The sequence below is a fragment of the Hypanus sabinus genome, chromosome 4 (genome assembly GCF_030144855.1).
Source record: "Hypanus sabinus isolate sHypSab1 chromosome 4, sHypSab1.hap1, whole genome shotgun sequence".
Classification (NCBI taxonomy): Eukaryota; Metazoa; Chordata; class Chondrichthyes; order Myliobatiformes; family Dasyatidae; genus Hypanus; species Hypanus sabinus.
In genome coordinates, this window is record NC_082709.1 from 48632474 (window position 1) to 48704562 (window position 72089).

The 72089-nt window shown below is 47.4% G+C and overlaps 5 protein-coding genes across 6 annotated transcripts; all 5 read right to left on the bottom strand.

The window, feature by feature from the left end:
* Window positions 1-1053: 1053 nt before the first annotated feature.
* On the bottom strand, window positions 1054-5741 carry LOC132392100 (gamma-crystallin S-1-like). The gene is made up of 4 exons (XM_059965950.1): window positions 5547-5741; window positions 3342-3401; window positions 2329-2571; window positions 1054-1329 (listed from the first exon to the last, which is right to left on the bottom strand). Exons 1-4 carry the CDS (start codon window positions 5739-5741, stop codon window positions 1054-1056), a joined length of 774 nt encoding a protein of 257 aa, XP_059821933.1.
* A 2431-nt stretch (window positions 5742-8172) lies between these two features.
* LOC132392737 (gamma-crystallin S-1-like) lies at window positions 8173-12046 on the bottom strand. Of its 2 annotated transcripts, none has more exons than XM_059967036.1 (3): window positions 12032-12046; window positions 9542-9788; window positions 8173-8441 (listed from the first exon to the last, which is right to left on the bottom strand). In XM_059967036.1, the coding sequence occupies exons 1-3, from the start codon at window positions 12044-12046 to the stop codon at window positions 8173-8175; spliced, it is 531 nt and encodes a 176-aa protein (XP_059823019.1). The 2 variants fall into 2 exon arrangements, with proteins under 2 accessions (XP_059823019.1, XP_059823017.1); XM_059967034.1 differs by lacking the exon at window positions 12032-12046 and adding an exon at window positions 11932-11949.
* Window positions 12047-16099: 4053 nt separating this feature from the next.
* On the bottom strand, window positions 16100-18393 carry LOC132392101 (gamma-crystallin S-1-like). The gene is made up of 3 exons (XM_059965951.1): window positions 18352-18393; window positions 17345-17587; window positions 16100-16375 (listed from the first exon to the last, which is right to left on the bottom strand). The coding sequence occupies exons 1-3, from the start codon at window positions 18391-18393 to the stop codon at window positions 16100-16102; spliced, it is 561 nt and encodes a 186-aa protein (XP_059821934.1).
* A 6242-nt stretch (window positions 18394-24635) lies between these two features.
* Window positions 24636-26610, bottom strand: LOC132392738 (gamma-crystallin S-1-like). The gene is made up of 3 exons (XM_059967037.1): window positions 26598-26610; window positions 25992-26240; window positions 24636-24904 (listed from the first exon to the last, which is right to left on the bottom strand). Exons 1-3 carry the CDS (start codon window positions 26608-26610, stop codon window positions 24636-24638), a joined length of 531 nt encoding a protein of 176 aa, XP_059823020.1.
* An 8929-nt stretch (window positions 26611-35539) lies between these two features.
* On the bottom strand, window positions 35540-37913 carry LOC132392102 (gamma-crystallin S-1-like). Its single transcript, XM_059965952.1, has 3 exons — window positions 37872-37913; window positions 36877-37119; window positions 35540-35815 (listed from the first exon to the last, which is right to left on the bottom strand). Exons 1-3 carry the CDS (start codon window positions 37911-37913, stop codon window positions 35540-35542), a joined length of 561 nt encoding a protein of 186 aa, XP_059821935.1.
* Between the last annotated feature and the right edge of the window lie 34176 nt (window positions 37914-72089).

Genomic DNA, 72089 nt, shown 5'->3' on the forward strand with positions numbered 1-72089 from the left:
CAACATCAGCCCAGTCATGTGGTTTGTCTCAATGAGCCCATCCTTCATTCTACTCCAAAGAACACAGAAATGTGACTTAAATCTGGAAAGGCTCTTCTGTACTTACATTAGCATCCTTCAACAAGCCATTAGGAAGATTCAAATTTAGCTCAGATTGTGTTTCCTATATTAAACTACTATACACTTTTGGTATGTCTTTCATAGTCTTGTAGTATTAAGTATTAAGAATTTATTTCTTTACCACCAGAACCTGCTCCTATCCTCTTCTGGGCCATTTCCCCATATCCTGATTTCCCAAAACGGAAGACAAATAGAAGATATTTTTGCATCCTTGGCCAGTGGGAAGATGTTTTGAAAGGTTGACTTGTCACAAGTCTATCTGCAAATGGAGATTGAGGATTCAAGCAGGAAGTTCCTCACAATCAACACTCACAATGGTCTTTTATTTTCAACGCACCTTGGAAGATTCTACAGCTTCAAATCATTCCGCATCAATTTCAGCTCAACTTCCATCCTTCACAAAGTGGTCCCAAACAGAATCAGAGGCCTGTTGAAACTATCCAGCAGATTTCTGTCCATGTTTTCTTGTTGTTTACACAGGTAACAACTTTGGTAAAATTCATCATGTTTTGTGAAAGTGCTGCATTCTGTGCTGTTTGACTCCATGTCTCTATTTATATTGTTTATACTTTTCTGAAGTCATTTCACTAAACCATCAGATAGATATTTGTGTTCATTAAATTCGCCAGAAATAAATTCAGAAATGGAGCTCAAAGCCTCACACAGAACAGAATAACGCAAGAGGCAAAGAACTACTTTCAATTCAGTTTATATTTTTCAGCCTCCTATGAAGCATCATAATGTTATCCGTTAACTGGAACCTACTGTAATAAAATAATCTAATGTGGTCCTTAAATTATTATTACTGTTCTACTGTGAATTTCCAGTGGAATCAGGGTAAATGAATCAAATGACCTGATAGTCTCATCAAAGGTATTTTATTACCTCCATAAATATTTCAACAAGATAAATCAGATTTTTCAATAACGACTTTTAGAAGTCCCTCATGCGCCTGAAGGACCCAACAGTTGAGCTGTAGCCGCCCCAGTCACTGTATCTCCTGTATTCCCCGGGTCTCAGGAAGTACTGTTGGCCTCTGTAGTTGGGATGTTCATAGAAGATCCAGTAACCATCCATCACCTGACAGGAGTGGATGTCACGGCAACGGAAATGATCGTAGACAGAGGGACTGTCGTCCATGAATTCCATCATTTGCCCTGCAAAGTCAGGCCTCTCGTAAATCCTCATCCTGTAGTTTCCACCTCGGTACTGGAGTAGGAGAAACACACTTTTAATAATGTTGTTTTGTAGAGCCTTCAATGATTGTATACTACACCTGAACACCAATTCATAAACTGGACATTGACTTCAATGGAAAATGAAGTCAGATGCAAATTGATCATTTCACTATCTGCCCCAATAACTGGGTTTGCTGCTGGTTCTAACATACGTCAAAGGAAAGCAAAGGGGAAAATATGAGAAATTCTGCATATAAACAGTAGAGCACATGACACGTCCTTTGGCCCATAATATTGTGCCCAACCAATTAAATTTGGAAATTTAAATTTAGCTGGCTATTTAAATTTAACCTAAACAGATCCTTCCTACTTAAACACTGTCCATATCCTTCGACTTCCCTCAAATTCATGTGACTAAACATCTCTTATAAGTTACTAATGTATCTGCATGCAACATCATCCCAGGCTGCACATTTCAGGCATTCTGTGTAAAAAATAGTTTGCTCCTCACATCTCCTTTGAACTTCTACTATCTCACCCTAAATGCACGTCCTCTGGTATTAGATAATTTCACCATCTGTCTACTCTAACTATGACTTTCATAAACTTATAAACTCCTCTCAAACTCTGCCACTCCAGAGAAAACTGCAATACACCAGATGGTGAGAAAAGACATGAAGATTTTGGTCAAAGTCTCAGCAATCTCTCACAATAAGCTGGTATATATTAATGCTCATTAAGAGATCCAATATTACCTCTTCCTTCACATTGAAATGCCCTAACATATTAATAAACCTGGGCATATTTAATATCCATTATGCATTTCTACACAAAATCTCCATCTTCAGAGATGAACTGCAAAGGATCAAATTCCCTAAAAAAATTTGAACTTACATACTACTTCCTCCTTCATCTCAAAATGCCCAAGCATTTGAATAAACTCGTCCATTAGGCACTTGATAGGCCAATTCCCCATTTTCAGAGCCAAACAGAAAAAAGTCAAATGCCCTGAAAAAACATTGAAACTTACATATGGGTAACTGCGACAGGACCTGATTGTGTCATTCAATCCCATCCAGCGTTGGTAGTCAGGATAATCTCCCCTGCTCAGGACATACTGGTATCCCATGTAGTTGGGTCTCTCGTACAACACCCACCAGTCACTCTCAACACGGATGGAGTTACAGCGGCTGAAGTAAGGGGAGAGGTCGCCACAGTCGGAGCTGCACTCATAGTGCCGACCCTGGAAGTTCCTGTCCTCGTAGAAGATGATCTGTGGGAAGAAACATATCTGTGTTAATAGTTGCTCAGGTGTTCATGGAGAATTCTCATTTAGTTCATTTACTGAGTAGTCCTTGCCTTTCCCATTTTGAACACAGTGAGTCTGGTAACCAACTGAGTGTTTCACTGCCGAACACAAGTTGGTATTTATATGTAGGGTCGAAAGGCCTCACTAGGCAGTTTCCTGTTATTCTGCTGACACAACATTAAACATCAGCAAAATGCAGCAAAATCCTTTTTTCCATTTATTGTAGAAAAACAACAGAAAGACATTTGTTGCATTGTGGATTCTTTCTGTTGTGCTTTCTTATCATTTAAATTGTTGTTTAAACCAAACAGTTCAGGAACATTCACAGCTACATATCACCCAAGTCCTTTCAATTTTGTCAAAGTAGTATTTTGGTTCTCTTTCCCAAACTGCCTAAGTTAAAGCCATACTTTATTAAACTGACGAACATCTTTTGAAAATCCATCTATATAGCTTCTGCTACACAGTACTGATCAGCCACTTCTATTTTTCCTTCAGCCAATTCAGCTAGATGTCTCAAGCATGATTTGTCATCAGTAATATCTGCTGCCTCTCCCATCATAACCCACTTGATCCTCCAAGTGAGAGTTAATGTTGCCTTTTGCAGTGGTTCCCTGCAGTTTTCTCACCTCCAACATTCATTATGTTTGCTCCACTTCTCTTGTTGAACAGTCCAAGCCTTCCACTCTCCTGTCATTGAAGAACTGTACACATACACTCAGCATTTCAATTACCTCCACATTCTGGATTTCCTCGCCATCCTTGTGATATCCCATTCCTTTCAATTCATTTTTCTGATGTCAAAAAGATCAATCAATCAATAATTGCCTCTGATGAGCTGGTTGTTTATAAATGCAATCACATAGGAGTGTCACCACAAAATCATTCAGCGATTTCCCCAAATGGAAACACCTGATGAGTCACTAGGTCAGAAATCTGCTGAGGGCCAGATCAGAGACATTCATGTCTGGCAACCAAGAAAGTTAACAGAGTTCCAAGTACAATCTCCGGAAAGCCATCTCACGACTGAAGTGGCATTTCTGGGCTAAACTCAGACCAGTGAAGGGTGCTCAACAGCTGTGGCAGTGCTTGAATACTGTCACTTACTACAAAGTGAAATCAAGCAGCAGGGCTTCACTTCCAGATTAGCCCAATGACGTATTCTCACTTTGACCATCAAAATAAGGAAGAGCCATCCCGAAGTCCCCCAATTCGTGATGACCCTGTGTGTTTAGCCTTTGAAGCCAACATGAGAGGCTGAACCCATGGAAATTATCTGGCCCAGATGTGACACCTGGCCAAGTACTAAATACCTGAGCTGATCAACTGGCTGGGTGTTCCATGAGATATTCAACCTCTTGCTTCAGCAGTCTGAGGTATCTATGTGCTTCAAGCAGGCTTCAATTATACTAGTGTTTAAGAAGAACATGGTAACCTGCCTCAATGACCATCATAAAGTAGCACTAACATCCACAGTGATGAAGTGTTTTGAGTTGTTGATTATGAAGCATATCAACACCAGTCTGGGAAGCGACTTGGATCTGCTCCAATTGGTCTTTCAGAACAAAAGATCCATGATTGATTCTGATCCATTGGGTTTTCACTCAATTCTGGAACATCTGGACAGCAAAGATGCATTCATCAGGATGCTCCTTATTGACTACAGCTCAGCATTCAATACTATCATCCCCTCAAAACTAATCAATAAGCTCCTAGACCTTGGCCTCAATATCTCCTTGTGTAATTGCATACTTGGTTTCCTCATTTGCAGATCCCATTCATTTTGAATTGGCAACAAATTCTCTTCCGCAATCTCCGTCATCAGAGGTGCACCACAAGGCTGTGTGTGCAGACCCGCTGCAATACTCGATTGCAAAGATTCAACTTAACATCTGAGACTCTGACAAATTCCTGTAGATTGAATGGAAACACCAATATCCTTGAGTGTGAGATCCGACAAAAAGTAGTGGATACAGGCCAGTCCATCATGGTACAGACCTCTTCACCGATGAGCACATCTACACAGAGCTCTGTCGCAGGACAGTAGCATCATCATCAGAGACCACACCACCCAAGTCATGCTCTCTTCTCACTGCTGCTCTCACAAAGAAGGAACAGGAGCCTCAGAACTGACACCCCCAAGTTTAGGAACAGGTATTAATCCTCAAGCATCGGGCTCTGTAACCACCAAACTGTTCCCACAACCTATGGACTCACTTTCAAGGACTCTTCATCTCACCTTCTCGATATTTAATGATTATTTATTAAACATTACTTTGTTTTCTCAGCTCAAGCTGGTAAAACCTGAGGTACAGGAATCACCAAGCACTATCATTTCTCAATTGCTGCGAACTTCCGGATTATTCTAGTGGTGTTTAGTATTAACATCATAGATATTGCCGTCTCGCTGAAATCGTTTAATACAACTCCGTGGTGACCTTGCGATGATACCAATTGTAGATAATATCAGTGGGAAAATGTACAAACTGTTGATGATCCATAAGCATTCAATTTCCTCTTTTAATTCAGCAAGTTTCTGTTTTTTTTCACTTATTGATTTCTGTATGTTATGTGTATTTGTAATACCCATATCTGCTAAGTAAGCTCTTCTAGCTTGTTTATCTTGCACTATTATATCTGGACTGTTATTATGGATTGTCCTTCTGGTAATAACAAATTGGTCAAAATATAATTTTTCAACCTCTGACTCCGAAACTGGAATAGATTTGATTTATAGTAAGGTATGGTGTCTTTTATATTTTGGTGAATAATGTTTGCTACTTGATTTTGCTTGTGTAAGTTATCAGATTGAGTTAAATTGCTGCAGGATCCTGTAACATGTTCGATTGTTAGGTTTCTCTTGGCATTTTCTGCTTTTACTGTCTTGAATTTGTTGGTCTTTTATCATGTAGTTTTGTTAATTTTTTTGAGTTAACTACCTGGTCCTGTATTGTCACAAGGAATCCTTCCAGTTCTGCAAAGAGGTCTCCAACACAGAGCCAGGCATTTGGTGCTTCCTTGTTGGCATCTGGTCTGCTCAGACCATGGGATGTCTTCCATGGAGCATCAGGCTCTTCCTTTGCATAACTTTCTCTTCTATAGTGATCATTTCTTAATTTATCTGGGTTGTGCATTCATTTGAGTTTACCTGTGTGTTCTTCTTATCAGAATTACATATGCTCAAATGGAATGCTGAATCCTGTTCTCATTGATGAACTATATCCTAAGAAGTTTTATTCCATCTGTTGTGTAAATTTTTTACATCTGATATTCTTCTTCCTCCTTCAGTCCTAGGCAGTGTTAGTCTAAGTGCGCTCAAATGCACATAGAGTTTTCTAAAATTTCTTAATCTTCTTTGTAAACTATCTAGATTTGATTTACACCAAGATATTATGCCAAACAATACATTAATATGGCTGCAGCGAAAGTGTTCATTGTCTTTGATATATTTTACTATTGACCTCTAAAGGATTTTCTTAAGTCTGAAGAAAATTTTATCAAATGTTTCATTTTATTTCACTATGATCTGTTCTCTTTGCTTGTTGATAGTCCAAATACTTACATATTTCATATTTATCCATTGGTGGTATTGTATCCTGCAGCTCTTCTCTGTATTCTATTAGCTCTATTGAATGTTTATGTTTAATGTGCTGCATTAATCTAGTCCAAAGCTCATGTTTCTATCTTTTGAAAATAGTTCTACTATTTGAATTAATTGTTTTAAATTTACTGATGAAGGAGTGTATAATTTCAAATTGTCCATGTATAGAAGCTGTATCAAGGTGCAATTCGTTTGGTTGTTTCTGATTCTATACCATATTTTCACCCAATTCAGTAAATTAGAGCTGGACAAAAGTATAGTTGACTTACAGAGTGACCCTGGAAAATGCCTCACTTTATTTTGATAACAGTGGTTGTATTTTTTTCAGCTACTAATAGATAAGGTGATTGTAGTACCCAAATACTTCATAAGATGCTGAAGGATTTTCACAAACATTGGTTGTAGTTTACATATATTAAGAATTTCTATTAACCATGAGAGTAGGACAGAATCAAAAGCTTTTTGGTAGTCCAGCTAACAACATAAAAGATTTCTGAATTTCCTCCAGGCTTGATTTACAATTACGGAATCTATTACCAATTGTTCTTTACGTCCATTCGTACCCTGACAGCATCCTTTCTGCTCTTCTGTAAGGCTATAGTGGTTATCTAAGTTAGTGGCAATCAGTTGAGATGCTTATGAATTTGTAAACAGTTTGCAAACAAACAATAGGACAATATTTTGATGGGTGATTTATGATTTCCCCTTTATGTAAGAGGTAAGTTTTAACTTCAGATTTAAGTAAACCATTGATGTGTGTTAATAGGTATGGATGAAGGTAAGCAAATTTTTATACCAATAATTATGAATATTATCACTGGCAGTATTTTTCCAGTTGTAGGTATTTTTATAACTGCATTTAACATATCCATTTTAACTTCAGGTGTTTGCGTATCTTCAATCATCTGAGTTTGGCTTGGAGGCAACTTCCAGGTGGCGGAGTTTCCAGTTTCCATGCTGTTGCTGCCCTTGTCCTTTTCACTGGTGGTTTTTGAGAGTTTGGAAGGTTCTTTCCAAGGAGTATTAGGGTCATGGAGTTATACACCACAGTGACAGGCCCTTCAGCCCAACTCAGCCATGTTGACCAATTTGTTCACCTTTGCTAATCCTATTTGCCTGCATTGATGCAGATTTGCAATCCATGTACCTGTCTAAATGTCACTTAAACATTGAAATTGTCACAGTATTAACAAATTCCTCTGATAGATTGTTCCATATATCCACAATGCTCTGTGTGAAAAATGAGCTCTTCAGGTCTTCTTTTCCCTCTCTCGTCCTAAACTACGCCCTCTAATATTATACTCCTCTACAACGTGCAACCCTCCGCCTTATCCAGGCATCTCAAGATTTTACAGATCTGTGTCATACATCAGTTTCATTCACTCTGGGGAAATCTTTATGTTTACCGTGGTTACTTACTTCACGTAAAACTCCCATGGTTTTTGTGTATTTCACGATTATCTGGAGAAGACAAACATCAGAGTTGGACTGCATACTTTAAAAACAAGATGAATCTTTGAAGCTTAGAAAACTGCTGTCTTCTGTGCTGTCTAACTCCATGTCTCAATTTATGTTGTTTATACTTTTGTGACGACATTTAACAAAACCATCAGAATCATGGAAATCATAAAGATAGATAGCTGTACCCACTAAATTCACAGGAAGCAAATTTAGAAATGGAGTTAATGCCACACAATGGACATAATAAAACAAGAGGAGAAGAAAAACTTCTCTTTCCATTTATGTTTTTTAGCCTCCAATGAATCATCACAATGTTATCTGTTAACTGGAACCGACTCAGGCAAAATGATTTAATGTGGACCTCAGATTATAATTACTGTTTTACAGTGATTTCCAGTGGAATCAGGGTAAATGAATTAAATGAGCTGATCGTGTCATCAAAGGTATTTTATTGCCTCCATAAGTATTTCAACAAGATAAAATCAGATTTTCAAGAGTGACTTTCAGAAGTCCCTCATGCGCCTGAAGGACCCAACCATTGAGTTGTAGCCGCCCCAGTCACTGTATTTCCTGTATTCCCCGGGTCTCAGGAAGTACTGTCGGCCTCTGTAGTTGGGTTGTTCATAGAAGATCCAGTAACCATCCATCACATGACAGGAGTGGATGTCACGGTAACGGAAACGATCGTAGACAGAGGGACAGTCCTCCATGAATTCCATCATCTGCCCCTCAAAGTCAGGCCTTTCATAAATCTTCATTTTGTAGGTCCCCCCTCGGTACTGGAATAGATTTAAAAAAGCAGTTTTACTCATGATGTTTGACAGATCATTCACTCATTGTACACGACATCTGAACATCAATTCATAAACTGAACACTGACTTCAACGGGAGTTAAAGTCAGATGCAAATTGATCATTTCACTTACTACCTGTCTTAAAGATGCCTCCAACTGGCATTGCTGCTGGTTCTAACATAAGGTAAAGGAAAACTCAGGGAAAAATATGAGAAATTCTGCATTTAGAACATGAAGAGAGAACAGTAGACCATAGGAACAAGCCATTTGGCCTACAAAGTTGTGCAAAACCAACTAAATTAGTAAATCTAAATTTAGATGGCTATTTAAGTTAAACAGCCAACTCAGTTAATCCCTTCTGCTTAAACAATGTCCATACCCTTTCACTTCCCTCACATTCATGTGTGTAACTAAACATCTCTCAAAACCCTCTAATGCGTTGGTCTCTGACGCCAGCCCGGGCAGTGCTTTCCAGGTACCCATCACTCTGTGTGAGAACTTGCTACTCACATCTCCTTTGAACTTACACCACTCACCTTATATGCATGCTCTCTGGTATGAGATATTTTAACTCTGGGAAAAAGATCCTGTTTGTTTACTCTATCTATACCCCTCATAATCTTACAAAACTCTGTCAGGCCTCCCCTTAGCCTCCACCACTCCATAGAAAGTAACTCAAGCTTGCCCAACCTCTTGTTATAGTACATGCCATCTAAACTGGGCAGCGTCCTGAAAAGCCTCCTCTGCACCCTCTCCAAACTCTTGATATCATTCCTGTAACAGTGTGACCAAAACTGCATGCAATAATCCAGATGGTTAGAAAAGACGTAAAGATTTTGGTCAATATTCCAGTTATCCAATGTCTTGCCTCTCTCAATAACCTGAGGTACATTTCATGAGGCCCTGAAGACATATCCACCTGAATGGTCTTTAAGAGACTCAACACTGTCTCCTCATTTACATTGAAATACCAGACCCTATTAATGTACTTGGACATATTTGATACCCATTAGGTACTTGTTGGGCAAATGCTCCATTTTCAGGACCAAACAGCAAAATATCTGAACAAAAATTGAAACTTACATATGGGTAACTGTGACAGGACTTGACACAGTCATTGAATCCCATCCAGCGCTGGTAGTCAGGATACTCTCCCCTTCTCAGGACGTACTGGTATCCCATGTAGTTGGGTTTCTCGTACACCACCCACCAGTCACTCTCAACACGGATGGAGTTACAGCGGCTGAAGTAAGAGGAGAGGTCGGCACAGTCGGAGCTGCACTCATAGTGCCGACCCTGGAAGTTCCTGTCCTCGTAGAAGATGATCTGTGGGAAGAAGCATATCTGTGTTAATAGTTGCTCAGGTGTTCATGGAGAATTCTCATTTAGTTCATTTACTGAGTAGTCCTTGCCTTTCCCATTTTCAACACAGTGAGTCTGGTAGCCAGCTGAGTGTTTCACTGCTGAACACAAGCTGGTATTTATATGCAGGTAGAAAGGCCTCACTAGACAGTTTCCTGTTGTTCTGATGACACAACATTAAACATCAGCAAAATGTGACAAAATCCTTTATTCATTTGTTGTAGAAAAACAACAGAAAGACATTAGTTGCATCGTGGATTCTTTCAGTTGTGCTTTCTTATCATTTTAATTGTTTCAATCATATAGTTCGGGAACAATCACAGCTACATTTCGCCGAGGTCCTTTCACCTAGGTCAAAGTAGAATGTTGAATCACTTTCACAAACTGCCTAAATTGAGGAGATATCTTATTAAACTGACAAACATGTTTGAAAACTCCATTTGTATAGTTTCTGCTACACAACACTGATCAGCCACCTCTGTTCTTTCATCAGTGAATTCAGCCAGATGAGTTAAACGTGTTTCACCTTCAATAATCTCTGCTGCCTGTCCCTTCATAACCCCCTTTATCCTTGTTTCACAGTGGTTCCTTGTAGTTTTCCCACCTCTGACGTTCATTATGTTTGCTCCACTTCTCTTGTTGAACACGTTGAACAGTCCAAGCCTTCCACTCTCCTGTCACTGAAGAACTGTACACATACACTCAGCATTTCAACTACCTCCTCATTCTGGATTTCCTCACCATCCTTGTGATATCCCATTTTTGTTCACTTTTCTGATGTGAAAAAGGTCAATAAACCTATAATTGCCTCAGATAAGCAGATAATTTATAAAAAACAGTCTCAGACGAGTGTGCCTCTACAAAATCATTCAGAGATTTCCGCAAATAGAAGCGCTGGATAATCCACAGGATTGACAATCTGCTGAGGGCCAAATCAGAGACATTCATGTCTGGCAACCAAGAAAGTTACAGGTGTTCCAAGTACAATTTCTGGAAAGATGTCTCACAAGCAAAATGGCAATTCTGGGCTAAACTCAAACCAATGAAAGATGCTTAACAGCTGTGCTGTGCTTGAATACAAATTGAAATCAGCAACAGGGCTTCACTTCCTGATGAGTTCAAAGTCTTCTATGCTCATTTCATCCATCAATGTATGGAAGAACAATCATGAACTCCCTCAAGTCCTGACAACCCTGTGATTTCAGTGTCAGAGGCAAATGTGGGAGCATCCTTCAGGACGGTGAGGCCAAGGAAATTACCTGGCCCAGAAGGGGCTCCTGGCCAAGTACTGAAAACCTGTGCTAATGAACTGGCTAGAGTGTTCCACCAATTATACCAGTGCCTAAGAAGAACTTGATAACTTGCCTCAATGATTATCATCCAGTAGCACTTACATCCACTGTGATGAAGTGTTTTGAGTGCTCATCATGAAACATTTCAATTTCTGCCAGTTAGTTTGGATTGGCAACAAATTCTCCTGCGCAATCACCCTTATGACAGGTGCACCTCGAGCCTGTGTACCTAGCCCCCTGCAATACTTGATGCAAAGATTCAGCTTGACATCTGAGACTCTTACAAATTTCTATAGATCGACTGGTTGCATCATGGCCTGGTATGGAAACACCAATATCCTTGAACATAAAATCCTGCAAAAAGTAGTGGATATGAGCCAGTCCAACACAGGTAAAGCCTTCCCCACCAATGAGCACATCTACACAGAGCTGTCACAGAAAAGCAGCATCCATGATCAGAGACCTTCCACCACCCATGTCATGCTCTCTTCTTACTGATGTTCTCTGGAAGAAGGTACAGGAGCCTCAAGATTCACACCACCATGTTTAGGAACAGTTATTAATCCTGAAGCATCAGGTTCTTGAATCACATGGGATAACATCACTTGTCACATCTCTGAAATGCTCCACAATCTATGGACTCACTCTCAAGGACACTTCATCTCACGTTCTTGAAGTTTATTGCTTATTTATTAAATACTACTTTTTTTTTTTAGCTCAAGCTGGATACAGGAATAGCTATGCACACTCATTTCTTAATAGCTATGAACTTCCGCACTATTCTAGTGGTGCTTAGTATTGTGGCTTTCTGGAACTTTCATAGATATTGTCATCTATCCCTAATTGTTTGATGCAATTCTGTAGTGACTTTGGGATGTACCAATTGTAGATATTACAAATGGGATAACGTATAACCTGTTCAAGGTCCATAGCTGTTCAATTTCCTCTTTTCAGCATATTTCTGGTGTTTTATTGATTTCTGTAGGTTATGTGTGTTTGGAATATCTACATCTGGTAAGCAAGTTCTTCTAGCTTGTTTATCCTGTATTATTATGTCTGGACAGTTACTCTAGATTGTCCTAGTGGTAATCACAAATTGATCAGCATATCGTTTGACAAACTCTGACGCTAAAACTGGATAAAACCAGATTTATAGCAAGGTATGCTGCCTTTTATGAGTTTGTACTCCAACGCAAGATTTCGGTGAATTATATTTGCCTCTTGATTGTGTCTGTGTAATTAATCAGATAGAGTTAAACTGCTGCAGGATCCTATAATTTGTTAGATTGTTTCTGATTTCTCTTGGCATTTTCTGCATTTATTGTCTTGAATTTGTTGGTTTTTTATGTATTTTTGTTAATTTTTTGTGTTAACCTCACCTAGTCCTGCATTTCCACAAGGAATCCTTCTGTTTCTGTGAAGAAGTCTCCAACTCAGAGTCAGGCATTAAACGCTTCCTTGTTGACATCTAGTTTGCTCATATTATGGAGAGGTCTTCCATGGAGCGTCATGCTGTTTCATTGGTTAAATTTCTCTTCTATGATGATAATTCCTTCATTTATCTGGGTTATGCATTTATTTAAGTTAATTTGTGTGTACTTTTAAGAATTACATATGCTCGCATGAAATGCTGGATCCTGTTTACATTGATGAAACTATATCCTTAGAAGTTTTAACTGACTATTGTGTAAACTTTTTACGTCTGTTATTCCTTTCTCTCCTTAGTGTGTTCAAGTGTCGATAATGCTTTCTAAAATTTCTCATTTCAATTCTTATTCAATACATTAATATGGCTGTAGCGAAAGTGTTTATTACCCTTGTTATATTTTACTACTGATCTCTGTTTGAAGGATTTTCTTAAGCCTTGAAACAAATTCTGCTGAATATTTTGTAATGTTCTGTTTTCTTTGCTAGTTGCTATCCCAAATGCTTACATATTTCATGTTTCTCCATCGGTTGCATTGCATCCTGCTGCTCTGTTTTATATTCTATTAGCTCTATTGCACCTTTCTTTATGTTTAACATTCTGCACTTATTAGTCCAAAGTACATGTTTATATCATTCGAAAATAGTTCTACCTTTTGAATTAATTGCTTTAGCTTTACTAATGAAGGGGTATATAATTTCAAACTGTCCATGTATAGGAGTGTCAAGGTGCAATTCATTTGGTTGTTTCTAATTAGAAACCTTATTTTCATCAGATTCAGCAAATTAGAGAGTGGGTTTAACGCTGGGCAAAAACCTAGTGGGCTTACAGAGTCAAGCTGGAAAATGCCTCGCATTATTTTGATAAGAGTGGCAATTGTTTTCTGGTTGTTAAAAGATAGTACACCATTACTTGATCAGATGTTGAAAGAAGTTCACAAGTATTGGGTGTAGTTTATATATTTTAAGAACTTCTATTAAACGTGAGTGTGAGACAGAATCAAATGTTTTTGGTAGTCTCAATAACAACATGGAAGTTTTCTGCATTCCCTCCAAGCTTGACTTGGAAACACAGAATGTATTAACACTTTGCATCCTTTCATGCCCTTACAGCATCCTCTCTGCTCTCTTTGAGTACATAGTGGTTATCTAAGTGAGTGGAAATTAGTTGTGAGATGCATGATGAGACAATTTGTATATACTTTGTCAACAAGTAATAGGACAATATTTTGATGGATCATTTGTGATTTGTCCTTTAGGTAAGAGATCAGAAGTAACTTCTGTCAAAAATTCGGACACCTTTTCAGGATATCAAGAAAATTGTGAACATATGTTAATAGGTACAAATAAAGGCAAGTACATTTTTTATACCAATGTTTATGAGTATTATCACTACTGGTATTTTTCCAGTTGTGGTTGTATTTATAACCACTTTAAGCATATCCAATGTAACTTCAGGTATTTTCATATCTTCAATTGAGTGAGTGTGGCTTGGAGGCAACTTCCAGATGAAAGTGTTTCCATGCCGTTGCTGCCCTTGTCCTTTTTGCTGGTGGTGGTTGAGAGTTCGGAAGGTTCTCTCCAAGCAGCAATAGGGTCATGGAGTTATACAGCACAGTGACAGGCCCTTCAGCCCAACTCAGGCATGTTGACCAATTTGTAAACCAGTGCAGGTACCATTTGCCAGCAATGGTGCATATCTGCAATCCACACACCTGTCTAAATGCCTTTTAAACTTTGAAATTGTACCAACCTTTACAAATTCCTCTGGTAACCTGTTTCATACATGCTCTGTGTAAAGAATGTGCTCCTCAGGCCCCCTCCTTCCCCTCATATCATAAATCAACTCAAATTGCATCCTTCACAATGCAGACGCACACAGAATCAGAGATAGGTTGAAAGTATCCAGCAGGTTTCTGTCCAGGTCACCCTGTTGTTTACACCAATCTCAACTCTGGGAGAATTCATCATGTTTTGTAAACGTAAAAATAAAATTGGTCAAATGTTTTAAATATTCAGGTCAAGGAAGCATCAGTGAACAACAATTCCTCAGGAGACATCTTAAAAATACCCAGTCTTTTCAATTATTTCACTTTCTTGACATCTTCTGTGTGTTCTTTTTATCTTCATTGCATTACAGAAATTGCCTGTGACATGCAGTTTGGAATTCAATCGAATGATCTGGCTCTCAGCTGTGTCCGGAGAGGACCGAGAGCGTGAGCTGCCTCATCAAGAGATCTGGAGAAAGAATCACAAAGAGGACCAAAAGCACAAGCAGCCTCATAGAAAAGACCAAAGATGGGGCACGTGTGTTCACAAGCAACTTTATTTTGAACCATCCAGGAAGATTGAAGCATCAAGGCAAATGCGGAGGTCAGGGTTTGCACCCCACAGGGTCGACAGAGGTCAGTAGCTAGATCAGTGGCACTCGAACCCAGCGTTGCAGTCGTTCTTCACAGAAAGACTGAGCTCGTGTGGCCACTCTCCTCAAATGCTTGAGAGAGGATGTTTTAATATTCTGAGATTTATGCGATTGTTGGACCGTATGTTATATTGGTCTCCTTCAGTTTTCAGTTTTCTTTCCTTTTGCCTACTGGCAAACAGTCAATATTTTACTTCTTCTGAGAGGAAGCAGTTGGCATTTGAGTTGGGTACTGATATTCTTGTTGGAGATTTTCTGTGTGGGCAATCTGTTAGTTTTTTGTGAGTGAGAGAGTTTGAGGGTTTTCATGTTATCGTCACTGATTTTTTGCAAGGGTTGGAGATGGGGTTTTGATGTTATTGTCACTGTTTTTCTGTGAGGGAGGGTGTCAAAGGTTTGATGTCATTGTCACTGTTTTTTTTTTGCAAGGGCTGGGATTGGGGGTTTGCAGTTTTTGATGCTCCAACTGCAATTTTTCATGTGGCCGATCTGTTAGTTCTTTGTGCAAGAGAGAGGCTGCGGGGTTTTGGGTTTGCACTATTGTTTTTTGTCTTTCTCATGTTGTATGGAGAGAGTTGATATCTTTTCCTTCAACATGACCTTCTTTGGTATTTCATGGCTATCTGGAGAAGATGAATATCAGAGTTGTATTGTGCAACCATACTTCAACAAGTACTTCATACTTCAACTTCAACTTCATACTTTCATACTTCAAAGGTTGAACCTTTGAAGCTTTGAAAGGCGCTGCTTCCTGTGTTGGTCCAGTCCGAGTCATTTAACTAAACCATTAGAATCATGAAATTCAGAAAGATAGATGTTTGAACTCATTTAATTCACTGGAAATAAGTTCAGAAATGGAGCACAATGTCACACAACGGACACAAAGGCAAAGAACAACTTTCTATTCAGTTTAGATTTTTCAGCCTCCGATGAATCATCATAATGTTATCTGTTAACTGGAACCAACTCAGGCAAAATAATTATGATTATGACCTCAGATTATGATTTCTGTTATACTGGGACTTTCAGTGGAATCAGGGTAAGTGAAGCAAATGAGCTGATCATGTCATTAAAGATATTTTATTGCCTCCATAAATATTTCAACCAAGGCAAAATCAGATTTTCAACAGCAACTTTTAGAAGTCCCTCATGCGCCTGAAGGACCCGATCATTGAGTTGTAGCCGCCCCAGTCACTGTATCTCCTGTATTCCCCGGGTCTCAGGAAGTACTGTCGGCCTCTGTAGTTGGGTTGTTCATAGAAGATCCAGTAACCATCCATCACCTGACAGGAGTGGATATCACGGTAACGGAAATGATCATAGACAGAGGGACAGTCATCCATGAATTCCATCATCTGCCCTCCAAAGTCAGGCCTCTCATAAATCCTCGTCCTGTAGTTTCCACCTCGGTACTGGAATAGGAAACACAGAATTTTAGCAGTGATCTTTTGTAGATCATTCACTCATTATACACTACATTTGAGCACTATTTTACAGTCTGGACATTGAGTTAAATGGGAAGTAAAGTCAGATGTAATTTGATCATTTCATTAATTATCTGCCTCAATTGCTGCTGGTTCAAAGGAAGTTAAAGAAGAAGACTATAAAAATAAATGCGACAAATTCTGCATTTAGAGCATAAAACATAGAGCAGCAGACTCTTTGGCCCTCACTAAATTAGAAAATTTAAAGTTCGTTGGCTATTTAAATTAAACAGACAACTAAACTAATTCCTTCTGCTTAAACAGCATCCATATCCTTCCATCTCCCTCACATTCATGAGCTTATCCAAACAGCTATTAAAAGTCCCAAATGTATCTTCCTCTATCATCATTCCGAGCAGTGTATTCCAGGCACCCGCTTCTCTCTGTATAAAAAACTTGCCCCTCACATCTCCTTTGAACTCACACCCTCTCACGTTATATGTATGTCCTCTGGTATGAGATATTTCAAATCTGGGAAAAAAAGATGCTGTCTGTCTACTCTAACGATGCCTCTCATAAATATCTATCAGATATCCCTCTGAAACTCCACCAACACAAGTTTTTCTGATCTCTCGTTATAGCGCAATCTCTCTAATCCAGGCAGCATTCTGATAAGCCTCTTCTGCGATAAGCCTTTCCAATGTCTCACCATCATTCATACAACAGTGAGAACAAAACTGTATGCAATACTCCAGATGTGTAGAAAAGATGTAGAGACTTATCCATCTTATTGCTCTTTAAGAGACTCAACACTACTTCCTATTTCACATCGAAATACCTGAGCATGTTAATACGCACAGGCATATTTGAAACCCATTAGGCACTTTCTGGGAAATTCTCCATCTGTAGAGACAAACTGCAAAAGATCAAATGCCCTGAAAAACATTTGGAACTTACATATGGGTAACTGCGACAGGACCTGATTGTGTCATTGAATCCCATCCAGCGCTGGTAGTCAGGATACTCTCCCCTGCTCAGGACATACTGGTATCCCATGTAGTTGGGTCTCTCGTACAACACCCACCAGTCACTCTCAACACGGATGGAGTTACAGCGGCTGAAGTAAGGGGAGAGGTCGGCACAGTCAGAGCTGCACTCATAGTGCCGACCCTGGAAGTTCCTCTCCTCGTAGAAGATGATCTGTGGGAAGAAACATATCTGTGTTAATAGTTGCTCAGGTGTTCATGGAGAATTTTCATTTAGTTCATTTACTGAGTAGCCCTTGCCTTTCCCATTTTGAACACAGTGAGTCTGGTAACCAACTGAGTGTTTCACTGCTGAACACAAGCTGGTATTTATATGCAGGGTCGAAAAGCCTCACTAGGCAGTTTCTTGTTATTCTGCTGACACATTAAACATCAGCAAATGGCAGCAAAATCCCTTTTTTCACTTAACAAAAAGCAACCAAAAAGACACTTGTTGCATTGTGGATTCTTTCAGTTGTGCTTTCTTATCATTACAATTGTTGTTTCAACCAAACAGTTCAGGAACATTCACAGCTACATTTCACCCAGGTCCATTCACAAATGTCAAAGTAGTATTTTGGTTCTCTTTCGCAAACTGCCTACTCAAGGGCATACCTTATTCAAATGAGAAACATCTTTTGGGAATCCATCTATACAAGTTCTTCTACACAACACTGCTCAGCTGCCTCCATTCTTCCATCAGTAACTTCAGCCAGATGAGTCAAACATGATTTGTCTTCAATAATTACTTCTGCCTCTCCCTTCATAACCCATTTGATTCTCCAAGTGAGAGTTAATATTGCCTTTTGCAGTGGTTCCCTGTAGTTTTCCCACCTCCAGCATTCATTATGTTTGCTCCACTTCTCTTGTTGAACAGCCAAGGCCTTCCACTCTCCTGTCATTGAAGAATTGTACACATACACTCAGGATTTCAATTACCTCCTCTTTCTGGATTTCCTCACCATCCTTGTGATATTCCATTCCTTTTAGTTCATTTTTCTGATGTGAAAAAGGTCAATACTGTAAATCAATAACTGCCTCTGATGGGCCAGTGGTCTCAGACAAGTGTGTCTCTACAAAATCATTCAGAGATTTCCCCATATAGAAGCATTGGATGATTTATATCTGCCGTCTGCTGAGAACCAGATCATAGACATTCACGTCTGGCAAGCAAGAAAGTTGCATAGAAACAACATAGGTAGGAAAAGGGAGGAGGTCCTGAAAACAGACTACAGGGAGTTAGGAAGGAAGTTGAGAAGCAGCACCTCCAAGGTAATAATCTCCGGATTATTGCCTGTGCCATGTGACAGTGAGTATAGGAATAGAGCGAGGTGGAAGATAAATGCATGGCTGAGAGTTTGAAACGGAGGGCAAGGTTTCAGATTTCTGGATCATTGGGACCTCTTTTGGGGCAGGTGTGACCTGTACAATAAGGAGGGTTGCACTTGAATCTGAGGGGGACCAATATCCTGGCAGGGATGTTTGCTAAGGCTACTGGGGAGAGTTTAAACCCAGAATTGCTGGGGTTGGGAACCAAACTGAAGAGACAAAGGAAGGGATGGTTGGCTCACAAATAAAGAAAGCTTGTAGGCAGTGTGAGAGGGAAGATAGGCAGGTGATAGAGAAGGGGTGTTCTCAGACTGATGGTTTGAGATGTTAATGCAAGGAGTATTATAAACAAAGTGGATGAGCTTAGAGCATGGAACAGTACTTGGAGCTATAATGTTGTGGCCATTACAGAGACTTGGATGGCTCAGGGACAGGAATGGTTAATTCAAGTGCCGGGTTTTAGATGTTTCAGAAAGGACAAGAAGGAAGGCAGAAGAGGTGGGCATGACACTGTTGATCAGAGATAGTGTCACTGCTGCAGAAAAGGTGGGCGTCATGGAGGGATTGTCTATGGAGTCTCTGTGGGTGGAAGTTAGAAATAGGAATGGGTCAATATTTTTTGAAGATGTGACTAAACACATTGATGAAGGTGCAGCAGTAGATGTAGTGTATATGGATTTCAGCAAGGCATTTGATAAGGTACTCCATGCAAGGCTTATTGAGAAAGTAAGGAGGCATGGGATCCAAGGGGACATTGCTTGGGATCCAGAAATGGCTTGCCCACAGCAGGCAAAGAATGGTTATAGATGGGTCATATTCTGCATGGAAGTTGGTGACCAGTGGTGTGCCTCAGGGATCTGTTTTGGGATCATTTCTCATCATGAGTTTTCACTATGGAAAAGGACCTTGGTGATTGTAGGAATGACTTACAGCAGACTGAAAAGCTTAAGCATAAAGAAATTAAGAAAGAGGATGTGCTGGAGCTTTTGGAAATCTTCAAGTTGGATAGGTCACCAGGACTGGATGAGATGCACCCCAGGCTACTGTGGAAGCTGAGGGAGGAGATTGTTGAGCCTCTGACAATGCTCTTTGCATCATCAATGGGGACAGGAGAGGTTCCGGAGGATTGGTGGGTTGCAGATGTTGTTCTCTTATTCGAGAAAGGGAGTAGAGATAGCCCAGGAAATTATAGACCAGTGAGTCTTAATTCAGTGGTTGGTAAGCTGATGGAGAAATTCCTGAAAGGCAGGAGTTATGAACATTTGGAGAGGCATAATATGATTTGGAATAGTCAGCATGCTTTTGTCAAAGGCAGGTTGTGCCTTACGAGCCTGATTGAATTTTTTGAAGATGTGACTAAACACATTGATGAAGGTACAGCAGTAGATGTAGTGTATATGGATTTCAGCAAGGCATTTGATAAGGCACCCCATGCAAGGCTTATTGAGAAGGTAGGGAGGCATGGGATTCAAGGGGACATTACTTTGTGGATCCAGAACTGGCTTGCCTACAGAGGGCAAAGGGTGGTTGTAGATGGGTCATATTCTGCATGGAGGTTGGCGACCAGTGGTGTGCCTCAGGGATCTGATCTGGGACCCCTTCTCATTGTGAGTTTTATAAATGACCTGGATGAGGAAGTGGAGGGATGGGTTAGTAAATTTGCTGATGACCCAAAGGTTGGGGGTGTTGTGGATTGTGCGGAGGGCTGTCAGAGGTCACAGCAGGTCATTGATAGGATGCAAAACTGGGCTGAGAAGTGGCAAATGGAGTTCAACCCAGACAAGAGTGAGGTGGCTCATTTTGGTAGGTCAAATATGATGGCAGAATATGGTATTAATGGTGAGACTCTTGGTAGGATCAGAGGGAACTTGGGGTCCGTGTGCATAGGACACTCAAAGCTGCTGTGCAGTTTGGCTGTGTAGTTAAGAAGGCATACAGTGTATTGGCCTTCATCAACCATGGGATTGAGTTCAAGAGCTGAGAGGTAATGTCATAGATGTATAAGATCCGAGTCAGACCCCACTTGCAGTATTGTGCTCATTTCTGGTCACCTCACTACAGGAAGGATGTGGAAACTATAGAAAGGATGCAGAGAAAATTTACAAGGATGTTACCTAGATTGGGGAGAATAGGTTGAGTGAACTCAGCCTTTTCTCCTTGGAGAGATGAAGGATTGGAGGTGATCTGATAGAGATGTATAAGATGATGAGAGGCATTAGAGAGGCATGAGAAAAACAGAGGACTATGTGTAACCCTAAGAAATTTCTAAAGTAAGTACATGTTCGGTACAGTATTGTGGGCTGAAAGGCCTATATTGTGCTGTAGGTTTTCTATGTTATTATGTTCTATGCAAGAACTATCACAAACTGCCACAACTCCCAATAACCCTGTGTTTTCAGTCACTGAGGCCAACTTGACAGCATCCATCAGGAGGGTTAACCCATAGAGATCTTCTGGCCCAGATGGGGAACCTGGCCAGGTACTAAAAACCTGTGCTGATCAACTGGCTGGGTGTTCACTGAAATATTTAACCACTCTCTTCAGCAGTCTGCAATGCCCATCTACTTCAAGCAGGATTCAATTATGCAGTTGTCTAAGAAGGACATGGTAACCTGCCTCAATGACCATCATCCAGTAGCACCTACATCGAGAATGATGAAGTGTTTTGAGTGATTGATTATGAAACATTCTTGTTACTGCCTGAGATGTGATTTGGATCTGTTGTAATTTGTCTTTCGAATTAACAGTTCCACAGCACATTCCAGTCCATTGGCTTTCTACTTACTGTTGGAACATCTGGACAGCAAAGATACATATATCAGAATGCTCTGCATTGACTACAGCTCATCATTCAATACTATCCTTCCCTCAAAATAATTCAATAAATTTCAAGACCTTGGCCTCAAAACCTCCTTGAGTCATTGGATACTCAGGTTGCCCTCAGTCAGTTGGTTTGGTGTTCTATGTGCTCTATTGCACCTTTCTTTATCTTTAATGTTCTGCACTTATCTAGTCCAAAGTACATTTTCACATTTTTCAAAGATTGTTCTACTATCTGAATTAATTGCTTTAGCTTTAATGATGAAGGAGTGTATGATTTCAAATTGCCCATGTATAGAACGTGTGTCATGGTGCAATTAATTTGGTTGTTTCAGATTTGATGTCCTATTTTCATCCATTTCACTAAATTAGAGAGTGGGTTTAAAGCTAGGCAAAACCATAGTTGGCTTATAGAGTTGCCCTGGAAAATACCTCATTTTATTTTGATAATGGTGGTTCTTTTTCAGTTGTTAATAGATAGGGTGATTATAATACATCAATGCTTCATCAGATGTTTAAAAAATTTCACAAGTATTGGGTGTAGTTTACATATTTTAAGAACTTCTATTAACTATCAGTGTGGGACAGAATCAAATGCTCTTTGTTATCACAACATCTGTGTTTCTCTTGTTTTGATTTAGAATTACAGAATATACCATCAGTTGTTCTTTACATCCTTTTGAATCATTACAGTATCCTCCCTGCTCTTCAGTAAGTAGTTATCTAAGTGAGTGGTAATTACTTGTGGGATGCATATGATTTTGTACATCATTTGTAACCAAGCAATAGAACAATATTTTGATGGCTCGTTTGTGTTTTCTTCTTTAGCTAAGACACATGTTGTAACTTCTGTCAAAATTTCAGGCATTTTTTTCAGGATTATTAAGAAAATTCTTGACATCTTTTAATAGGCATAAATAAAGGCAAGTACATTTTTTATTCCAATAATTATGAATATCATCACTGTTGGTACTTTTCCAGTTGTGATTAATTTTTATAGCTTCTTTTAACATACCCAATGTAACTTTAAGTGTTCCTATGTCTTCAATTGAATGAGTGTGGCTTGGAGGCAACTTCAAGCTGGAGGTGCTTCCATGCTGTTGCTGCCCTTGACATTTTCGCTGGTTAGCATGAGGGTTTGAAATGTTCTCTCCAAGGAGAATTAGGGTCATGAAGGTATATAGCACAGTAACAGGTCCTTCAGCCAAACTCAACCATGTTGTCCAATTTGCTCACCAGTGCAGGTTTCACTTCCATGCATTGGTGCATATTTGCAATCCATGTACCTGTCTAAATATCTGTGAAGCTTTGAAATTGTACCAACCTTTACAAATTCCTCTGGGAGCTTGTTCCATATACCCACTACACTCTGTGTGAAAAGCTAGCTCCTCATGTCCCTCTGTTTCCTTTCATCCTGAGTCACCTCAAATTCCATCCTTCACAATGCTGAACCACACAGAATCATTGATATGTTCAAACCCTCCAGCAGATTTCTGTCCATGTCATCTTGTTGGTTACTCTAGTTTCAAATTTGGTAAAATTCATCATGTTTTGTAAAAGTAAAAATTAAAATTTGTAGAATTTTTTGTAAATCTCCTGGTCAAGATGGTACCAGCAAATAATTCCTCAGGTGACATCTTCCAAATTACCAACTTCTTCAATTATTTCACCTTCTCAACTTCTTCTGCTTGCTCTTTTTGTCTTTTTTTTTGTGTTACAGAAATTGCCTGTGACATGCAGTTTGGAATTTAGTCGAATCATCTGGTGCTCTGCTGCATCTGGAGAGGACTGAAAGCATGAGCTGCCTGGTCAAGAAGACCAGAGCCAGGATCCAAAAGAGGACCAAGAGCACATGAAGCTCCAAGTAATCGACCAAGGATAAGGCATATTTATCAGTGACTCCATTTTGAACCATGAGGAAGTTTGAGGCATCAAGGTGAACGCAGAGGAGGTTACTGAATGCTCTCCATAGAGGCCACAGAGCAAATGTTGGTCATTAGCTGGGTCAGGGAGCATTCGGACCCAGCATTGCTGTCACTATTCACAGAAGGACTGATTCTGTGCAGCTGCTCTCTTCAAATGCTGAAGGCAAGTTTTTCTCAATATTCTGAAATTTATATGATTATTGGATTGTATGTTATATTGGTCTCCTTCAGCTTTCAGTGTTTTCTTTCTTGTTTCTGATTGGCAGACAGTCAATATTTTAATTTTTCTGAGAGGAAGCTGTTGGAATTTGGGGTCTTGTTGGTGTTTTTCTGTGTGGGTGATCTATCTTTCTCTGTATCAGAGTGGTTGAGGGATTTGATGTTATGGTCACGGATTTTTTTGCAAGGGAGAGGGTTGGGGATTTGATTTGATTTTATTGTCACTGCTTTTTTTCTGTGAGGAAAGGTGTTAGTGGTTTGATGCTATTGTCACAGTTTTTATGTGCAAGGTGGGCTTTCTGTTAGTTTCTGTGCAAGGGAGGGGGTGGGGGTTTGTTACTTATTGTTTTTTCCTCAGTGGGGGAAGTTAATGTATTTTCCTTCTACAAGACCCCTGATTTTTCTCAATTTTCTATCTGTCTGGGGAAGACAAATATCAAAGTTGGTATTGTGCATGTATACTTTGAAAACAAAATGAACTTTTGAACATTTGAAAAGCATTGCTTTCTGTGCTCTTTCAATCCATGTCTCTAATTCTGGTGTTTCATTTCTTGTGAAGTCATCTCACAAAACCATCAGAATAATAAAACTCATAAAAATAGATATTTAAACTCATTAAATACACCAGAAATAAATTCAGAAATGGAGCTCAACGCCTCACAATGAACTCAATAACACAAGAGGCAGAGAACAACTTTCCACTAATTTTGTATTTTTAGCCTCCTATGAATTATCATAACGTTATATGTTAACTGGAACCAACTGTGGTAAAACAACTTAATGTGGTCCTCAGATCATGATTACAGTCCCTGATTCTGTCCAGTGGGATCAGAGTAAATGGAATCAGATGAGCTGATAGTGTCATTAAACGTATTTTATTGCCTCCATAAATATTTCAACAAGATAAAATTAGATTTTCAAGAGCAACCTTTAGAAGTCCCTCATGCACCTGAAGGACCCGATCATTGAGTTGTAGCCGCCCCAGTCACTGTATCTCCTGTATTCCCCGGGTCTCAGGAAGTACTGTCGGCCTCTGTAGTTGGGATGTTCATAGAAGATCCAGTAACCGTCCATCACCTGACAGGAGTGGATGTCACGGTAACAGAAGCGATCATAGACAGAGGGACAATCGTCCATGAATTCCATCATCTGTCCTCCAAAGTCAGGCCTCTCGTAAATCCTCATCCTGTAGTTTCCACCTCGGTACTGGAGTAGGAAACACAGAGTTTTAGTCATGATGTTTTACAGAGTATTCACCTGCTATACACGATATCTCAAAACTCATTCACAAACTGGTGACTAACTTCAATGGGAAATAAAGTCAGATGGAATTTGATCATTCCATTAATTATCTGTCTCAGATATCCCTTTGACCAGCTTTGCTGCTGGTTCCAATAGAAGTTAAAGAAAAAGACTGTAAAAATAAATAGGAGGAATTCTGCATTTAGAAGAAAGAACATAAAGCATAGGAAAAGGTCCTTGGGCCCACACTGTTGTGCTCAAACAATTAAATTAGTAAATTCAAATTTAGTTGGCTATTTGAGTTAAATGGTCAAATAAACTAATCCCTTCTGCCTAAACAATGTCCATCTCCTTCTATCTCTCTTACAATCATGTTCCTATTTAGCCATCTATTAAAAGTCCCTGATGTACCTGCCTCTAATAACATCCTACTGCCACCCACCTCTCTCTATGTAAAAAATTCTATCTCACTCTCCTTTGAACACACACCCTCTCAACTAAAATGTATATTCTTTGGTATGAGATATTTAAACCCTGGGGAAAAGATACTGTCTGTCTTCTACATCTATGCCTCCCATAATCTTATAAACCTCTATCAGATCTCACCTCGACCTCCGCTGCTCCAGAGAAAAATAATTCAAGTTGTTCTGCCTCTCAGTACAGCACATGCCCTCTAAACCAGGCAGCATCCTGAAAAGCCTCCTTTGCACCATCTCCAAACATTCAACATCATTCCTATAATGGTGTGAGCAAAATTACATGTAATATTCCAGAGAGCTAGAAAAGACATAAAGATCTTGATCAAGGTTCCAACTATCTCATCTCTTGCCTCTCTCAATAACCAGGGATATTGTCCATCAGGCCTTGGAACATATCCACCTTAATGCTCCTTAAGAAACTCACCACTACCTCCTCCTTCACCTCAAAATACCCTTGCAATTTAAGACATTCAGGCATTTTTGTAACAATTAGGCACTAGCAAGACAAATTCTCCATTTTCAGAGCCAAGCTAAAAAAAAATCAAACTCCTTGAAAATGTGAAACTTACATATGGGTAACTGCGACAGGACCTGATTGTGTCATTCAATCCCATCCAGCGCTGGTAGTCAGGATACTCTCCCCTGCTCAGGACATACTGGTATCCCATGTAGTTGGGTTTCTCGTACAACACCCACCAGTCATTCTCAACACGGATGGAGTTACAGCGGCTGAAATAAGGGGAGAGGTCGGCACAGTCGGTGCTGCACTCATAGTGCCGACCCTGGAAGTTCCTGTCCTCGTAGAAGATGATCTGTGGGAAGAAACATATCTGTGTTAATAGTTGCTCAGGTGTTCATGGAGAATTCTCATTTAATTCATTTACTGAGTTGTCCTTGCCTTTCCCATTTTGAACACAGTGAGTCTGGTAACCAACTGAATGTTTCACTGCTGAACACAAGCTGGTATTTATATGCAGGGTCGAAAGGCTTCACTAGGCAGTTTCCTGTTGTTCTGATGACACAACATTAAACCTCAGCAAAATGCAGCAAAACCCCTTATTCTCATTCATTGGAGAAAAGCAGAAAGACTTTTGTTGTATTATGTTGTGCTTGCTTTTCATTTTAATTGTTGTTTAAAAGAAGTAGTTCAGGAACATCCACAGCTGCATATCACCCATGTCCATTCACCTTGGTCAAAATGGCATTTTGGTTCCCTTTCCCAAAATGCCTAAGTTGAGGACATACCTTACTAAACTGAGAAACATCTTTTGGGAATCCATCTCTACAACTTCTTCCACACAGCACTCCTCTTCAGCCAAAGGAGTCAATCATGATTTGCTTTCAATAATCTCTGTTTTCTCTCCCTTCATAACCCATTTGATCATCCAAGGGAGAGTTAATATTGCCTTTTGCTCTGGCTCCCTTGCAGTTTCCCTACCTTCAGAATTCATTATACTTGCTCCACTTATCTTGTTGAACAAGTTGCAAAGTCAAAGTTTTCCACCCTCCTGTCATTGAAGAACTGCACAGATACGATCAGCATTTCAATTACCTCCACATTCTGAATCTCCTCACCATTGTTGTGATATTTCTTTGCTTTTAATTCCTTTTTCTGATTTGAGAAAAGCCAATCAATCAATAATTGCTTCTGATAGGCTTGTAGTTTATCATTGCAGTCATCGATGAGTATGTCCCCACAAAACAATTGAGAATCTTCCCCAACCAGGAGCCCTGGATGAACCATGAGATCCACAGTCTGCTGAGGAACAGATCAGAAGCATTCAACTCTGGTGACCAAGAAAGTTACAAGAGGTCCAGTTGCAATCTCTGGAAAACCATTTCACGAGTGAACTGGCAATTTGATGTTCAACCTGAATCAATGAAGGATGCTCAACAAAGATGGCAGAGATTGAATACTATCACAAAGTGAAATCGGGGAACAGAGCTTCACTTCCAGATGAGCTCAATGTCTTCAATACTCACTTTTACCATCAAAATATGAAAGAACCATCATGAATTCACTCCGCTCCTAATGATCCTATGATTTCAGTCTTTGAGGTCAACATGAGAGAACCCTCAGGAGGACAAACCCACAGAAACCATGTGTCTCAGCTGGGGCACCTGGTCAGATGAAATGGCTGGATGTTCACTGAGATATTTAACCACTCTCTTCAGCAGTCTGCGATGCCCGTTTACTTCAAGCAGGATTCAATTATGCAGTTGTCTAAGAAGAGCATGGTAACCTGCCTCAATGACCATCATCCAGTAGCACCTACATCGAGAATGGTAAAGTGTTTTGAGTGATTGATTATGAAACATTCTTGTTACTGCCTGAGAAGTGATTTGGATCTGCTGTAATTTGTCTATCAGAATAACAGTTCCACAGCAGATTCCAGTCCATTGGCTTTTTACTCAACCCTGGAACATCTGGCCAGCAAAGATACATACAACAGGATGCTCTTCATTGACAACAGCTCATCATTCAAAACTATCACCCCTCAAAACTAATCAATAAGTTTCAAGACCTTGGCCTCAAAACCTCATTGAGTCATTGGATACTCAGGTTGCCCTCAGTCAGTTGGTTTGGTGTTCTATGTGCTCTATTGCACCTTTCTTTATCTTTAATGTCCTGCACTTATCTAGTCCAAAGTACATTTTTACATCTTTCCAAAATTGTTCTACTATTTTAATTAATTGTTTTAGCTTTACTGATGAAGGAGTGCATAATTTCAAATTGCCCATGTATAGAACGTGTGTCAAGGTGCAATTAACTTGGTTGTTTCAGACTTTATGTCTTATTTTCATACATTTCAGTAAAGTAGAGAGTGGGTTTAAAGCTAGGCAAAACCATCGTAGGCTTACAGATTTGCCCTGGAAAATACCTCACTTATTTTGATAATGGTGGTTCTTTTTTTGTTGTTAGTAGATAGGGTATGTGTGTTGCCCTTAAGGCATTTGTTTAGCTTTATTACATTTTTGCTTTAGTAATTTGTTTGTAATTATTTTCTAGTTAAAGTTGAGGTTGTTGAAAGTAAATTTGTTGTCTGTGATGTATCGTGGCACGCGATGACGTCATACCTGGTTTTGCCGCGTCTTGTGGGAAAATACTGGTTTGTAGAAATGGGAAGGCGGGGGCTTGTGTGTGCAGGATCAGCGCAAGAAAAGTTTTCATTCTACGCACTAAGAAGCATCATAGAAGCAATGCCATAAGTTTATAAGATAATCGATATGTTGAAATAAAAATGTTACCGCTGATTCTGTTAAAAGTAATGACGGTTGATAAAGTTTATGTTCTTTGTTATTGAAAGCGTGCTGGATAGTTTGTGAAGTCTATTTAAAGCCAGTTGATGGCATAGGTAGATTCTGACTGTATGTTGTACTTTAATGTAATATAGTTTGTTGTAGTTTTACTTTTACATGTATTTATGATGTAAATGCGATGCCAAGAAGGAAACAAACACTGTATATATTTTGTATTGTTTTATCAACAGTTTTTACCACACGTTAATGTGGAAGAGTGAACAGTAAACAGTTAATCTTACTGCGATCGTGCCCTCATTGACTATGGTTTAAATTCAGTGTTTAGTTCAGAGTTCTTACACCTGTACGAGAACACTACAGGGTGATTATAGTATATCAATGCTTCAACAGGTGTTGAAGAAATTTCACAAGTATTTGATGTAGTTTACATATTTTAAGAACTTCTATTAACTATCAGTGTGGGACAGAATGAAATGCTCTTTGGTATAGCAAAATCAAAAATGCCCATGTTTCTCTTGCTTTGATTTAGAATCCTTTCAAATCCTTACAGCATCCTTTCTGCTCTTCAGTAAGTATACAGTGATTACCAAAGTGAGTGGTGATTAGTTGTGGGATGCATACAATTTTGTAAATCATTTGTAGCCAAGCAATAGGACAATATTTTGATGTTTTTTTTGTGTTTTCTCCTTTAGGTAAGACATAAGTTGTAACTTCTGTCAAACTTTCAGGCATTTTTTCAAGATTGTTAAGAAACTTGTTGACATGTATTAATAGGAATGAATAAAGGCAAGTAATTTTTTATACTAATAATTATGAATATTATCACTGTCGGTACTTTTCCAGTTGTGGCTAATTTTTATAACTTCTTTTAGCAGATCCAATGTAACTTTAAGTGTTCCCATGTCTTCATTTGAGTGAGTGTGGCTTGGAGGCAACTTCCAAATATGAAAGAACCATCATGAAATCCCTCAACTTTTGTTGACCCTGTGATTTCAGTCTTTGACGTCAACATGAGAGAATCCCTTAGGAGAACAAACCCACAGAAACCATCAGGCCCAGATGGGGCTTCTGGCCAGATGAACTGGCTGGAGTGTTCACTGAGATATTTAACCATTCGCTTCTGCAGTCTGAGGTATCCATCTGCTTCAAGCAGGCTTTAATTGTACTGGTGTCTAAGAAGAACGTGGTAATCTGCCTCAACGACCATCATCCAGAAACACTTACATCTGCAGCAGTGAAGTGCTTTGAGAATTTAATTATGAAACATTTCAATTGCTGCCAGAGAAGTGACTTGGACCCACTCCAATTTGCCTATTGGCACAACAGGTCCACAACAGATTGCAATTTTTGGTACTTCACTCAATCCTGCAACATCTGGACAGCTAAGATGCATACAGCACAGTGCTCTTTATTGAGTGCAGCTCAGCATTCAATCCCATCATCTCCTCAAAATTAATCAATAAGCTTCATGGCCTTGCCCTCAATATCTCCTTGTGCAATTGGATCTTCGATTTCTTCACTTGTAGACCCCAGTCAGCTTGAATTGGCAACAATTTCTCCTCCACAATTTCCAGCATCACCATTGCACCACAAAGCTGTGTGCCTAGCCTCCTGCAATACTCCATTGTGAAGATATGGCTTGACATCTAAAACGTTGACAAGTTCCTCTAGATATGTGGTGGAGAATATCTTGACTTGCTGAAAGTGGCTTGGTATGGAAACACTGATATCCTTGAATGTAAAAATACTATAAAAAGTAATGGATGCAGCCCAGTCCATCACAGGTAAAGCTCTTCCCACCAGTGAGCATATATACATGGAGCTTTGTCATAGGAAAGGAGCATCCATCCTCCAGGACCCCCACCAGCCAAGCCGTGCTCCCTTGTTACTGCTGCTCTCAGGAAGAAGATACAGGTACCTCAGGACTCACACCAGCAGGTTCAGGAACTGTTATTAACTTTCAAGCACCAGTGGGGATAACGTCACTCAACTCCACTTGGTATATCACTGACCAGCTTCCACAACCTATGGACTCTTCATCACATGCTCCCGAAGTATATTGCTTATTTATTAAATATTTTTTCTCAGCTCAAGCTGGTAAAAGCTGAGGCTTGGGCATAGCCAAGCACACTCATTTCTCAATTGCTAGGAACTTTGGGACTATTTGAGTGGTTTTTTGTATTATGGCTTTCTGAAGCTTTCGTAGATATTATCATCTATCCCTGACTGTTTAATGCAATTCTGTAGAGGCTTTGGGAAGATACCAACCGAAGATATTATGAATGGGACATATGCTCATGATCCACAGTCATTCAATTTCCTCTTTCCATTCAGCATATTTCTGGTGTTTTACATTTATTGATTTCTGCATGTTATATGTGTTTGGAATAGCTATACCCGCCTAGTTAGTTGTTCTAGTTTGTTTATCCTGTATTATTACATCCACACTATTATCCTGGATTGTCCTATCAGTAACAACGTATCGGTCAGAATAAAATCTATTGACTTGTGACGCTAAAACTGGATAAGGCTTGATTTATAGTAAGGTAAGTAAGGTATGGTGTCCTTTATGAGTTTGTATTTTAAAGCAAGATTTTGGTGAATTGTGTTTGCCACTTGGTTATGCCTGTGCGAGTAATCCGATTCAGTTAAAATGCTACAGGATCCTGTAATATGTTGGATTGTTTCTGGTTTCTCTTTGCATTTTCTGCATTTATTGTCTTGATTTTTTTGGTCTTTTATTATATATTTTTGATAATTATTTGTGTAATCAGATTGCTCCTTCGATTTCTGGGAAGAGGTTTCCAACACAGAGTCAAGTATTTTATGCTTTCTCGTTGACAACTGGTCTGCTCAGATCATGGGGACGTCTTCCATGGAGGGCCATGCTCTTCCATTGGTTAACTTTTTCTTCTGTAGTGATATTTTCTTCATTTATCTGGGTTCGACATTCATTTAAGTTTAGTTGTGTGTATTTCTTCTCAAAATTGCATATGCTAACATGCATTGCTGAATCTTGTTTTAATTGTTGAAACTATATCCTTAAAAGTTTTATCTGACTTTATTGATAAAGGAGTATATCATTTCAAATCGTTCATGTATAAAATGTGTGTCATGGTGTAGTTCGTATGGTTATTTTTTATTTGGTACCCTATTTTCATCTGATTCAGTAAATTTGACAGCAGATTTAAAGCTAGACAAAACTATAGTGGGCTTACAGAGTCACCCTGGAAAATGCCTCACTTTATTTTGATAATGGTGGTTGTATTTTTTTTTGTGTTGTTAACAGATGGGGTGATGCCAATGCTTCATCAGATGTTATAGGAATTTAACAAGTATTGGGTGTAGTTTATATATATTAAGAACTCCTATCAACCTTATGTCTGGGACAGAATCAAATGCTTTTTGGTAGTCAATATAACAACATGAAAGATTTCTGCTTTTCCTCCAGATTTGATTTAGAATTACAGAACCTATTATCAGTTGTTCTTTGCTTCCTTTCATACCCTTATAGCATCCTTTCTGCCCTTCTTTAAGTATATAGCAGTTATCTACAGTAAGTGAGTGGAAATTAGATGTGGAATACATACAATTTGTGTATAGAATTTGTAAACAAGCAATATTTTGATGGGCCATTTGTGATTTCTCCTTTAGGTAAGAGATAAGTTTTGACTTCTGTCAAAAATGTGAGCCCTTTTTCAGGACTTTTAAGAAAATTGCTGACATGTATTAATAGGTATGGATGAAGGCGAGTTTATTTTTAATCTCAATAATTATGAATATTATCACTGCCAGTATTTTTCAAGTAGTGAAAAATATTTTTAAAACATCTTTTAACATATCCATTTTAACTTCAGGTGTTTGCGTATCTTCAATTGTCTGAGTGTGGCTTGGAGGCAACTTCCAGATGGAGGTGTTTCCATGCTGTTGCTGCCCTTGTCCGTTTTGCTGATGGAATCTGAGAGTTTGGAAGGTTCTTTCCAAAGAATATTAGGGTCATGGAGTTATACTCCACAGTGACAGGCCCCTCAGCCCAACTCAGCCATGTTGAGCAATTTGCTCATCTGTGCAGGTCTTGCTTGCCTGCATTGATGCATATTTGCAATCCATGTACCTGTTTAAATGTCATCTAAACATTGAAATTTTCCCAACTATTACAAATTCCTCTGGTAGTCTGGTCCATATACCCACCTTGCTCTGTGTGAAAAATGTGCTCCTCAGTACCCCTCTTTCCCCTCACATTCCAAATCTATGTCCTTTAATCTTAGACTCCTTGAACCTCCAACTTGTACGTACTTCTCATGACTTTAAAAACCTGCCTAACACTATCCATCAGTTTCCTTCCTTCTGGGGAAATCTTAATTCTTAAGGAGTTTACATCTGAGATTATTATTTCAGGCAGTTCTGGGAGATGACACATACACTACAGTTATTTTGCTACGACCTTACTGGGTTGTTGATTTGCCTATTTCAGTGAGAAGAAATTTTTCAGCACCTCAACTTTAAGTAAATGCCCTATTATCTTATTGCTATGACAACTAGTCCGAGGCCCCTAACCTTGGAAACATCTCGATATCAACCCTATCATGTGGTTTAGGATGTTATTTGTTTCAGTAAGGTCATCCTTCACTCTACTCTAAAGAATATAGAAATGTGTCTTAAATCTGGTAAGATTCTTCTGTCCTTACATTAGCATCCCACAACAAGCGATTAGGAAATCTTCCTAAAGTAAAGGTAGTTGCTGCTCTTTGCCAAAGCAAAAGCCTTGCTCTAGTATCTAATGCATCCACTTTCAGAATTAAATCCCTTCACAGCAATATGCTTTGATTTAATTCTAAGATTACTGAAAACCACCTAAAATATGTGGATTTGATGAGCTTCAATTTCAACTCAAATTGTGCTTCTGTGTTAAACTATGATACACTTTCTGTATCTCTTTCATACTGTTCAGTATTAAGTGGTAAGAAGTTATTGATACACTAACAAAGTCTACTCCTGTCCTCTTCTGAGCCAATTCTGCATCTCCTGATATTTCAAAAGAGTTTCCACTTCTCCTTTTAATATCCCAATGATCTGCCTCTACAACAATCTGGGATAGACAATTCCAGAGGATCATCATCTTCTCCAAGACTTACGTTTCAGTCTTATTACATTCTTTAGGAACAGTGTTGACTGAGGTTTCAATAATTCAAGCTCATTTCCTTCTTTTTGTTAACTTACTTCAGAAGATTCTGCAGCTTCAAATCATTCCATATCAAATTCGATTCAAATTCCATCTTTCACAATGCGGACCCACACAGAATCGTAGGTATGTTCACTCTATCCAGCAGATTTCTGTCCATGTCTTGTTGTTGATTATACTAGTCTCACTTCGGTCATATTTTGTAAAAGTATAAAGAAAAATTTGCGAAATGTTTTGTAAATATTCTGGTCAAGATGGCGCCAATGAACAATTCCTCAGGCAACATCATCAAATAGCCAATGGTGTCAATTATTTCACTTTCTCATCATCTTCTGCTTGTTGTTCTTGTCTTGACTGTGTTACGGAACTGCTGGAGTCCGTGACTGTGGAGGTTGGAATTGGATCAAATGAGCAAGCTCTGTCCTGTGTCCGGAGAGGGCCGAGAGCAGGAACTGCCACATCGAGGTCAGAGACAAGGTCCCAAAGAGGACTGAGAGCACAAGCAGCCTTGTGCAAAAGACCAAAGCATGGTCAAGAAAAACTCTAGTTTGAGGTATTGAGGAAGATTGAGGAGGAGATCAGCGGTCACTCTCAAGAGAGGCCATGAGGCGACGCCAGTCAGTAGCCAGCTTGGCAGTGTTCAGAACCAGCGCTGCAGGTGCTCTTCACAGAAGGTCTGAGTTTGTATGGCCACTCTCCTCAGGGAAGATGTTTTCAATAGTCTGAGATTTATGCGATTGTTGGACTGTACTTTATGTTGGTAGCCTTCAGTTTTCAATGATTTCTTTCTTGCTGCCAATTGGCAGGCAACTGTTATGTTACTTTTTGTGCGAGGAGGAGTTGGGCGTTTGTGGACTGAGTTTTTTGTTGGTGGTTTTCTGAGTGACCAATCTGTTACTGCTCTGTATCTGAGAGAGGGAGTTGGGGGTTTTGATTATATTGTCGCTGATATATTTGAGAGAGAGGGAATGGGATTTGATGTTACTTTCGTTGATTCTTTTGTGTGGAAGGAGCTTGGGGATTAATGCTATTGTTGCTATTTTTTGCAAGGGCTGGGAATGGGGGTAGTTTTCCGTGTGTGGGAGGGTCTTTTTGGGTTTGTGAGTCTTGTTTCTTTTTCTTTTTCATGCTAGGTGGGGATGTCTTTCTTTTCAACTATTCATTTGTTTTTCTGTATTTCATGGCTGTCTGGAGAAGTCAAATATCAAATATAAATATAAATATAAATTGAGCCTTTGAACCTATGAAAATGTCTGATTTCTGTGCTATTTAACTCCATTTATATTGTTCACGCTTTTATGAAGTCCTTTCACAAAACCATCAGAATCACGGAACTCATAAAGATAGATATTTCTACTCATTAAATACACTGGAAATAAATTCAAAAATGGAGCTCAAGGCAATGAACGCAATAACACAAGAGGCAATGAACAACTTTCTATTAAGTTTGTATTTTTCAGCCTCCTATGAATCATCATAATGTTATCTGTTAACTGGAACCAACTGTGGTAAAACAATTTAATGTGGTCCTCAGATTATGATTACTGTCCCAGATTCTGTCCAGTGGAATGAGGGTAAATAAATTAAATGAGCTGATCATGTCATCAAAGATATTTTATTAGCTCCATAAATATTTCAACCAGATAAAATCAGAATTTCAAGAACAATATTTAGAAGTCCCTCATGCGCCTGAAGGACCCGATCATTGAGTTGTAGCCGCCCCAGTCGCTGTATCTCCTGTATTCCCCGGGTCTCAGGAAGTACTGTTGGCCTATGTAATTTGGATGTTCATAGAAGATCCAGTAACCATCCATCACCTGACAGGAGTGGATGTCACGGTAACGGAAACGATCATAGACAGAGGGACAGTTATCTATGAATTCCATCATCTGCCCTCCAAAATCAGGTCTCTCGTAAATCCTCATCCTGTAGTTTCCACCTCGGTACTGGAGTAGGAAACACAGAGTTTCAGAAATGATGTTTAGTAAATTGTTCCCTTATTATTCACTACTTCTCAACACTAATTCATAGACTGGACATTGACTTCAATGGAAGTTAAGGTCAGATGCAATTTGATCATTTCACTTATTGTCTGAATCAGTGATGCCTCCAACCAGCATTGCTGCTGGTTCAAATGGGAGTTAAAAGAAAACACAGCAAATAATGTGAAAAGCTGCATTTTGAACATAGAATATCGGATATCAGAGAGAGAAACAGGCCCTTGGCCCACAATGTTCGGCCCAACCAATTAAATTAGTACATTTAAATTTAGTTGGCTCTTTAAATTAAATGGCAAACTAAACTAATCCCTCCTGTCTGATCAATGTCCATGTCCTTCCACCTCCCTTACTTTCATGTGCCTATCTGAGAGTCTCTCAAAAGCCCCTGATGAACCTGCCACTAGCAGCACACCAGTCAATGCCTTCCAGACACCCAACCCTCTCTGTGTAAAAGACTTGCCTCCCAAATCTCCTTTGAACTCACACCCTCTCACCTTAAATGCAGGTCCTGTGATAGGAGATATTTTACCCGTGCCTTTCATAAACTTATAAACCTCTATCGGATCTCCCTTCAACCTCCAGGGAAAACAACTCAAGTTTGCTAGACCTCCCAATACAACATATGCCCTCTAAACCAGGCAGCATCCTGATAAGCTTCTGCTGCACCTTCTAAGTCTAAAGTCTAAACATTCATGTAATGGGGTGATCAAAATTATATGCAATGCACTGGACGGCAAGAAAAGGCATGAAGATGTTGGACAGTGCGCCAGGAATCTCATCTCTTGTCTCTCACAATAAGCTGGGGTATATTCCATCTGAACTTGGGGCTTATCTACCCTAACGCTCAATGAGACCCAACACGACCTCCTGCTTAACCTCGAAACACCTGAGCATATTTATACACTTAGACATATTTAACACTAATTAGGCACTTGCTAGGCAAATTTTCCATTTTCAGAGCCAATCTGCAAAAGATCAAATCGCCTGAGAAAAATATTGCAACTTACGTATGGGTAACTGCGACAGGACCTGATTGTGTCATTGAATCCCATCCAGCGCTGGTAGTCAGGATACTCTCCCCTGCTCAGGACATACTGGTATCCCATGTAGTTGGGTCTCTCGTACAACACCCACCAGTCACTCTCAACACGGATGGAGTTACAGCGGCTGAAGTAAGGGGAGAGGTCGCCACAGTCGGAGCTGCACTCATAGTGCCGACCCTGGAAGTTCCTGTCCTCGTAGAAGATGATCTGTGGGAAGAAACATATCTGTGTTAATAGTTGCTCAGGTGTTCATGGAGAATTCTCATTTAGTTCATTTACTGAGTAGCCCTTGCCTTTCCCATTTTGAACACAGTGAGTCTGGTAACCAGCTGAGTGTTTCACTGCCGAACACAAGTTGGTATTTATATGCAGGGTCGAAAGGCCTCACTAGGCAGTTTCTTGTTATTCTGCTGACACAACATTAAACATCAGCAAAATGGAACAAAATCCTTTTTTTCATTTATTGTAGAAAAACAACAAAGACATTCTGGATTCTTACAGTTGTGCTTTCTTATCATTTTAATTGTTGTATAAACCAAACAGTTCAGGAACATTCACAGCTACATATCACCCAGGTCCATTCACCTAGGTCAAAGTAGCAGTTTGGTTCTCTTTCTCAAGCTGCCTAAATTTTGAAGGCATATCTTATTAAAATGACAAATAACTTTTGAAAATCCATCTATACAGCTTCTCTAGCACAACACTGGTCAGCTACCCCTTCAGCCAGATGAGTCAAAAATGATTTCTCTTCAATAATATCTGCTGCCTCTCCCTCCATAACCCCCTTGATCCTCCAAGTGAGAGTTAATGTTGCCTTTTGCAGTGGTTCCCTGTAGTTTTCCCACCTCTGACGTTCATTATGTTTGCTCCACTTCTCTTGTTGAACACGTTGAACAGTCCAAGCCTTCCACTCTCCTGTCACTGAAGAACTATACACATACACTCAGCATTTCAATTACCTGCTCATTCTGGATTTCCTCTCCATCCTTGTGATATCCCATACCTTTAAATTCTTTCTTTTTATGTGAGAAAGGCCAATAATAAGCTTCAGATAAGTTGTTGATTTATAAAAATCATTGTCGACAAGCATTCATTCAGTCTTCTTCAACCAGGAGCCCTGGATGAACCATGAGATCGACAATCTGCTGAGGGCCAGATCAGAGGCATTCAAATCTGGTGACCAAGAAAGTTACCAGAGATCCAGGCCCAGTCTCCGGAAAGCCATCTCATGAATGAAGTGGCAATTCCAGACTAAACTTGAATCAATAAAGAATGCTCATCAGCCGTGGCAGAGTTTGAACACGATCACTTCTTATAAAGTGAAATCATGCGACAGAGGTGACAACAAGATTTCATTACCAGATGATCTCAGAGTCTTCTATGCTCACTTTGACCATCAAAACATGGAGGAACCATCATGGGTATCTGGCTGAATAGCTAAGATCAATTGGCTGGAGTATTAACTGAGATCTTTAACCTCTCACTTCTGCAGTCTGAGGTACCAACCTGCTTCAAGCATGCTTCAGTTATACTAGTATCAAAGAAGAACCTGCTTCAATTACTATAGTCCAGTCGCACTTAATCAGATTTGCAGGAAGATGTTGTTTCCTTCTTGTCGTGACTGCCTGCCGCACAGGCAACTGTGCCTTTAGCTCAGCTGCTGGGTTATCAGCAGGAGACCACTGCTCATTGAGGTTTCACTCCCTTAGCCCTGGAACATCTCCTGGTGAAAGAACAGTGGCAGAAATGTCTGCCTTCTACCCCCTGGGCTTAGTTGGTTCCACAACTTCTGTCCTTCCCCCTCGGCCACAGCCAAAAGCTGCCCTTTTCTGCCTCTTCAGCCAACTCGCTGGTGGCTCTCCTGAGTCTCACTCCAGTCACTGCCATGTCACAGAGTAACCTTGTCACTGATGTGCTGACATCTTACCACCACAGGATAAATGATGGTCCTCCAGCCAGCTTCCTTAATTCATCTTCTTCCACCCATGGGCAGCCTCCACTCCTTCCTCCCATGGGGTGGTTAACTCAGTGAGGAGGACGGACTTGGCAGCCCTAGACCACAGTACAACGTCTGGGCAGAGAGAGGTTTTGCTGTCTGCTGAGATCTGCCATCATGTTGCACTCCTTGCCTGTGCAGAGGAGTCCTGAAGGAGCTCCTGAGTGGATGCATTCAGTACTCCTACCAGCCTCAACAAATAGGATGAATTGTCATCCCACTGGGTCGTCCATAATAATGTAGAGTTGATGATTAAGCTCAGCAAGAACCTGAACCCACTGCAGTTGGTGTATCACCTCAATAAGTCTACACCCAGCAGCCTTCTCCTTTCCACCCTCCCCCCACCTTCTTTGTAGGGCCCCTGCCCCCTCCCTCTTCAGTCCTGACGAAGGGTCTCGGCCTGAAACATTGACTGATCGTTTCCACGGATGCTGTCCGGCCTGCTGAGTTCCTCCAGTGTGCTATATGTGCTGTTATCACAACACAGCTATACAGCTCTGAAGCCTGGGTCTTGTACCACAAGCAAATTAGGTTCCACAAGCACCTTCATCAGTGCTGCCTCCCCATCATCATGGCTATGAATTGGTAGGACCGTGTCTCCAATAATGAGGTCCTGGAGAAGGCTCAACTTCCAAGCACTGAAGCCACTTTGCTGCTCTGGCAACTCCGCTGGCCAGGCCATCTGTCTCGCATGGACAACTCCAGGTTACCAGAAGCAGTACTCTGTGCAGATCTCTCTCAGGACAAAAGAGATCACGGTGCCCCACGCGAGTGGCACGAAGACCCAATTAAGAAGTGGCTGTCTCACACAAACATCAAGGTCAGTGAGTGGCAGCAGCTGGCTTGTGGCAGACGCCGCTGGAGAAGACTGAAAAAAGGCACCGCCAAGAATTTTGAGGAATCCAAAAAACTGACTGCTGAAGAGAAGGGGGTCCTACTACCTGAGTGCCCACGTCCCAACTGTTCACACATCCCAACTGTTCCCACATCCCAACTGTTCCCACGTCCCAACTGTTCCCACATCCCAACTGTTCCCACGTCCCAACTGTTCCCACATCCCAACTGTTCCCACATCCCAACTGTTCCCACGTCCCAACTGTTCCCACATCCCAACTGTTCCCACATCCCTACTGTTCCCACATCCCAACTGTTCCCACATCCCAACTGTTCCCACATCCCTACTGTTCCCACATCCCAACTGTTCCCACGTCCCTACTGTTCCCACATCCCAACTGTTCCCACATCCCTACTGTTCCCACATCCCAACTGTTCCCACGTCCCAACTGTTCCCACGTCCCAACTGTTCCCACGTCCCAACTGTTCCCACGTCCCTACTGTTCCCACGTCCCTACTGTTCCCACGTCCCTACTGTTCCCACGTCCCAACTGTTCCCACGTCCCTACTGTTCCCACGTCCCAACTGTTCCCACGTCCCTACTGTTCCCACGTCCCAACTGTTCCCACGTCCCTACTGTTCCCACATCCCAACTGTTCCCACGTCCCAACTGTTCCCACGTCCCAACTGTTCCCACGTCCCAACTGTTCCCACGTCCCTACTGTTCCCACGTCCCTACTGTTCCCACGTCCCTACTGTTCCCACGTCCCAACTGTTCCCACGTCCCTACTGTTCCCACATCCCAACTGTTCCCACGTCCCAACTGTTCCCACGTCCCAACTGTTCCCACGTCCCAACTGTTCCCACGTCCCTACTGTTCCCACGTCCCTACTGTTCCCACGTCCCAACTGTTCCCACGTCCCAACTGTTCCCACGTCCCAACTGTTCCCACGTCCCTACTGTTCCCACGTCCCTACTGTTCCCACGTCCCAACTGTTCCCACGTCCCAACTGTTCCCACGTCCCAACTGTTCCCACGTCCCTACTGTTCCCACATCCCAACTGTTCCCACATCCCAACTGTTCCCACGTCCCTACTGTTCCCACATCCCTACTGTTCCCACGTCCCTACTGTTCCCACGTCACTACTGTTCCCACATCCCAACTGTTCCCACGTCCCTACTGTTCCCACGTCCCTACTGTTCCCACATCCCAACTGTTCCCACGTCCCAACTGTTCCCACATCCCAACTGTTCCCACATCCCAACTGTTCCCACGTCCCAACTGTTCCCACATCCCAACTGTTCCCACGTCCCAACTGTTCCCACATCCCAACTGTTCCCACATCCCAACTGTTCCCACATCCCTACTGTTCCCACGTCCCAACTGTTCCCACATCCCAACTGTTCCCACATCCCAACTGTTCCCACGTCCCTACTGTTCCCACATCCCAACTGTTCCCACGTCCCAACTGTTCCCACGTCCCAACTGTTCCCACATCCCAACTGTTCCCACGTCCCTACTGTTCCCACATCCCAACTGTTCCCACATCCCAACTGTTCCCACGTCCCTACTGTTCCCACGTCCCAACTGTTCCCACGTCCCTACTGTTCCCACGTCCCTACTGTTCCCACGTCCCAACTGTTCCCACGTCCCAACTGTTCCCACGTCCCAACTGTTCCCACGTCCCTACTGTTCCCACGTCCCTACTGTTCCCACGTCCCAACTGTTCCCACGTCCCAACTGTTCCCACGTCCCAACTGTTCCCACGTCCCTACTGTTCCCACATCCCAACTGTTCCCACATCCCAACTGTTCCCACGTCCCTACTGTTCCCACATCCCTACTGTTCCCACGTCCCTACTGTTCCCACGTCACTACTGTTCCCACATCCCAACTGTTCCCACGTCCCTACTGTTCCCACGTCCCTACTGTTCCCACATCCCAACTGTTCCCACGTCCCAACTGTTCCCACATCCCAACTGTTCCCACATCCCAACTGTTCCCACGTCCCAACTGTTCCCACATCCCAACTGTTCCCACGTCCCAACTGTTCCCACATCCCAACTGTTCCCACATCCCAACTGTTCCCACGTCCCTACTGTTCCCACGTCCCAACTGTTCCCACATCCCAACTGTTCCCACATCCCAACTGTTCCCACGTCCCTACTGTTCCCACATCCCAACTGTTCCCACGTCCCAACTGTTCCCACGTCCCAACTGTTCCCACATCCCAACTGTTCCCACGTCCCTACTGTTCCCACATCCCAACTGTTCCCACATCCCAACTGTTCCCACGTCCCTACTGTTCCCACGTCACTACTGTTCCCACGTCCCAACTGTTCCCACGTCCCTACTGTTCCCACGTCCCTACTGTTCCCACGTCCCTACTGTTCCCACGTCCCTACTGTTCCCACGTCCCTACTGTTCCCACGTCCCTACTGTTCCCACGTCCCAACTGTTCCCACGTCCCAACTGTTCCCACGTCCCAACTGTTCCCACGTCCCTACTGTTCCCACATCCCAACTGTTCACACATCCCAACTGTTCCCACATCCCAACTGTTCCCACGTCCCTACTGTTCCCACATCCCTACTATTCCCACATCCCTACTGTTCCCACATCCCTACTGTTCCCACGTCCCTACTGTTCCCACGTCCCTACTGTTCCCACGTCCCAACTGTTCCCACGTCCCAACTGTTCCCACGTCCCTACTGTTCCCACGTCCCTACTGTTCCCACGTCCCTACTGTTCCCACGTCCCAACTGTTCCCACGTCCCTACTGTTCCCACGTCCCTACTGTTCCCACGTCCCTACTGTTCCCACGTCCCAACTGTTCCCACGTCCCAACTGTTCCCACGTCCCAACTGTTCCCACGTCCCTACTGTTCCCACGTCCCTACTGTTCCCACGTCCCAACTGTTCCCACGTCCCAACTGTTCCCACGTCCCTACTGTTCCCACGTCCCTACTGTTCCCACGTCCCTACTGTTCCCACGTCCCTACTGTTCCCACGTCCCAACTGTTCCCACGTCCCTACAGTTCCCACATCCCTACAGTTCCCACGTCCCTACTGTTCCCACGTCCCTACTGTTCCCACGTCCCAACTGTTCCCACATCCCAACTGTTCCCACGTCCCAACTGTTCCCACGTCCCAACTGTTCCCACGTCCCTACTGTTCCCACGTCCCAACTGTTCCCACGTCCCTACCGTTCCCACGTCCCTACCGTTCCCACGTCCCAACTGTTCCCACGTCCCAACTGTTCCCACGTCCCAACTGTTCCCACATCCCAACTGTTCCCACATCCCAACTGTTCCCACATCCCAACTGTTCCCACGTCCCTACTGTTCCCACATCCCTACTGTTCCCACGTCCCAACTGTTCCCACGTCCCAACTGTTCCCACATCCCTACTGTTCCCACATCCCTACTGTTCCCACGTCCCAACTGTTCCCACATCCCTACTGTTCCCACATCCCTACTGTTCCCACATCCCAACTGTTCCCACTTCCCAACTGTACCCACATCCCAACTGTTCCCACGTCCCTACTGTTCCCAAGTCCCAACTGTTCCCACATCCCAACTGTTCCCACATCCCAACTGTTCCCACGTCCCTACTGTTCCCATGTCCCTACTGTTCCCACGTCCCAACTGTTCCCACATCCCTACTGTTCCCACATCCCAACTGTTCCCACGTCCCTACTGTTCCCACATCCCAACTGTTCCCACGTCCCAACGGTTCCCACATCCCAACTGTTCCCACATCCCTACTGTTCCCACGTCCCTACTGTTCCCACGTCCCAACTGTTCCCACGTCCCTACTGTTCCCACGTCCCAACTGTTCCCACATCCCAACTGTTCCCACATCCCAACGGTTCCCACATCCCAACTGTTCCCACATCCCTACTGTTCCCACGTCCCAACTGTTCCCACGTCCCTACTGTTCCCACGTCCCTACTGTTCCCACGTCCCTACTGTTCCCACGTCCCAACTGTTCCCACATCCCTACTGTTCCCACATCCCAACTGTTCCCACGTCCCAACTGTTCCCACGTCCCAACTGTTCCCACGTCCCTACTGTTCCCACGTCCCTACTGTTCCCACGTCCCAACTGTTCCCACGTCCCAACTGTTCCCACGTCCCTACTGTTCCCACGTCCCTACTGTTCCCACGTCCCAACTGTTCCCACGTCCCAACTGTTCCCACGTCCCAACTGTTCCCACGTCCCTACTGTTCCCACATCCCAACTGTTCCCACATCCCAACTGTTCCCACGTCCCTACTGTTCCCACATCCCTACTGTTCCCACGTCCCTACTGTTCCCACGTCCCTACTGTTCCCACATCCCAACTGTTCCCACGTCCCTACTGTTCCCACGTCCCTACTGTTCCCACATCCCAACTGTTCCCACGTCCCAACTGTTCCCACATCCCAACTGTTCCCACATCCCAACTGTTCCCACGTCCCAACTGTTCCCACATCCCAACTGTTCCCACGTCCCAACTGTTCCCACATCCCAACTGTTCCCACGTCCCAACTGTTCCCACATCCCAACTGTTCCCACATCCCAACTGTTCCCACGTCCCTACTGTTCCCACGTCCCAACTGTTCCCACATCCCAACTGTTCCCACATCCCAACTGTTCCCACGTCCCTACTGTTCCCACATCCCAACTGTTCCCACGTCCCAACTGTTCCCACGTCCCAACTGTTCCCACATCCCAACTGTTCCCACGTCCCTACTGTTCCCACATCCCAACTGTTCCCACATCCCAACTGTTCCCACGTCCCTACTGTTCCCACGTCACTACTGTTCCCACGTCCCAACTGTTCCCACGTCCCTACTGTTCCCACATCCCTACTGTTCCCACGTCCCTACTGTTCCCACGTCCCTACTGTTCCCACGTCCCTACTGTTCCCACGTCCCTACTGTTCCCACGTCCCAACTGTTCCCACGTCCCAACTGTTCCCACGTCCCAACTGTTCCCACGTCCCAACTGTTCCCACGTCCCTACTGTTCCCACGTCCCAACTGTTCACACATCCCAACTGTTCCCACATCCCAACTGTTCCCACGTCCCTACTGTTCCCACATCCCTACTATTCCCACATCCCTACTGTTCCCACATCCCTACTGTTCCCACGTCCCTACTGTTCCCACGTCCCTACTGTTCCCACGTCCCAACTGTTCCCACGTCCCAACTGTTCCCACGTCCCTACTGTTCCCACGTCCCTACTGTTCCCACGTCCCTACTGTTCCCACGTCCCAACTGTTCCCACGTCCCTACTGTTCCCACGTCCCTACTGTTCCCACGTCCCAACTGTTCCCACGTCCCAACTGTTCCCACGTCCCAACTGTTCCCACGTCCCTACTGTTCCCACGTCCCTACTGTTCCCACGTCCCAACTGTTCCCACGTCCCAACTGTTCCCACGTCCCTACTGTTCCCACGTCCCTACTGTTCCCACGTCCCTACTGTTCCCACGTCCCAACTGTTCCCACGTCCCTACAGTTCCCACGTCCCTACTGTTCCCACGTCCCTACTGTTCCCACGTCCCAACTGTTCCCACATCCCAACTGTTCCCACGTCCCAACTGTTCCCACGTCCCAACTGTTCCCACGTCCCTACTGTTCCCACGTCCCAACTGTTCCCACGTCCCTACCGTTCCCACGTCCCTACCGTTCCCACATCCCAACTGTTCCCACGTCCCAACTGTTCCCACGTCCCAACTGTTCCCACATCCCAACTGTTCCCACATCCCAACTGTTCCCACGTCCCTACTGTTCCCACATCCCTACTGTTCCCACGTCCCAACTGTTCCCACGTCCCAACTGTTCCCACATCCCTACTGTTCCCACATCCCTACTGTTCCCACGTCCCAACTGTTCCCACATCCCTACTGTTCCCACATCCCTACTGTTCCCACATCCCAACTGTTCCCACTTCCCAACTGTACCCACATCCCAACTGTTCCCACGTCCCTACTGTTCCCAAGTCCCAACTGTTCCCACATCCCAACTGTTCCCACATCCCAACTGTTCCCACGTCCCTACTGTTCCCACGTCCCTACTGTTCCCACGTCCCAACTGTTCCCACATCCCTACTGTTCCCACATCCCAACTGTTCCCACGTCCCAACTGTTCCCACGTCCCTACTGTTCCCACATCCCAACTGTTCCCACGTCCCAACGGTTCCCACATCCCAACTGTTCCCACATCCCTACTGTTCCCACGTCCCTACTGTTCCCACGTCCCAACTGTTCCCACGTCCCTACTGTTCCCACGTCCCAACTGTTCCCACATCCCAACTGTTCCCACATCCCAACGGTTCCCACATCCCAACTGTTCCCACATCCCTACTGTTCCCACGTCCCAACTGTTCCCACGTCCCTACTGTTCCCACGTCCCTACTGTTCCCACGTCCCTACTGTTCCCACGTCCCAACTGTTCCCACATCCCTACTGTTCCCACATCCCAACTGTTCCCACGTCCCAACTGTTCCCACGTCCCAACTGTTCCCACGTCCCTACTGTTCCCACGTCCCTACTGTTCCCACGTCCCAACTGTTCCCACGTCCCAACTGTTCCCACGTCCCTACTGTTCCCACGTCCCTACTGTTCCCACGTCCCAACTGTTCCCACGTCCCAACTGTTCCCACGTCCCAACTGTTCCCACGTCCCTACTGTTCCCACATCCCAACTGTTCCCACATCCCAACTGTTCCCACGTCCCTACTGTTCCCACATCCCTACTGTTCCCACGTCCCTACTGTTCCCACGTCCCTACTGTTCCCACATCCCAACTGTTCCCACGTCCCTACTGTTCCCACGTCCCTACTGTTCCCACATCCCAACTGTTCCCACGTCCCAACTGTTCCCACATCCCAACTGTTCCCACATCCCAACTGTTCCCACGTCCCAACTGTTCCCACATCCCAACTGTTCCCACGTCCCAACTGTTCCCACATCCCAACTGTTCCCACATCCCAACTGTTCCCACGTCCCTACTGTTCCCACGTCCCAACTGTTCCCACATCCCAACTGTTCCCACATCCCAACTGTTCCCACGTCCCTACTGTTCCCACATCCCAACTGTTCCCACGTCCCAACTGTTCCCACGTCCCAACTGTTCCCACATCCCAACTGTTCCCACGTCCCTACTGTTCCCACATCCCAACTGTTCCCACATCCCAACTGTTCCCACGTCCCTACTGTTCCCACGTCCCTACTGTTCCCACGTCCCAACTGTTCCCACGTCCCTACTGTTCCCACATCCCTACTGTTCCCAATTCCCAACTGTTCCCACGTCCCTACTGTTCCCACGTCCCTACTGTTCCCACGTCCCTACTGTTCCCACGTCCCTACTGTTCCCACGTCCCAACTGTTCCCACGTCCCAAATGTTCCCACGTCCCAACTGTTCCCACGTCCCAACTGTTCCCACGTCCCTACTGTTCCCACATCCCAACTGTTCCCACATCCCAACTGTTCCCACGTCCCAACGGTTCCCACGTCCCTACTGTTCCCACATCCCTACTGTTCCCACATCCCTACTGTTCCCACATCCCTACTGTTCCCACGTCCCTACTGTTCCCACATCCCTACTGTTCCCACGTCCCAACTGTTCCCACGTCCCAACTGTTCCCACGTCCCTACTGTTCCCACGTCCCTACTGTTCCCACGTCCCAACTGTTCCCACGTCCCAACTGTTCCCACGTCCCTACTGTTCCCACGTCCCTACTGTTCCCACGTCCCTACTGTTCCCACGTCCCTACTGTTCCCACATCCCAACTGTTCCCACATCCCAACTGTTCCCACATCCCAACTGTTCCCACGTCCCTACTGTTCCCACATCCCAACTGTTCCCACATCCCAACTGTTCCCACATCCCAACTGTTCCCACGTCCCAACTGTTCCCACATCCCAACTGTTCCCACGTCCCAACTGTTCCCACATCCCAACTGTTCCCACATCCCAACTGTTCCCACGTCCCTACTGTTCCCACGTCCCAACTGTTCCCACATCCCTACTGTTCCCACATCCCTACTGTTCCCACGTCCCAACTGTTCCCACATCCCTACTGTTCCCACATCCCTACTGTTCCCACATCCCAACTGTTCCCACTTCCCAACTGTACCCACATCCCAACTGTTCCCACGTCCCTACTGTTCCCAAGTCCCAACTGTTCCCACATCCCAACTGTTCCCACATCCCAACTGTTCCCACGTCCCTACTGTTCCCACGTCCCTACTGTTCCCACGTCCCAACTGTTCCCACATCCCTACTGTTCCCACATCCCAACTGTTCCCACGTCCCTACTGTTCCCACATCCCAACTGTTCCCACGTCCCAACGGTTCCCACATCCCAACTGTTCCCACATCCCTACTGTTCCCACGTCCCTACTGTTCCCACGTCCCAACTGTTCCCACGTCCCTACTGTTCCCACGTCCCAACTGTTCCCACATCCCAACTGTTCCCACATCCCAACGGTTCCCACATCCCAACTGTTCCCACATCCCTACTGTTCCCACGTCCCAACTGTTCCCACGTCCCTACTGTTCCCACGTCCCTACTGTTCCCACGTCCCTACTGTTCCCACGTCCCAACTGTTCCCACATCCCTACTGTTCCCACATCCCAACTGTTCCCACGTCCCAACTGTTCCCACGTCCCAACTGTTCCCACGTCCCTACTGTTCCCACGTCCCTACTGTTCCCACGTCCCAACTGTTCCCACGTCCCAACTGTTCCCACGTCCCTACTGTTCCCACGTCCCTACTGTTCCCACGTCCCAACTGTTCCCACGTCCCAACTGTTCCCACGTCCCAACTGTTCCCACGTCCCTACTGTTCCCACATCCCAACTGTTCCCACATCCCAACTGTTCCCACGTCCCTACTGTTCCCACATCCCTACTGTTCCCACGTCCCTACTGTTCCCACGTCCCTACTGTTCCCACATCCCAACTGTTCCCACGTCCCTACTGTTCCCACGTCCCTACTGTTCCCACATCCCAACTGTTCCCACGTCCCAACTGTTCCCACATCCCAACTGTTCCCACATCCCAACTGTTCCCACGTCCCAACTGTTCCCACATCCCAACTGTTCCCACGTCCCAACTGTTCCCACATCCCAACTGTTCCCACGTCCCAACTGTTCCCACATCCCAACTGTTCCCACATCCCAACTGTTCCCACGTCCCTACTGTTCCCACGTCCCAACTGTTCCCACATCCCAACTGTTCCCACATCCCAACTGTTCCCACGTCCCTACTGTTCCCACATCCCAACTGTTCCCACGTCCCAACTGTTCCCACGTCCCAACTGTTCCCACATCCCAACTGTTCCCACGTCCCTACTGTTCCCACATCCCAACTGTTCCCACATCCCAACTGTTCCCACGTCCCTACTGTTCCCACGTCACTACTGTTCCCACGTCCCAACTGTTCCCACGTCCCTACTGTTCCCACATCCCTACTGTTCCCACGTCCCTACTGTTCCCACGTCCCTACTGTTCCCACGTCCCTACTGTTCCCACGTCCCTACTGTTCCCACGTCCCTACTGTTCCCACGTCCCAACTGTTCCCACGTCCCAACTGTTCCCACGTCCCAACTGTTCCCACGTCCCAACTGTTCCCACGTCCCTACTGTTCCCACGTCCCAACTGTTCACACATCCCAACTGTTCCCACATCCCAACTGTTCCCACGTCCCTACTGTTCCCACATCCCTACTATTCCCACATCCCTACTGTTCCCACATCCCTACTGTTCCCACGTCCCTACTGTTCCCACGTCCCTACTGTTCCCACGTCCCAACTGTTCCCACGTCCCAACTGTTCCCACGTCCCTACTGTTCCCACGTCCCTACTGTTCCCACGTCCCTACTGTTCCCACGTCCCAACTGTTCCCACGTCCCTACTGTTCCCACGTCCCTACTGTTCCCACGTCCCAACTGTTCCCACGTCCCAACTGTTCCCACGTCCCAACTGTTCCCACGTCCCTACTGTTCCCACGTCCCTACTGTTCCCACGTCCCAACTGTTCCCACGTCCCAACTGTTCCCACGTCCCTACTGTTCCCACGTCCCTACTGTTCCCACGTCCCTACTGTTCCCACGTCCCTACTGTTCCCACGTCCCAACTGTTCCCACGTCCCTACAGTTCCCACGTCCCTACTGTTCCCACGTCCCTACTGTTCCCACGTCCCAACTGTTCCCACGTCCCAACTGTTCCCACGTCCCAACTGTTCCCACGTCCCAACTGTTCCCACGTCCCTACTGTTCCCACGTCCCAACTGTTCCCACGTCCCTACCGTTCCCACGTCCCTACCGTTCCCACATCCCAACTGTTCCCACGTCCCAACTGTTCCCACGTCCCAACTGTTCCCACATCCCAACTGTTCCCACATCCCAACTGTTCCCACGTCCCTACTGTTCCCACATCCCTACTGTTCCCACGTCCCAACTGTTCCCACGTCCCAACTGTTCCCACATCCCTACTGTTCCCACATCCCTACTGTTCCCACGTCCCAACTGTTCCCACATCCCTACTGTTCCCACATCCCTACTGTTCCCACATCCCAACTGTTCCCACTTCCCAACTGTACCCACATCCCAACTGTTCCCACGTCCCTACTGTTCCCAAGTCCCAACTGTTCCCACATCCCAACTGTTCCCACATCCCAACTGTTCCCACGTCCCTACTGTTCCCACGTCCCTACTGTTCCCACGTCCCAACTGTTCCCACATCCCTACTGTTCCCACATCCCAACTGTTCCCACGTCCCTACTGTTCCCACATCCCAACTGTTCCCACGTCCCAACGGTTCCCACATCCCAACTGTTCCCACATCCCTACTGTTCCCACGTCCCTACTGTTCCCACGTCCCAACTGTTCCCACGTCCCTACTGTTCCCACGTCCCAACTGTTCCCACATCCCAACTGTTCCCACATCCCAACGGTTCCCACATCCCAACTGTTCCCACATCCCTACTGTTCCCACGTCCCAACTGTTCCCACGTCCCTACTGTTCCCACGTCCCTACTGTTCCCACGTCCCTACTGTTCCCACGTCCCAACTGTTCCCACATCCCTACTGTTCCCACATCCCAACTGTTCCCACGTCCCAACTGTTCCCACGTCCCAACTGTTCCCACGTCCCTACTGTTCCCACGTCCCTACTGTTCCCACGTCCCAACTGTTCCCACGTCCCAACTGTTCCCACGTCCCTACTGTTCCCACGTCCCTACTGTTCCCACGTCCCAACTGTTCCCACGTCCCAACTGTTCCCACGTCCCAACTGTTCCCACGTCCCTACTGTTCCCACATCCCAACTGTTCCCACATCCCAACTGTTCCCACGTCCCTACTGTTCCCACATCCCTACTGTTCCCACGTCCCTACTGTTCCCACGTCCCTACTGTTCCCACATCCCAACTGTTCCCACGTCCCTACTGTTCCCACGTCCCTACTGTTCCCACATCCCAACTGTTCCCACGTCCCAACTGTTCCCACATCCCAACTGTTCCCACATCCCAACTGTTCCCACGTCCCAACTGTTCCCACATCCCAACTGTTCCCACGTCCCAACTGTTCCCACATCCCAACTGTTCCCACATCCCAACTGTTCCCACGTCCCTACTGTTCCCACGTCCCAACTGTTCCCACATCCCAACTGTTCCCACATCCCAACTGTTCCCACGTCCCTACTGTTCCCACATCCCAACTGTTCCCACGTCCCAACTGTTCCCACGTCCCAACTGTTCCCACATCCCAACTGTTCCCACGTCCCTACTGTTCCCACATCCCAACTGTTCCCACATCCCAACTGTTCCCACGTCCCTACTGTTCCCACGTCCCTACTGTTCCCACGTCCCAACTGTTCCCACGTCCCTACTGTTCCCACATCCCTACTGTTCCCAATTCCCAACTGTTCCCACGTCCCTACTGTTCCCACGTCCCTACTGTTCCCACGTCCCTACTGTTCCCACGTCCCTACTGTTCCCACGTCCCTACTGTTCCCACGTCCCAACTGTTCCCACGTCCCAAATGTTCCCACGTCCCAACTGTTCCCACGTCCCAACTGTTCCCACGTCCCTACTGTTCCCACATCCCAACTGTTCCCACATCCCAACTGTTCCCACGTCCCAACGGTTCCCACGTCCCTACTGTTCCCACATCCCTACTGTACCCACATCCCTACTGTTCCCACATCCCTACTGTTCCCACGTCCCTACTGTTCCCACGTCCCTACTGTTCCCACGTCCCAACTGTTCCCACGTCCCAACTGTTCCCACGTCCCTACTGTTCCCACGTCCCTACTGTTCCCACGTCCCAACTGTTCCCACGTCCCTACTGTTCCCACGTCCCTACTGTTCCCACGTCCCTACTGTTCCCACGTCCCTACTGTTCCCACATCCCAACTGTTCCCACATCCCAACTGTTCCCACATCCCAACTGTTCCCACGTCCCTACTGTTCCCACATCCCAACTGTTCCCACATCCCAACTGTTCCCACATCCCAACTGTTCCCACGTCCCAACTGTTCCCACATCCCAACTGTTCCCACGTCCCAACTGTTCCCACATCCCAACTGTTCCCACATCCCAACTGTTCCCACGTCCCTACTGTTCCCACGTCCCAACTGTTCCCACATCCCAACTGTTCCCACATCCCAACTGTTCCCACGTCCCTACTGTTCCCACATCCCAACTGTTCCCACGTCCCAACTGTTCCCACGTCCCAACTGTTCCCACATCCCAACTGTTCCCACGTCCCTACTGTTCCCACATCCCAACTGTTCCCACATCCCAACTGTTCCCACGTCCCTACTGTTCCCACGTCCCTACTGTTCCCACGTCCCAACTGTTCCCACGTCCCTACTGTTCCCACATCCCTACTGTTCCCACGTCCCAACTGTTCCCACGTCCCTACTGTTCCCACGTCCCTACTGTTCCCACGTCCCTACTGTTCCCACGTCCCTACTGTTCCCACGTCCCAACTGTTCCCACGTCCCAAATGTTCCCACGTCCCAACTGTTCCCACGTCCCAACTGTTCCCACGTCCCTACTGTTCCCACATCCCAACTGTTCCCACATCCCAACTGTTCCCACGTCCCAACGGTTCCCACGTCCCTACTGTTCCCACATCCCTACTGTTCCCACATCCCTACTGTTCCCACATCCCTACTGTTCCCACGTCCCTACTGTTCCCACATCCCTACTGTTCCCACGTCCCAACTGTTCCCACGTCCCAACTGTTCCCACGTCCCTACTGTTCCCACGTCCCTACTGTTCCCACGTCCCAACTGTTCCCACGTCCCAACTGTTCCCACGTCCCTACTGTTCCCACGTCCCTACTGTTCCCACGTCCCTACTGTTCCCACGTCCCAACTGTTCCCACATCCCTACTGTTCCCACGTCCCAACTGTTCCCACGTCCCTACTGTTCCCACGTCCCTACTGTTCCCACGTCCCTACTGTTCCCACGTCCCAACTGTTCCCACGTCCCTACTGTTCCCACGTCCCTACTGTTCCCACGTCCCTACTGTTCCCACGTCCCAACTGTTCCCACGTCCCAACTGTTCCCACGTCCCAACTGTTCCCACGTCCCAACTGTTCCCACGTCCCAACTGTTCCCACGTCCCTACTGTTCCCACGTCCCTACTGTTCCCACGTCCCTACCGTTCCCACGTCCCAACCGTTCCCACGTCCCAACTGTTCCCTCGTCCCAACTGTTCCCACGTCCCAACTGTTCCCACATCCCAACTGTTCCCACGTCCCTACTGTTCCCACATCCCTACTGTTCCCACGTCCCAACTGTTCCCACGTCCCAACTGTTCCCACGTCCCAACTGTTCCCACATCCCTACTCTTCCCACATCCCTACTGTTCCCACGTCCCAACTGTTCCCACGTCCCTACTGTTCCCACATCCCTACTGTTCCCACATCCCAACTGTTCCCACATCCCAACTGTTCCCACATCCCAACTGTTCCCACGTCCCTACTGTTCCCACGTCCCAACTGTTCCCACATCCCAACTGTTCCCACATCGCAACTGTTCCCACATCCCAACTGTTCCCACATCCCAACTGTTCCCACATCCCTACTGTTCCCAAGTCCCTACTGTTCCCACATCCCTACTGTTCCCACGTCCCTACTGTTCCCACGTCCCAACTGTTCCCACGTCCCAACTGTTCCCACGTCCCTACTGTTCCCACGTCCCTACTGTTCCCACGTCCCTACTGTTCCCACGTCCCAACTGTTCCCACGTCCCTACTGTTCCCACGTCCCTACTGTTCCCACATCCCAACTGTTCCCACGTCCCTACTGTTCCCACGTCCCAACTGTTCCCACATCCCTACTGTTCCCACGTCCCTACTGTTCCCACGTCCCTACTGTTCCCACGTCCCAACTGTTCCCACGTCCCAACTGTTCCCACATCCCAACTGTTCCCACATCCCAACTGTTCCCACGTCCCTACTGTTCCCACATCCCTACTGTTCCCACATCCCAACTGTTCCCACGTCCCTACTGTTCCCACGTCCCTACTGTTCCCACGTCCCTACTGTTCCCACGTCCCAACTGTTCCCACGTCCCAACTGTTCCCACGTCCCTACTGTTCCCACGTCCCAACTGTTCCCACATCCCAACTGTTCCCACGTCCCAACTGTTCCCACATCCCAACTGTTCCCACGTCCCAACTGTTCCCACATCCCTACTGTTACCACGTCCCTACTGTTCCCACGTCCCAACCGTTCCCACGTCCCTACCGTTCCCACGTCCCTACCGTTCCCACGTCCCAACTGTTCCCACGTCCCAACTGTTCCCTCGTCCCAACTGTTCCCACGTCCCAACTGTTCCCACGTCCCAACTGTTCCCACGTCCCTACTGTTCCCACGTCCCTACTGTTCCCACGTCCCAACTGTTCCCACGTCCCAACTGTTCCCACGTCCCAACTGTTCCCACGTCCCAACTGTTCCCACGTTCCTACTGTTCCCACGTCCCTACTGTTCCCACGTCCCAACTGTTCCCACGTCCCTACTGTTCCCACTTCCCAACTGTTCCCACGTCCCTACTGTTCCCACGTCCCTACTGTTCCCACGTCCCAACTGTTCCCACGTCCCTACTGTTCCCACGTCCCTACTGTTCCCACGTCCCTACTGTTCCCACGTCCCAACTGTTCCCACGTCCCTACTGTTCCCACGTCCCAACTGTTCCCACGTCCCTACTGTTCCCACGTCCCTACTGTTCCCACGTCCCAACTGTTCCCACGTCCCTACTGTTCCCACGTCCCAACTGTTCCCACGTCCCTACTGTTCCCACGTCCCTACTGTTCCCACGTCCCTACTGTTCCCACGTCCCAACTGTTCCCACGTCCCAACTGTTCCCACGTCCCTACTGTTCCCACGTCCCAACTGTTCCCACATCCCAACTGTTCCCACATCCCAACTGTTCCCACGTCCCAACTGTTCCCAGGTCCCTACTGTTCCCACGTCCCTACTGTTCCCACGTCCCAACTGTTCCCACATCCCAACTGTTCCCACATCCCTACTGTTCCCACGTCCCTACTGTTCCCACATCCCAACTGTTCCCACGTCCCAACTGTTCCCACGTCCCTACTGTTCCCACGTCCCTACTGTTCCCACGTCCCTACTGTTCCCACGTCCCTACTGTTCCCACGTCCCAACTGTTCCCACGTCCCAACTGTTCCCACGTCCCAACTGTTCCCACGTCCCTACTGTTCCCACGTCCCTACTGTTCCCACGTCCCAACTGTTCCCACGTCCCTACTGTTCCCACGTCCCAACTGTTCCCACGTCCCTACTGTTCCCACGTCCCTACTGTTCCCACGTCCCTACTGTTCCCACGTCCCTACTGTTCCCACGTCCCAACTGTTCCCACGTCCCTACTGTTCCCACGTCCCTACTGTTCCCACGTCCCAACTGTTCCCACGTCCCAACTGTTCCCACGTCCCAAATGTTCCCACGTCCCAACTGTTCCCACGTCCCTACTGTTCCCACATCCCAACTGTTCCCACGTCCCAACTGTTCCCACGTCCCAACTGTTCCCACGTCCCTACTGTTCCCAAGTCCCTTCTGTTCCCACGTCCCAACTGTTCCCACGTCCCAACTGTTCCCACGTCCCTACTGTTCCCACATCCCAACTATTCTCACGTCCCAACTGTTCCCACGTCCCTACTGTTCCCACGTCCCTACTGTTCCCACGTCCCTACTGTTCCCACGTCCCAACTGTACCCACGTCCCTACTGTTCCCACATCCCAACTGTTCCCACGTCCCTACTGTTCCCACATCCCTACTGTTCCCACGTCCCAACTGTTCCCACGTCCCAACTGTTCCCACGTCCCAACTGTTCCCACATCCCTACTGTTCCCACATCCCAACTGTTCCCACATCCCTACTGTTCCCACGTCCCTACTGTTCCCACATCCCAACTGTTCCCACGTCCCTACTGTTCCCACGTCCCTACTGTTCCCACATCCCAACTGTTCCCACATCCCAACTGTTCCCACGTCCCTACTGTTCCCACATCCCTACTGTTCCCACGTCCCAACGGTTCCCACGTCCCAACTGTTCCCACGTCCCAACTGTTCCCACATCCCTACTGTTCCCACGTCCCAACTGTTCCCACATCCCTACAGTTCCCACATCCCAACTGTTCCCACATCCCAACTGTTCCCACGTCCCAACTGTTCCCACATCCCTACTGTTCCCACGTCCCAACTGTTCCCACATCCCTACTGTTCCCACATCCCAACTGTTCCCACATCCCTACTGTTCCCACGTCCCTACTGTTCCCACGTCCCTAGTGTTCCCACATCCCAACTGTTCCCACATCCCAACTGTTCCCACATCCCTACTGTTCCCACGTCCCTACTGTTCCCACGTCCCTACTGTTCCCACATCCCAACTGTTCCCACGTCCCTACTGTTCCCACGTCCCAACTGTTCCCACGTCCCTACTGTTCCCACATCCCAACTGTTCCCACGTCCCTACTGTTCCCACGTCCCAACTGTTCCCACGTCCCTACTGTTCCCACGTCCCTACTGTTCCCACGTCCCTACTGTTCCCACGTCCCAACTGTTCCCACGTCCCTACTGTTCCCACATCCCTACTGTTCCCACGTCCCTACTGTTCCCACATCCCAACTGTTCCCACGTCCCTACTGTTCCCACATCCCAACTGTTCCCACGTCCCTACTGTTCCCACATCCCAACTGTTCCCACGTCCCTACTGTTCCCACATCCCAACTGTTCCCACATCCCAACTGTTCCCACGTCCCTACTGTTCCCACGTCCCTACTGTTCCCACATCCCTACTGTTCCCACGTCCCTACTGTTCCCAAGTCCCTACTGTTCCCACGTCCCAACTGTTCCCACGTCCCTACTGTTCCCACGTCCCTACTGTTCCCACGTCCCTACTGTTCCCACGTCCCAACTGTTCCCACGTCCCTACTGTTCCCACATCCCAACTGTTCCCACGTCCCTACTGTTCCCACGTCCCTACTGTTCCCACGTCCCTACTGTTCCCACATCCCAACTGTTCCCAGGTCCCAACTGTTCCCACGTCCCAACTGTTCCCACATCCCAACTGTTCCCACATCCCAACTGTTCCCACGTCCCTACTGTTCCCACATCCCAACTGTTCCCACGTCCCAACTGTTCCCACGTCCCTACTGTTCCCACGTCCCTACTGCTCCCACGTCCCTACTGTTCCCACATCTCAACTGTTCCCACATCCCAACTGTTCCCACGTCCCTACTGTTCCCACATCCCAACTGTTCCCACGTCCCTACTGTTCCCACGTCCCTACTGTTCCCACATCCCAACTGTTCCCACATCCCAACTGTTCCCACATCCCTACTGTTCCCACGTCCCTACTGTTCCCACGTCCCAACTGTTCCCACGTCCCTACTGTTCCCACATCCCAACTGTTCCCACGTCCCTACTGTTCTCACGTCCCTACTGTTCCCACGTCCCTACTGTTCCCACATCCCAACTGTTCCCACATCCCTACTGTTCCCACGTCCCAACTGTTCCCACATCCCAACTGTTCCCACGTCCCTACTGTTCCCACGTCCCTACTGTTCCCACGTCCCAACTGTTCCCACATCCCAACTGTTCCCACATCCCAACTGTTCCCACATCCCTACTGTTCCCACGTCCCTACTGTTCCCACATCCCTACTGTTCCCACGTCCCTACTGTTCCCACATCCCAACTGTTCCCACGTCCCAACTGTTCCCACATCCCAACTGTTCCCACATCCCTACTGTTCCCACGTCCCTACTGTTCCCACATCCCTACTGTTCCCACGTCCCTACTGTTCCCACATCCCTACTGTTCCCACATCCCTACTGTTCCCACGTCCCAACTGTTCCCACGTCCCAACTGTTCCCACGTCCCAACTGTTCCCACATCCCTACTGTTCCCACGTCCCTACTGTTCCCACGTCCCAACTGTTCCCACATCCCTACTGTTCCCACATCCCAACTGTTCCCACGTCCCTACTGTTCCCACGTCCCAACTGTTCCCACGTCCCAACTGTTCCCACATCCCTACTGTTCCCACGTCCCTACTGTTCCCACGTCCCAACTGTTCCCACATCCCTACTGTTCCCACATCCCAACTGTTCCCACGTCCCTACTGTTCCCACATCCCAACTGTTCCCACGTCCCAACTGTTCCCACGTCCCAACTGTTCCCACGTCCCTACTGTTCCCACGTCCCTACTGCTCCCACGTCCCTACTGTTCCCACATCCCAACTGTTCCCACATCCCAACTGTTCCCACGTCCCTACTGTTCCCACATCCCAACTGTTCCCACGTCCCTACTGTTCCCACGTCCCTACTGTTCCCACATCCCAACTGTTCCCACATCCCAACTGTTCCCACATCCCTACTGTTCCCACGTCCCTACTGTTCCCACGTCCCAACTGTTCCCACGTCCCTACTGTTCCCACATCCCAACTGTTCCCACGTCCCTACTGTTCTCACGTCCCTACTGTTACCACGTCCCTACTGTTCCCACATCCCAACTGTTCCCACATCCCTACTGTTCCCACATCCCAACTGTTCCCACATCCCAACTGTTCCCACGTCCCTACTGTTCCCACGTCCCTACTGTTCCCACATCCCAACTGTTCCCACGTCCCTACTGTTCCCACGTCCCTACTGTTCCCACATCCCAACTGTTCCCACATCCCAACTGTTCCCACGTCCCTACTGTTCCCACATCCCAACTGTTTCCACATCCCAACTGTTCCCACATCCCAACTGTTCCCACATCCCTACTGTTCCCACGTCCCTACTGTTCCCACATCCCTACTGTTCCCACGTCCCTACTGTTCCCACATCCCAACTGTTCCCACGTCCCAACTGTTCCCACGTCCCTACTGTTCCCACGTCCCTACTGTTCCCACGTCCCAACTGTTCCCACGTCCCTACTGTTCCCACATCCCAACTGTTCCCACGTCCCTACTGTTCCCACATCCCTACTGTTCCCACATCCCAACTGTTCCCACGTCCCAACTGTTCCCACGTCCCAACTGTTCCCACATCCCTACTGTTCCCACGTCCCTACTGTTCCCACGTCCCAACTGTTCCCACATCCCTACTGTTCCCACATCCCTACTGTTCCCACATCCCAACTGTTCCCACGTCCCTACTGTTCCCACATCCCAACTGTTCCCACGTCACAACTGTTCCCACATCCCAACTGTTCCCACATCCCTACTGTTCCCACGTCCCTACTGTTCCCACGTCCCAACTGTTCCCACGTCCCTACTGTTCCCACGTCCCAACTGTTCGCACATCCCAACTGTTCCCACATCCCAACGGTTCCCACATCCCAACTGTTCCCACATCCCTACTGTTCCCACGTCCCAACTGTTCCCACGTCCCTACTGTTCCCACGTCCCTACTGTTCCCACGTCCCTACTGTTCCCACGTCCCAACTGTTCCCACGTCCCTACTGTTCCCACGTCCCAACTGTTCCCACGTCCCAACTGTTCCCACGTCCCTACTGTTCCCACGTCCCTACTGTTCCCACGTCCCAACTGTTCCCACGTCCCAACTGTTCCCACGTCCCAACTGTTCCCACGTCCCTACTGTTCCCACGTCCCTACTGTTCCCACGTCCCTACTGTTCCCACGTCCCAACTGTTCCCACATCCCAACTGTTCCCACGTCCCTACTGTTCCCACGTCCCAACTGTTCCCACGTCCCAACTGTTCCCTCGTCCCTACTGTTCCCAGATCCCTACTGTTCCCACGTCCCTACTGTTCCCACGTCCCTACTGTTCCCACATCCCAACTGTTCCCACGTCCCTACTGTTCCCACGTCCCTACTGTTCCCACATCCCAACTGTTCCCACGTCCCAACTGTTCCCACATCCCAACTGTTCCCACGTCCCAACTGTTCCCACGTCCCAACTGTTCCCACATCCCAACTGTTCCCACGTCCCAACTGTTCCCACATCCCAACTGTTCCCACATCCCAACTGTTCCCACGTCCCTACTGTTCCCACGTCCCAACTGTTCCCACATCCCAACTGTTCCCACATCCCAACTGTTCCCACGTCCCTACTGTTCCCACATCCCAACTGTTCCCACGTCCCAAATGTTCCCACGTCCCAACTGTTCCCACATCCCAACTGTTCCCACGTCCCTACTGTTCCCACATCCCAACTGTTTCCACATCCCAACTGTTCCCACGTCCCTACTGTTCCCACGTCCCTACTGTTCCCACGTCCCAACTGTTCCCACGTCCCTACTGTTCCCACGTCCCTACTGTTCCCACGTCCCAACTGTTCCCACGTCCCTACTGTTCCCACGTCCCTACTGTTCCCACGTCCCTACTGTTCCCACGTCCCTACTGTTCCCACGTCCCAACTGTTCCCACGTCCCAAATGTTCCCACGTCCCAACTGTTCCCACGTCCCAACTGTTCCCACGTCCCTACTGTTCCCACATCCCAACTGTTCCCACATCCCAACTGTTCCCACATCCCAACTGTTCCCACGTCCCTACTGTTCCCACATCCCTACTGTTCCCACATCCCTACTGTTCCCACGTCCCTACTGTTCCCACATCCCTACTGTTCCCACGTCCCAACTGTTCCCACGTCCCAACTGTTCCCACGTCCCTACTGTTCCCACGTCCCTACTGTTCCCACGTCCCAACTGTTCCCACGTCCCAACTGTTCCCACGTCCCTACTGTTCCCACGTCCCTACTGTTCCCACGTCCCTACTGTTCCCACGTCCCTACTGTTCCCACGTCCCAACTGTTCCCACGTCCCAACTGTTCCCACGTCCCTACTGTTCCCACGTCCCAACTGTTCCCACGTCCCAACTGTTCCCACATCCCAACTGTTCCCACATCCCTACTGTTCCCACGTCCCTACTGTTCCCACATCCCTACTGTTCCCACGTCCCTACTGTTCCCACATCCCAACTGTTCCCACGTCCCAACTGTTTCCACGTCCCTACTGTTCCCACGTCCCTACTGTTCCCACGTCCCAACTGTTCCCACGTCCCTACTGTTCCCACATCCCAACTGTTCCCACGTCCCTACTGTTCCCACATCCCTACTGTTCCCACGTCCCAACTGTTCCCACGTCCCAACTGTTCCCACGTCCCTACTGTTCCCACGTCCCTACTGTTCCCACGTCCCTACTGTTCCCATGTCCCAACTGTTCCCACATCCCAACTGTTCCCACGTCCCTACTGTTCCCACGTCCCTACTGTTCCCACGTCCCTACTGTTCCCACATCCCAACTGTTCCCACATCCCAACTGTTCCCACGTCCCAACTGTTCCCACGTCCCAACTGTTCCCACGTCCCAACTGTTCCCACGTCCCTACTGTTCCCACGTCCCTACTGTTCCCACGTCCCAACTGTTCCCACGTCCCTACTGTTCCCACGTCCCAACTGTTCCCACGTCCCTACTGTTCCCACGTCCCTACTGTTCCCACGTCCCAACTGTTCCCACGTCCCTACTGTTCCCACGTCCCTACTGTTCCCACGTCCCTACTGTTCCCACTTCCCAACTGTTCCCACGTCCCTACTGTTCCCACGTCCCAACTGTTCCCACGTCCCTACTGTTCCCACGTCCCTACTGTTCCCACGTCCCAACTGTTCCCACGTCCCTACTGTTCCCACGTCCCAACTGTTCCCACGTCCCTACTGTTCCCACGTCCCTACTGTTCCCACGTCCCTACTGTTCCCACGTCCCAACTGTTCCCACGTCCCAACTGTTCCCACGTCCCAACTGTTCCCACGTCCCTACTGTTCCCACGTCCCAACTGTTCCCACATCCCAACTGTTCCCACGTCCCTACTGTTCCCACGTCCCTACTGTTCCCACGTCCCTACTGTTCCCACATCCCTACTGTTCCGACGTCCCTACTGTTCCCACGTCCCTACTGTTCCCACGTCCCAACTGTTCCCACGTCCCTACCGTTCCCACGTCCCTACCGTTCCCACATCCCAACTGTTCCCACGTCCCAACTGTTCCCTCGTCCCAACTGTTCCCACGTCCCAAATGTTCCCACATCCCAACTGTTCCCACGTCCCTACTGTTCCCACATCCCTACTGTTCCCACGTCCCAACTGTTCCCACGTCCCAACTGTTCCCACATCCCAACTGTTCCCACATCCCTACTCTTCCCACATCCCTACTGTTCCCACGTCCCAACTGTTCCCACATCCCTACAGTTCCCACATCCCTACTGTTCCCACATCCCAACTGTTCCCACATCCCAACTGTTCCCACATCCCAACTGTTCCCACGTCCCTACTGTTCCCACGTCCCAACTGTTCCCACATCCCAACTGTTCCCACATCGCAACTGTTCCCACATCCCAACTGTTCCCACCTCCCAACTGTTCCCACATCCCTACTGTTCCCAAGTCCCTACTGTTCCCACATCCCTACTGTTCCCACGTCCCTACTGTTCCCACGTCCCAACTGTTCCCACGTCCCAACTGTTCCCACGTCCCTACTGTTCCCACGTCCCTACTGTTCCCACGTCCCTACTGTTCCCACGTCCCAACTGTTCCCACGTCCCTACTGTTCCCACGTCCCAACTGTTCCCACGTCCCAACTGTTCCCACGTCCCTACTGTTCCCACGTCCCTACTGTTCCCACATCCCAACTGTTCCCACATCCCAACTGTTCCCACATCCCTACTGTTCCCACGTCCCTACTGTTCCCACATCCCAACTGTTCCCACGTCCCAACTGTTCCCACGTCCCTACTGTTCCCACGTCCCTACTGTTCCCACGTCCCTACTGTTCCCACGTCCCAACTGTTCCCACATCCCAACTGTTCCCACATCCCAACTGTTCCCACGTCGCTACTGTTCCCACGTCCCTACTGTTCCCACGTCCCAACTGTTCCCACGTCCCTACTGTTCCCACGTCCCTACTGTTCCCACGTCCCTACTGTTCCCACGTCCCAACTGTTCCCACGTCCCTACTGTTCCCACGTCCCAACTGTTCCCACGTCCCTACTGTTCCCACGTCCCTACTGTTCCCACGTCCCAACTGTTCCCACGTCCCAACTGTTCCCACATCCCAACTGTTCCCACGTCCCAACTGTTCCCACGTCCCTACTGTTCCCACTTTCCAACTGTTCCCACGTCCCAACTGTTCCCACGTCCCAACTGTTCCCACGTCCCTACTGTTCCCACGTCCCAACTGTTCCCACGTCCCAACTGTTCCCACGTCCCTACTGTTCCCACGTCCCTACTGTTCCCACGTCCCTACTGTTCCCACGTCCCTACTGTTCCCACGTCCCAACTGTTCCCACGTCCCAACTGTTCCCACGTCCCTACTGTTCCCACGTCCCTACTGTTCCCACATCCCAACTGTTCCCACATCCCAACTGTTCCCACATCCCTACTGTTCCCACGTCCCTACTTTTCCCACATCCCAACTGTTCTCACGTCCCAACTGTTCCCACGTCCCTACTGTTCCCACGTCCCTACTGTTCCCACGTCCCTACTGTTCCCACGTCCCAACTGTTCCCACGTCCCTACTGTTCCCACATCCCAACTGTTCCCACGTCCCTACTGTTCCCACATCCCTACTGTTCCCACGTCCCAACTGTTCCCACGTCCCAACTGTTCCCACGTCCCAACTGTTCCCACATCCCTACTGATCCCACATCCCAACTGTTCCCACATCCCTACTGTTCCCACGTCCCTACTGTTCCCACATCCCAACTGTTCCCACGTCCCTACTGTTCCCACGTCCCTACTGTTCCCACATCCCAATTGTTCCCACATCCCAACTGTTCCCACGTCCCTACTGTTCCCACATCCCTACTGTTCCCACGTCCCAACTGTTCCCACGTCCCAACTGTTCCCACGTCCCAACTGTTCCCACATCCCTACTGTTCCCACGTCCCAACTGTTCCCACATCCCTACTGTTCCCACATCCCAACTGTTCCCACATCCCAACTGTTCCCACGTCCCAACTGTTCCCACATCCCTACTGTTCCCAAGTCCCAACTGTTCCCACATCCCTACTGTTCCCACATCCCAACTGTTCCCACATCCCTACTGTTCCCACGTCCCTACTGTTCCCACGTCCCTACTGTTCCCACATCCCAACTGTTCCCACATCCCAACTGTTCCCACATCCCTACTGTTCCCACGTCCCTACTGTTCCCACGTCCCAACTGTTCCCACGTCCCTACTGTTCCCACATCCCAACTGTTCCCACGTCCCTACTGTTCCCACGTCCCAACTGTTCCCACGTCCCTACTGTTCCCACGTCCCTACTGTTCCCACGTCCCTACTGTTCCCACGTCCCAACTGTTCCCACGTCCCTACTGTTCCCACATCCCTACTGTTCCCACGTCCCTACTGTTCCCACATCCCAACTGTTCCCACGTCCCTACTGTTCCCACATCCCAACTGTTCCCACGTCCCTACTGTTCCCACATCCCAACTGTTCCCACGTCCCTACTGTTCCCACATCCCAACTGTTCCCACATCCCAACTGTTCCCACGTCCCTACTGTTCCCACGTCCCTACTGTTCCCACATCCCTACTGTTCCCACGTCCCTACTGTTCCCACGTCCCTACTGTTCCCACGTCCCTACTGTTCCCACGTCCCTACTGTTCCCACGTCCCAACTGTTCCCACGTCCCTACTGTTCCCACGTCCCTACTGTTCCCACGTCCCTACTGTTCCCACGTCCCAACTGTTCCCACATCCCTACTGTTCCCACATCCCAACTGTTCCCACGTCCCTACTGTTCCCACGTCCCTACTGTTCCCACGTCCCTACTGTTCCCACATCCCAACTGTTCCCACGTCCCTACTGTTCCCACATCCCAACTGTTCCCACATCCCAACTGTTCCCAGGTCCATACTGTTCCCACGTCCCAACTGTTCCCACGTCCCAACTGTTCCCACGTCCCTACTGTTCCCACGTCCCTACTGTTCCCACGTCCCAACTGTTCCCACGTCCCTACTGTTCCCACGTCCCTACTGTTCCCACATCCCTACTGTTCCCACGTCCCTACTGTTCCCACATCCCAACTGTTCCCACGTCCCTACTGTTCCCACATCCCAACTGTTCCCACGTCCCAACTGTTCCCACATCCCAACTGTTCCCACGTCCCAACTGTTCCCACATCCCTACTGTTCCCACGTCCCTACTGTTCCCACGTCCCTACTGTTCCCACGTCCCTACTGTTCCCGCGTCCCTACTGTTCCCGCGTCCCTACTGTTCCCACATCCCAACTGTTCCCACGTCCCTACTGTTCCCACGTCCCTACTGTTCCCACGTCCCAACTGTTCCCACGTCCCAACTGTTCCCACGTCCCAACTGTTCCCACATCCCAACTGTTCCCACATCCCAACTGTTCCCACGTCCCTACTGTTCCCACATCCCAACTGTTCCCACGTCCCAACTGTTCCCACGTCCCTACTGTTCCCACGTCCCTACTGCTCCCACGTCCCTACTGTTCCCACATCCCAACTGTTCCCACATCCCAACTGTTCCCACGTCCCTACTGTTCCCACATCCCAACTGTTCCCACGTCCCTACTGTTCCCACGTCCCTACTGTTCCCACATCCCAACTGTTCCCACATCGCAACTGTTCCCACATCCCTACTGTTCCCACGTCCCTACTGTTCCCACGTCCCTACTGTTCCCACGTCCCTACTGTTCCCACATCCCAACTGTTCCCACGTCCCTACTGGTCCCACATCCCTACTGTTCCCACGTCCCTACTGTTCCCACATCCCTACTGTTCCCACGTCCCTACTGTTCCCACATCCCAACTGTTCCCACATCCCAACTGTTCCCACATCCCAACTGTTCCCACGTCCCTACTGTTCCCACATCCCAACTGTTCCCACATCCCAACTGTTCCCACATCCCAACTGTTCCCACGTCCCTACTGTTCCCACATCCCTACTGTTCCCACGTCCCTACTGTTCCCACGTCCCAACTGTTCCCACGTCCCAACTGTTCCCACGTCCCTACTGTTCCCACTTCCCCACTGTTCCCACATCCCTACTGTTCCCACGTCCCTACTGTTCCCACGTCCCTACTGTTCCCACATCCCTACTGTTCCCACGTCCCAACTGTTCCCACATCCCAACTGTTCCCACGTCCCAACTGTTCCCACATCCCTACTGTTCCCACGTCCCTACTGTTCCCACGTCCCTACTGTTCCCACATCACTACTGTTCCCACGTCCCTACTGTTCCCACATCCCAACTGTTCCCACATCCCTACTGTTCCCACGTCCCTACTGTTCCCACATCCCAACTGTTCCCACATCCCAACTGTTCCCACATCCCAACTGTTCCCACATCCCAACTGTTCCCACGTCCCTACTGTTCCCACATCCCAACTGTTCCCACATCCCAACTGTTCCCACATCCCAACTGTTCCCACGTCCCTACTGTTCCCACATCCCAACTGTTCCCACGTCCCTACTGTTCCCACGTCCCTACTGTTCCCACATCCCAACTGTTCCCACATCCCAACTGTTCCCACATCCCTACTGTTCCCACGTCCCTACTGTTCCCACGTCCCAACTGTTCCCACGTCCCTACTGTTCCCACGTCCCTACTGTTCCCACGTCCCTACTGTTCCCACGTCCCAACTGTTCCCACATCCCTACTGTTCCCACATCCCAACTGTTCCCACATCCCTACTGTTCCCACATCCCTACTGTTCCCACGTCCCTACTGTTCCCACATCCCTACTGTTCCCACATCCCAACTGTTCCCACGTCCCAACTGTTCCCACGTCCCTACTGTTCCCACGTCCCTACTGTTCCCACGTCCCTACTGTTCCCACGTCCCAACTGTTCCCACGTCCCTACTGTTCCCACGTCCCTACTGTTCCCACGTCCCAACTGTTCCCACGTCCCTACTGTTCCCACGTCCCTACTGTTCCCACGTCCCAACTGTTCCCACGTCCCTACTGTTCCCACGTCCCTACTGTTCCCACGTCCCAACTGTTCCCACGTCCCTACTGTTCCCACGTCCCAACTGTTCCCACGTCCCTACTGTTCCCACGTCCCTACTGTTCCCACGTCCCAACTGTTCCCACGTCCCAACTGTTCCCACGTCCCAACTGTTCCCACGTCCCAACTGTTCCCACGTCTCTACTGTTCCCACATCCCAACTGTTCCCACGTCCCAACTGTTCCCACGTCCCAACTGTTCCCACGTCCCTACTGTTCCCACGTCCCTACTGTTCCCACGTCCCAACTGTTCCCACGTCCCTACTGTTCCCACATCCCAACTGTTCCCACGTCCCAACTGTTCCCACGTCCCTACTGATCCCACGTCCCTACTGTTCCCACGTCCCTACTGTTCCCACGTCCCAACTGTTCCCACGTCCCTACTGTTCCCACATCCCAACTGTTCCCACGTCCCTACTGTTCCCACATCCCTACTGTTCCCACGTCCCAACTGTTCCCACGTCCCAACTGTTCCCACGTCCCAACTGTTCCCACATCCCTACTGTTCCCACATCCCAACTGTTCCCACATCCCTACTGTTCCCACGTCCCTACTGTTCCCACATCCCAACTGTTCCCACGTCCCTACTGTTCCCACGTCCCTACTGTTCCCACATCCCAACTGTTCCCACATCCCAACTGTTCCCACGTCCCTACTGCTCCCACATCCCTACTGTTCCCACGTCCCAACTGTTCCCACGTCCCAACTGTTCCCACGTCCCAACTGTTCCCACATCCCTACTGTTCCCACATCCCAACTGTTCCCACATCCCTACTGTTCCCACATCCCAACTGTTCCCACATCCCAACTGTTCCCACGTCCCAACTGTTCCCACATCCCTACTATTCCCACGTCCCAACTGTTCCCACATCCCTACTGTTCCCACGTCCCTACTGTTCCCACATCCCAACTGTTCCCACATCCCTACTGTTCCCACATCCCAACTGTTCCCACATCCCAACTGTTCCCACGTCCCTACTGTTCCCACGTCCCTACTGTTCCCACATCCCAACTGTTCCCACATCCCAACTGATCCCACGTCCCTACTGTTCCCACATCCCTACTGTTCCCACATCCCAACTGTTCCCACGTCCCAACTGTTCCCACATCCCAACTGTTCCCACGTCCCAACTTTTCCCACATCCCTACTGTTCCCACGTCCCTACTGTTCCCACATCCCAACTGTTCCCACATCCCAACCGTTCCCACATCCCAACTGTTCCCACGTCCCTACTGTTCCCACGTCCCAACTGTTCCCACATCCCAACTGTTCCCACATCCCAACTGTTCCCACATCCCAACTGTTCCCACATCCCAACTGTTCCCACATCCCTACTGTTCCCACGTCCCTACTGTTCCCACATCCCTACTGTTCCCACGTCCCTACTGTTCCCACGTCCCAACTGTTCCCACGTCCCAACTGTTCCCACGTCCCTACTGTTCCCACGTCCCTACTGTTCCCACATCCCAACTGTTCCCACATCCCAACTGTTCCCACATCCCTACTGTTCCCACGTCCCTACTGTTCCCACATCCCAACTGTTCCCACGTCCCAACTGTTCCCACGTCCCTACTGTTCCCACGTCCCTACTGTTCCCACGTCCCAACTGTTCCCACATCCCAACTGTTCCCACATCCCAACTGTTCCCACGTCGCTACTGTTCCCACGTCCCTACTGTTCCCACGTCCCAACTGTTCCCACGTCCCTACTGTTCCCACGTCCCTACTGTTCCCACGTCCCTACTGTTCCCACGTCCCAACTGTTCCCACGTCCCTACTGTTCCCACGTCCCAACTGTTCCCACGTCCCTACTGTTCCCACGTCCCTACTGTTCCCACGTCCCAACTGTTCCCACGTCCCAACTGTTCCCACGTCCCAACTGTTCCCACATCCCAACTGTTCCCACGTCCCAACTGTTCCCACGTCCCTACTGTTCCCACATCCCAACTGTTCCCACGTCCCAACTGTTCCCACGTCCCAACTGTTCCCACGTCCCTACTGTTCCCACGTCCCAACTGTTCCCACGTCCCAACTGTTCCCACGTCCCAACTGTTCCCACGTCCCTACTGTTCCCACGTCCCAACTGTTCCCACGTCCCAACTGTTCCCACGTCCCTACTGTTCCCACGTCCCTACTGTTCCCACGTCCCTACTGTTCCCACGTCCCAACTGTTCCCACGTCCCAACTGTTCCCACGTCCCTACTGTTCCCACGTCCCTACTGTTCCCACGTCCCAACTGTTCCCACGTCCCTACTGTTCCCACGTCCCAACTGTTCCCACGTCCCTACTGTTCCCACGTCCCTACTGTTCCCACGTCCCAACTGATCCCACGTCCCAACTGTTCCCACGTCCCAACTGTTCCCACGTCCCTACTGTTCCCACATCCCAACTGTTCCCACGTCCCAACTGTTCCCACGTCCCTACTGATCCCACGTCCCTACTGTTCCCACGTCCCTACTGTTCCCACGTCCCAACTGTTCCCACGTCCCTACTGTTCCCACATCCCAACTGTTCCCACGTCCCTACTGTTCCCACATCCCTACTGTTCCCACGTCCCAACTGTTCCCACGTCCCAACTGTTCCCACGTCCCAACTGTTCCCACATCCCTACTGTTCCCACATCCCAACTGTTCCCACATCCCTACTGTTCCCACGTCCCTACTGTTCCCACATCCCAACCGTTCCCACGTCCCTACTGTTCCCACGTCCCTACTGTTCCCACATCCCAACTGTTCCCACATCCCAACTGTTCCCACGTCCCTACTGTTCCCACATCCCTACTGTTCCCACGTCCCAACTGTTCCCACGTCCCAACTGTTCCCACGTCCCAACTGTTCCCACATCCCTACTGTTCCCACATCCCAACTGTTCCCACATCCCTACTGTTCCCACATCCCAACTGTTCCCACATCCCAACTGTTCCCACGTCCCAACTGTTCCCACATCCCTACTATTCCCACGTCCCAACTGTTCCCACGTCCCAACTGTTCCCACGTCCCTACTGTTCCCACGTCCCTACTGTTCCCATGTCCCTACTGTTCCCACGTCCCAACTGTTCCCACGTCCCTACTGTTCCCACGTCCCAACTGTTCCCACGTCCCAACTGTTCCCACGTCCCTACTGTTCCCACGTCCCTACTGTTCCCACGTCCCAACTGTTCCCACATCCCAACTGTTCCCACATCCCAACTGTTCCCACATCCCTACTGTTCCCACGTCCCTACTTTTCCCACATCCCAACTGTTCTCACGTCCCAACTGTTCCCACGTCCCTACTGTTCCCACGTCCCAACTGTTCCCATGTCCCTACTGTTCCCACATCCCAACTGTTCCCACGTCCCTACTGTTCCCACATCCCTACTGTTCCCACGTCCCAACTGTTCCCACGTCCCAACTGTTCCCACGTCCCAACTGTTCCCACATCCCTACTGATCCCACATCCCAACTGTTCCCACATCCCTACTGTTCCCACGTCCCTACTGTTCCCACATCCCAACTGTTCCCACGTCCCTACTGTTCCCACGTCCCTACTGTTCCCACATCCCAATTGTTCCCACATCCCAACTGTTCCCACGTCCCTACTGTTCCCACATCCCTACTGTTCCCACGTCCCAACTGTTCCCACGTCCCAACTGTTCCCACGTCCCAACTGTTCCCACATCCCTACTGTTCCCACGTCCCAACTGTTCCCACATCCCTACTGTTCCCACATCCCAACTGTTCCCACATCCCAACTGTTCCCACGTCCCAACTGTTCACACATCTCTACTGTTCCCACGTCCCAACTGTTCCCACATCTCTACTGTTCCCACATCCCAACTGTTCCCACATCCCTACTGTTCCCACGTCCCTACTGTTCCCACGTCCCTACTGTTCCCACATCCCAACTGTTCCCACATCCCAACTGTTCCCACATCCCTACTGTTCCCACGTCCCTACTGTTCCCACGTCCCTACTGTTCCCACATCCCAACTGTTCCCACGTCCCTACTGTTCCCACGTCCCAACTGTTCCCACGTCCCTACTGTTCCCACATCCCAACTGTTCCCACGTCCCTACTGTTCCCACGTCCCAACTGTTCCCACGTCCCTACTGTTCCCACGTCCCTACTGTTCCCACGTCCCTACTGTTCCCACGTCCCAACTGTTCCCACGTCCCTACTGTTCCCACGTCCCTACTGTTCCCACGTCCCTACTGTTCCCACATCCCAACTGTTCCCACGTCCCTACTGTTCCCACATCCCAACTGTTCCCACGTCCCTACTGTTCCCACATCCCAACTGTTCCCACGTCCCTACTGTTCCCACATCCCAACTGTTCCCACATCCCAACTGTTCCCACGTCCCTACTGTTCCCACGTCCCTACTGTTACCACATCCCTACTGTTCCCACGTCCCTACTGTTCCCACGTCCCTACTGTTCCCACGTCCCTACTGTTCCCACGTCCCAACTGTTCCCACGTCCCTACTGTTCCCACGTCCCTACTGTTCCCACGTCCCTACTGTTCCCACGTCCCAACTGTTCCCACATCCCTACTGTTCCCACATCCCAACTGTTCCCACGTCCCTACTGTTCCCACGTCCCTACTGTTCCCACGTCCCTACTGTTCCCACATCCCAACTGTTCCCACGTCCCTACTGTTCCCACATCCCAACTGTTCCCACATCCCAACTGTTCCCATGTCCATACTGTTCCCACGTCCCTACTGTTCCCACGTCCCTACTGTTCCCACGTCCCTACTGTTCCCACATCCCAACTGTTCCCACGTCCCAACTGTTCCCACGTCCCTACTGTTCCCACGTCCCTACTGTTCCCACATCCCAACTGTTCCCACGTCCCTACTGTTCCCACATCCCAACTGTTC

Coding starts and splice junctions, on each gene's coding strand:
- LOC132392100 (XM_059965950.1), bottom strand. CDS start 5,741: ATGCACAACCCAGATAAATTAAGAAATGATCACTATAGAAGAGAAAGT. Junction 3,402..5,546: donor TTGTGACAATACAGGACCAG/GTAGTTAACTCA, acceptor TTTTGACATCAG/AAAAATGAATTGAAAGGAAT. Junction 1,330..2,328: donor CCTGTCGCAGTTACCCATAT/GTAAGTTTCAAT, acceptor CTCCTACTCCAG/TACCGAGGTGGAAACTACAG.
- LOC132392738 (XM_059967037.1), bottom strand. Junction 24,905..25,991: donor TCGCAGTTACCCATATGTAA/GTTTCACATTTT, acceptor TCCAGTACCGAG/GTGGAAACTACAGGATGAGG.
- LOC132392102 (XM_059965952.1), bottom strand. CDS start 37,913: ATGGGATATCACAAGGATGGAGAGGAAATCCAGAATGAGCAG. Junction 37,120..37,871: donor AGGAAATCCAGAATGAGCAG/GTAATTGAAATG, acceptor TTCTTCCCACAG/ATCATCTTCTACGAGGACAG. Junction 35,816..36,876: donor CCTGTCGCAGTTACCCATAC/GTAAGTTGCAAT, acceptor TTCCTACTCCAG/TACCGAGGTGGAAACTACAG.
- LOC132392737 (XM_059967034.1), bottom strand. Junction 8,442..9,541: donor TCACAGTTACCCATATGTAA/GTTTCAATTTTT, acceptor TCCAGTACCGAG/GGGGGACCTACAAAATGAAG.
- LOC132392101 (XM_059965951.1), bottom strand. CDS start 18,393: ATGGAATATCACAAGGATGGTGAGGAAATCCAGAAAGAGGAG. Junction 17,588..18,351: donor AGGAAATCCAGAAAGAGGAG/GTAATTGAAATC, acceptor TTCTTCCCACAG/ATCATCTTCTACGAGGAGAG. Junction 16,376..17,344: donor CCTGTCGCAGTTACCCATAT/GTAAGTTCCAAA, acceptor TTCCTATTCCAG/TACCGAGGTGGAAACTACAG.